This window comes from Pistacia vera, unplaced genomic scaffold, assembly GCF_008641045.1.
Source record: "Pistacia vera cultivar Batoury unplaced genomic scaffold, PisVer_v2 Contig433, whole genome shotgun sequence".
Taxonomy (NCBI): Eukaryota; Viridiplantae; Streptophyta; class Magnoliopsida; order Sapindales; family Anacardiaceae; genus Pistacia; species Pistacia vera.
The window spans coordinates 984,047-1,056,135 of NW_022196261.1; the positions used below are offsets into that span (position 1 = coordinate 984,047).

Below are 72,089 nucleotides of genomic sequence, written 5' to 3' on the forward strand. Positions count from 1 at the left end.
TTTGCTCAGCTAGCCGCTCTTTTATGTCCCTACAATTGAAACGGATACTCAGTTAGCACAATACTCAACTAGCCTCTCTTTTTGTCCTTGCAATTCAAACAGATACTCAGTTAGCACAATTCTCATCTAACCTCTCTTTTTGTCCTTGCAATTCAAACATACTCAGTTAGATTTATCATAATTTCGCATCTCCAGGTTTAGGACAGAGAGTAACTATTTATATGGTTATATGCATGTCTAGAAAAATTCTATCAACAAGACAATAAAAGTCTAAGGAGACTGGGTTTTACGTGGGACCGTTTGTGACCCCTCCAGTTTCTTGGGAATTTTCTTGGTGCATATTGAATCATTTTCAGCACTTACTACTATCCTAGTAGCACCCATGATTAGTACAGAACAATACAATCAGCTACTCCAAATGTTGAATCGTATACCATAAGGAAATACGACATACTATGCAAGTACATCTTTCTGTCTAAATTTTATTAAAGATGATATCTGGATAATTGATTTAGGGGCTAGTGACCACATTATTTGCAATCCAAATTTTTTTTCCCATAGTCATATGCCCACTAAGTCATCTACCTCCGTATGCATGCCAAACAGAAATATTGCACCAGCCATCCATATAGGAACTATCGACCTAACAAAAAACTTAGTGCTTAAAAATGTTCTGTTTGCTCTCGATTTTCATTTCAATCTTATTTCCGTATCCAAAATTTGCATAGATAACAATTGCATATTAAAATTCCTTCTTACTAGGTGTGAATTTCAAGACCCTTCAACTGGGAAACTGATGGGCTAGGGTAAGGTTTATTATGGTTTGTACTACTGAACAACTAATAATTGTTTCAAGGAATTTCAAACGTCACCTTCTTTATTACAAATAAAACTTCTCATTCAATTCCTCAACCTTAGTGCCCAGTTTGTCCTCTTACCAAACAATCTTGTACTAGTTTTCCTAATAGCACATCCACTATCACACATCCTTTTGCTTTTGTTCATCTTGACATTTGGGGGCCATATCATACTCCTAGTCATGATGAATCCAAGTTTTTCCTCACTATTGTTGATAATTTTTCTTGGGGAATGTGGTCTTCCTTATGCAAACCAAAACCCAAACACTTACCCAAATAAAAAATTTCCTACCCATGGTCAACACCCAATTTCACACATCAGTTCAACGTGTTCGAACTGATAATGCTAAGGACTTTTTTAATTCCAATTGTTCATCCTTGTTTTTGTCTCTTGGGATTCTCCATAAAAGTTTATGTAATTATACTCCATAGGAAAATAGGGTAGTTGAACGGACACACTGTCATTTATTAGAAGTAGCCAGAGCCCTTAAACAACAAGCCAATATTCCTACAGAATTTTGGAGTGAATGTATGGTCACAACTACTTATTTGATCAATCACATGCCAACCTGAGTACTTGGTGGCAAGACTTCTTTTAACATTTTATTTGGGAAAAATGTTGACATCAGCCACCTTCGAGTTTTTATTTAATTATTTATTTTTTGTCTTGGACCTCAAAGATTATGGAGCCGCCCTGCCAAGTTGCCCATGAAAGTTGAAGGTCAATCCTTGTTCATTTTGTACTAAAAATACTAATTTGTTTTCTTGGATGAGCTATATGGAGTTTGACTAAGAATATTCCGGCTACCTTTTGTTTTTCTTCTTTTTTATATCCTGTGTTGTTACTCGGATTTGAATCGAACGAAAAAGAGGAAATGCACTAATTTTTTAGTTATTTCTACTATGTGTTTGACTATTGGATAAAAAACTTATCCATGTACAAAAAAGTTGACCCGTGCCTCCCCATTGGTTTAGTTAGCGCTATTGTCCAGTTTTCATATCAATAATATCTTTCTTTAGTTTATTAAATTTACCCCTTGGGTAAGCGTTTGAGTAGTGTTTCAATAATAATCTTTAAACTAATCTTTCAAATAATTAATTAGATAATGGTTAACTAAATTGCAAATATAACAACATAATTCTATTAATCAGTTAAAAATAAAAAATAAATAAATATGTAATTAAGTTTTAATTGATTTATTTATTTAGATTAACATTTTAATTTTACCCTTAACATATATAAAAATGATTAAAACATGATAGTTTAAAAATAATTAATTATCTATTAACCCAATAATGTGGTTATGTACCAACCACATAACAATACTAAATCTAAAACAATCCTATCCCCTCCAATCTAATTCGGTCCAATCTAATTCATGCACGAATAAATCCTACAGTTTTGGTAACATGCCATCATGTTCTTAAAACTCCATCGTTTACTTTTTTATAATGGTAGTGGATTTTTCAAATTATTTACAGGTTTGGTATTGTCAGCTATTGCGGTATGATTCCATTCCAAACATTAATTAGATTCCATCTCCACTTTGCTGAATAAACAAAGTTTAGGGTCCGTTTGTTTTGTTATTTTGGATAGGATTTTGAGAATAATATTGGGTGGTTGAATAGAGTAAGTATTACGAGCTAAATTTTAAAAATTCACAAAGAACCCCTTAGGTTTGTTAATTTAACTAAACACTCCAATTTATAAAATTTTTATAAAATAACAAAAACACTCCCACCCACCTACAGTGCTAGATTCCCGCCACCACCGTCAGAATCTGGCCGGAAAATGGTATTACGATGCAGACCGGTCGAATCTGGCCGATCGTGCGTCGATATGGCCTTTTCCAGCCATATCCATCACTAATCTGGCCAGAAAATGCTAGATCTACGACCAGATCTAGCCTTCGATGGCTGAAAAATGCCAAATTTGGCCGTCAGCGATGGCCAAAGATATAACTGTCATTGTCGGTCAACGATGGCCAAGATTTGGCCGTCAATGACAACCATTTCTTTGGCCGTCGCTAACGGCCTTTTCTAGCCAGATCAAGTGTGGATCTGACCGGAAAATGCCAGATCGGCGAATTATCGGTCATTTTCGGTCGTTTCTATGCCAAAATCTAGTAACTATGGTTGGGTGAGGGTGTTTTTGTTAATTTTTAAACTTTTTTTTTAGGAGGTGTTTAATTAAATTAATAAACTTAAGGGGTTTAAAAGTAATTAAAAAATAGAATAGTATTTCTCAAATAATAAAACAAATAAGTATTTTGAAAATAGGATTGGGAATATGGATGGGAATAACAAAACAAACGGAGACTTAGGCTGCGTTTGGTTCAGTTTTTTTATTCATATTCTGGACCGGATTCTACAGATAGCGTTTGGTTCAATATTTACACAATACTGTCCTGAAAATACAATCCTGACAACTATCTGACAATTTTTTTACCGTTACAGTTTGCTTTTCACTTTTCTTCACTGCCTCACCATTTCACTTTCTCAGTATCCATTACCAGCTTCAATGCTTCACTTCTCAGTTTGCATTACCAGAATCACTTTCTCAATATCCATTACCAGCTTCAGTGCTTCACTTCTCAATTTTTTGACCGTTACAGTTTGCTTCTCACTTCTCGTCACAAACCCACCACCGTGAACCTACCACCGTGAACCCGATAATCGCTTTGTCACAAACCCAACGTGAACCCACCACCGTGAACCCGCAAATCGCTGTCACAAACCTACCGTCAGCCCACCGTCAACCCACCACCGTCAACCCACAGATCGCTTTGTCACAAACCCAATGTGAGCCCACCGTCAACCCATCACCGTGAACCCGCAAATCACTATCACAAACCCACCGTCAACCCACCACCGTGAACCTGCAAATCGCTTTGTCACAAACCCAATGTGAACCCACCGTCAACCCACCATCGTGAACCCACAAATCGCTATCACAAACCCACCGTCAACCCACCATAGTCAGCGCACCTCAAATCTGTCACGTGAACCCACCGTCAATGCACCTCAGATCTGTCACGTGAACCCACCACCGTCAACCCACCGTGAACCCACCACCGTAACCGAAGGGATCTGTCACAAACCCACCTCAAATCTTTCGCAGATCTGTCTACAAGGGAAAGGTGTTTTGCTAAGTTTGCTTTGTTTGGCAGGTTTTTAAAATCGTGTATGCATATGAATCCTTTTAATAAGTTTTTGTTTTGTTTTGCAGGTTTTTAATATCGTGACACGCATGAATCCTTTTAATTTTGTTTGATGTTTAATTGTATTTTGCTAAGTTTTTGTTTTGTTTGGCAGGTTTTTAATATCGTGTACACACATGAATCCCTTTAATTGTGTTTGATGTTTATCTGTCTCAGGGAAGGGAAAGAGACCCGCGAAGTACCCAAATCCAGTTTGTGAGTTTCCGCGAAGTACGCTCATATGCACAGATGTTAGTATAAATTGTCCCGAAGTCGTAGGATTGATTACTACTTACAGCAGAGGCGAAAGTTTCGACGTTTTTCCAGACTTGGAGTTCGTCATAGTTGGTCGACATTGTCTGTATCTTCCCCTGCATTGACGTCTTCAAGCAGTGTCGGATCGAACGAGGTATAAGTTTATATGTGTTTACTTGATTACGTTAACATATGAGTATTATATTTTGTAATGTGATTGGTGATTCGTATGGTGTCCCAATGTTGGTTGTCCCTCACCGTACTGTCCTTAGATGAGTGATTTTGTGGCCTGGTCTGTTGAGATGACCCACAAATTTTTGGTCCTGTTATCTGAGTGAGCCAAAACTTCGCACGATACTGCAATAAAAACAGCTGATTACCAGGACATGTTGGACGACATATCATCACTAGTTGGCAGGAGACTCAACATCACGCAATTAACCTCTAAGTTCTTTCGCCTGCGAAAAGTATATCAAGCATGGCGGAAATTGCTGCAACACACGGGGTTCGGGTGGGATCACGAGTCACAAAGTCCAATGTGTCCCGTTGAGGTATGGCAAGAATATGTCAAGGTAAATTTTCATATTTTTTAACTAATATTATTCAACGACACCGTAATTATACGCATTTTTTTTTTCGAACTGCTAAATATTAATATATTATTCTTTTAACTTACCGGCAAAACCCAATGGCGCAACAATTTTACCACAAGGGACTTCCTCACAAGAAGCTTTATGAAATCATATTTGAGAAGTAAACTGCCACTAAGAGATATGCGTACACATCTACATCTCAACCGGTGGAGACCTCCAGTTATTCCAATCAGGGCGCGGTTCCCATTGATGATAGCGACTTTGAACCTGATCCAGATCGGACGACAGGGGAAAAACGGCCAAACAGATCTTGCCATGGAAGAGTGAGAAATAGGAGGAACAGAAGCGGCCTGGGATAATCGCTTGTGGATGTCCTTGGTAGATTGACGGACGAGCTTATGGAGAAGCAGACTATGGGATCGAGGGCTAGCAATCGCAGTACATATGAGAGGGACGAAGAGAGCACCAGTGCTCCATCTGATCCTTTTTCCATGAGCAATTGTATTGACATCATGATGACCATGCAAGTACCGACACAGTTTTACCTATCGATTGTCCAATACTTATATGAAAATCCAGGGTGGCGAGAGATATTCGTGAAACTTCCGCTCGAGGAAAAGGCTAACTGGATTTATAACAAATTTCCCAATCAGTAGATGACACTATATTTCCTAAGTGTTCGGCAACAATTTTGTATGCGTCAGTGGGCAGTTGTCATTACAATTACAATTTATAACGGTACTGTATGAACTTATTAACTGTGGTACTGTTTTATGTGATATTACATGTTTAAACACCGTTTTGGATTGTCATTAGAATTAAATATTGACTGTTATATTTTGCTAAGTAGTACAACAACTGTTAATTGTTGATAAATGTTTTGCAAGTGTGTAGGTTTAAATGGCGTCGTCTAGCCATACAGGAAGAAGTCGACGTGCTACAGATGAGAGGGACGAAGAAGAAATACTGACAGATATAGCCATTGCACTCTATGGTGTTGCCGCGTTAGAAGCAAATGGGCATGAACTGCAACATACATCCGTATTAACTGGTCATCAGTGCATGTTGGAAGTACTCAATGGTCATCCTGACAGGATCTATGACAAGTGCCGCATGGACAAAGACTGTTTTACATACTTATGTGAAATTTTGTCCGATCAAGGCAAATTGCAACCAACTAGGAATACGAGTTTGGAAGAACAAGTTATGATATTTCTAACAATCGTTGGAAAAAACAAGACAATCAGAACGATGATAGAGGATTTCTAACATTCGGGTGAGATGATCTCTAGACATATTGTCGCAGTTTGCGACGCGATATGTGAGTTGAATACAGAGTTTATCAGACCACCTGACTTCAATGATGTTCCATGGGAAATATCAGCCAACAGAAAATATTACCCTTTCTTTAAGGTATTGGTTCATTATGTTTTCTATTAGTAGATAGTTAAGTTCATTGTGTTATTAATTTTTATAGTCGGTTAATATGAGTAAAATTCAATTTTCATGATAGGACTGTATTGGAGCCATGGATGGCACACATGTAACCGCTTCGGTTCCACATGAATTTGCCGATAGGTATCGGAATCGCAAAGGAACGACGTCACAGAATGTAATGGTTGTATGCGACTTTAGGATGATGTTCACTTATGTCGTTACTGGATAGGAAGGATCTGCGCAAGATTCAAGAGTTTTAAATTCAATTCTTGATGATCCTAATTCTGGATTCCCACATCCTCCACCAGGTATAAGTATTTTCTTGATGTATTATAGCGCATTTGCTCCACTGTTAGGGCCCTGTAATTCAAATAAAATGTTTGATATTATTACAAGGAAATACTATTTAGTTAATGCGGGTTATCCAAACAGAGATGGGTTCCTTGCCCCTCATAGGCGAGTGGCTTACCATATTTCTGATCACCGTCGTAACCAAAGGGGGTCACAAGAGTTGTTTAACTACAGACATGCTTCACTCCGCAATGTTGTCGAGAGAACCTTTGGTGTTTTGAAAAGACGGTTCCGTATTCTAAATGGAATGAACAATTACCCGTTGGACAAACAAAGGAAGATTGTTATGGCATGTTGTGTACTTCATAATTTTATCAGAATGTACAATATGGATGATTGTATCTTCGAACAAACCAATAATAGTACGGTTAATGAGCAAGTATATTGTGATCATCAAAACGGGGCAGAATATGGCCGAAATGGAGAAGGATCGAGTCAACCGCAACAAGGTATTATAGACAATATGACGACTGTACGGGATAACATAACGAATGCACTGTGGGCAGTACAGTGGACCATGTCGTAGTTGTTAATGGAGTATACATGTAAGAATAATTGTAAGGGTTGATAATTAGTATTTTTGTCATATATGTATTAATGTGATGTATTTTAAACAGTTGGATTAGTACTTGAAATTAATATGGGTTTTTGTTTTTTAATATTTACGGGTGACAAAATTACTAATAAAACATTTAATATTATTAAAATGTAAATTGATAAGTTATATATATAATAATACATTATTTTAACAAAATGCAACAAAATATTATATTAATAAATCACTTATAAAAAAATATATCAATCAAATATTCAACAAAAATATCAAGGTCAAAATACTCTATCAAATATATATTCTACAAATCTTATTCTCATAATTATAACCCTACTTAACTATTCAATATTATTTCCAAAATCCTATCCAAACTAATGAATCAGACGTACCCTTAAATAGTGATTGACTAACCTAGGATTCGGTCACCAAGTATCTCACGCCACCGTAATACAATACCTCCCGTCACCTCACTTCTATGATTATTGATACTCGCCTCCCTCTATAAATTACCTTAAGACTACCTCACTATTTCACTTCCTTCTCTCCTGTTATTGTTAATTTTAAGCACTACACCGCCACATTTTTTCCTCCTATCAAATGGCTAAGTCACCGGAAGACCAACACCCTGTAAAGGCTTTTGGGTGGGCAGCCACTGACTCTTCAGGTCATCTCTCTCCCTTCAAATTCTCCAGGAGGTAATTCAATTTCAATATTACATTTGAGTTTCACAAACTTTTAGCAAAAGAAAAGACATCATAACAATTAATTAACATATGCAGGGAAACAGGTGATGAAGACGTGAGGTTTAAGGTGTTATATTGTGGGATATGCCACTCTGATCTTCACAGTATCAAAAATGAATGGGGCAACTCTACCTACCCTTTGCTTCCTGGGTATGTACTATCATCCTTCTTCTTCAAAAAAAAAAAAAACGACAAATTGGAGACATACTATTAGTCTATTATGGCTTTGGACTGGGAAAGAACCACTTTATTTCCAGTCAAAAGATGCTTGTTATATAATATATATGTGGCCATCAAAAGATTAACTTTATTGGTGCGCGTGTCTTATTTTGATCCTTTTAATGTATTCCCTAGCTCAATCCATTCCATACACGTTAAATTGGATTCCTAATTAACGTCAGTCCTAACCATCTAAAGCATGATTGCAGGCATGAAATTGTTGGAGAAGTGACCGAAGTGGGTAGCAAAGTGAAGAAAGTAAAAGTAGGAGATAAAGTTGGTGTTGGATGCTTGGTGGGTGCATGCCACTCCTGCGATAGTTGTGTCAATAATCTTGAAAACTACTGTTCAAAATTGATACTTACCTACAATTCCATTGACACTGATGGAACAATCACATATGGGGGCTATTCCGATCATATGGTCGCAAATCAACGCTACATTGTTGTGTTCCCTGATAATATGCCACTTGATGCTGGTGCTCCTCTACTCTGTGCTGGGATCACAGTTTATAGTCCCTTGAAATATTTTGGATTAGCTGAACCAGGGAAGCACATCGGCGTCGTCGGCCTTGGTGGGCTTGGTCATGTAGCTGTTAAATTTGCGAAGGCTTTTGGAGCTAAAGTGACAGTAATTAGTACCTCTCCAAACAAGATGAAAGAAGCTTTGGAACATCTTGGTGCTGATTCATTTTTGGCTAGCCGTGACCCTCAACAAATGCAGGTAATTAGGGTACTTTAAAGATGCGAAATGATGTCTACTCTTATAGTACCAAAAGACTAATTTTTTTTTTTTTAAATTTTTGCAGGCTGCCACGGGTACATTGGATGGTATTATTGATACGGTGTCTGCAGTCCATCCAATTTTGCCATTGGTCAGTCTATTGAAGTCCAATGGAAAGCTTATAATGGTTGGTGCCCCAGAAAAGCCTCTGGAGTTGCCTGTTTTTCCTTTAATTATGGGTAAGTTTAAGAATAAGAGAATAACACAATCTTGTAGGTTATCATCTAAAGTGCAGAGTTAATTAATAAATGATGTGACAACAGGAAGGAAGACAGTGGCTGGGAGTGGGATTGGAGGAATGAAAGAGACCCAAGAGATGATTGATTTTGCAGCAAAACACAACATAACTGCTGATATTGAAGTTATTTCAATGGATTACGTGAACACGGCTATGGAGAGACTAGCTAAGGCTGATGTTAGATACCGATTTGTCATTGATATTGGGAAGACCTTGGTAGCTACCAAGCCTTGAGGACTACGCGTATTTCTAAGTTTTATCACATTGCTTTGAAGGGTTTTCTGTGCTAAAATATACAAGTTTCAGCATAGATTTATGTGATGGCATCATGTATCACAAAATACTAAGTATTGAATGAAATAAATACAAATGCTTTTTATTCTTTGTTTACTCTCTTGCTATAACAGAATGTAATTTACATTGCGTGCTATTCTAACTTTAATTACCTAATCAAGTGGATTAACAAGTGTAGATGTTTTTTTTTTTTTTTTTTTTTTAAATTTTATCCCATAATCATAAAAAAGAATAAAAGAATTACAACCTAAAAAGGACTTCCCTTTAGAACCAGGAGCCTCGGATAAGCCCAAGGTACAACGTTACACAAACAGAACCAAGAGCAATTAAGGATATACAGTCCTTATACACAAAACAGAACAACCAAAATAACTGCTATACATTAGGCCCTAAGAAACTTGTCCAGAAAACAGCAGCCTTGCACAACCAGCAAAAGGGCTCTCGGAAACAGCGAAAAAAAATCAGCTTCCCGTAGCTGACCAGATCTGCACAAGCTGCAAAAATGCAGCAAACTAAATGTAGGACATAATAGCTTGCAACAGCCTCGAGTCCTCCCCAGAATAATCTTCACTTCTAGCCACCAAGAATTTGCATAACCTCTGCTGCTGAAGATCCAACAGGACCAGGTCTCTCTAGTCTCTACCAGCAACCAACTGCCAAACTCCAACCCAGTTTTGAAGATCCGATTTAGTAGCTACTGACCTGATTCCACCCAGCATGTTATCAGTTTGCGGAGCGTGAAGACTTTGTCTCTTTCAGGGACAACGCTTACTGGAAGCCTTCTTTTTACCTTAACCTTGAGAGCTTTAAGTCCTGCAAACAAAAACACTTGTAAGAACAGAACATCAGTTCTCTGCTGCAGCCACACCATCCGGCCCAGACACCCTTAATGCATAACCACTTTCCTGCAGCTCCATCTTGCCCAGCCTTCTCTGTCCTCAAACTAGCCACCATCCTAACTGCACCACTCATCCAATGACAGCATAAATTACAGCATACACAAACCCGAATGTACCCACCCAAAAGAGCACAAAAATTTGAGTAATCCTGCTGCTGCCCTCAAAAAAGCCCTTGTGTTTGCTCTGATCATCCCTTGTCTCTTTCATAGATGTGGTTTTTACATGTATCACACTGAGGAATCACTCTCTTAGCAAGGCATCATGGCCATCCGATAAATTCAGATTCAGCGAAATAGCTACTTGTCAACAATATGGTTACTGTACAATCAAATCCTTACATCATCTGTTATCTCATTGAGACCGAGGTATAGAAAAAGTGTTAACCTCAATTACTCTCAATACGTTTGTATTCAGTTACTAGACTAATTACCGGAATAATAAATTGGATTGAGCAACAACTTAATCCCACTGTAGCCACAGCTTTAGTGTCATTGTCATTTACTTAAATGCGCAGTGAGATAACTTCTTCCGTACCCAGGAGTGATGAATCCTCTGTCGATTCATCATAGTCTTAATATACTCATCGATGTAGCCAATCACTATCATATTGACAGCTCTGAATAGAACTATGTTGGGCTAGTGTCAAACTACACCAATCGATGCACAAGTCACTCCGGTGATCTCAAGTCTAAGGATCACATGCACCACCATTCACTAGGATTTGTTCCATAGACACTGGGGTATTCTGGTGGGTCAGTCTAGTGAACTTGACTTCAGCAAGCACTTATGTGTTGCACTAGGTTGTCGGCAAACAACCTTGACAAGTGAGATCAATCACTGCCTTTTGACAGGGTCATTCAATACTATGATAGTGTTACCGTATTATTTGTGCCCTTGGTCAGAATAATACTGGGGCTACGAATATTTCTAGAATGGCCATCATATGTGATCATAGGTTTCTCATTATGAAGATTTGAAGCACTTGATACCCTCATCTTGGTTCTACCATCCTAAGAACATATATCACACTACAAGAAACATGGCTTTCCGCGTCTAGCAAAATTAGACTCCGATAGTAAAATTTGGACACTAAATGTCTTGCACGTCTAAATTTCGTAGTCGTCACGTAGTTGCAAAATCGATGTCGCAAAAAGTATTGGCGTCTAGAAAGTTGGTTAGATGTGGCAAGGTTTTTTTTTTTGCGACTAGAAAATTAGTCGCTAATTGGTGGTTGAAATAGTCCCCCGCTTAGACACTAAATGTGCAAGGGTAATTTGGTAAAATTGTATCGCGACTAATCAATTAGTTGCAAAATGTACCTTTTCGTGACTTATAATTTGTCGCGAATGCCAAAAAAATTAGATGCCGAAGGTGTAAGGGTAATTTCGTAAAACTTTTTTGCGACTATTTTATTAGTGGACGAATGTATCTTTTGGTGACAAAAATTTAGTGGTTAATTCCAATAATTTTAGATGCTGAATGTAGAATCCAAATATGATAAATTACTTTTCGCTACTATGAAATTAGTTGCAAAATGTGTTTTTTTGTGAGAAAATAATTAGTGGTAAAAACATTTCGTTTTTAGTGGGGAAATGTATATACCCAATTTGGTTTCTTACATTTTGTAACTAATGTTTAGTCATTAAAATTAATTTTTTGCAAATTTTTTGCATCTAAATAATATAGTAACCGATTGTATATGAGTTTTGGAAACTAATTATTTTAGTCAGATATTATTTACGACTCTTTGCTGTTATATTATTTCTACAACTAATAATTTAATAGCTAATTGGTTAACATTTAAGAGCATTATTTTTGCTCTTCGTAAATGACCTATTTTATACATTCAACATCAACAAAATAATTGACACAATATAAAAATCTGATCACTAACATCAAATATCATATTTTCATATATATATATATAGTCCATACATGGATTTTTATGCTTGATGAGCAATAAAAATCCAAAATGTACTATCATGTGTGCATAACCAAAAAATAAAGCATGCACCCCACATTTTCGTCAGTAGCTGTCTATCTGTGCATAACTAACAAACAAAATGCCCACCCCATGTACACCATCTAAGGATATATGCAAGCAATCCTAAAAAGTCCAAAAAGATGGTCCTACCCCCATGTCAAAATATCTACTGCCCATATAATAAAAAACTAACCATCAATATTGTTAGCATCTCAAGTGTCACTAGTTGAAGTTCATGAAATAGTTGTAGCAGATGAGGAAGACTCTTCATCAGTTGGAGATGGTGATGGCAGTCGAGTTGGAGCTCTAGCTCGTTGGGTGTGTGCAGCTACTATAGTGATTTGCTTCAGCATCTCCAACATTTGAAAATGTTGTTCTTCAAGCATTTTTATTTTCTATTTTTGTTCATCAAATAAGATGAGCTGCTCCTCCAACTGTTTAATCTTATTTTCTTGTTGTTCCACTATGCGCCTTAACTTTGCTTCTACTGCAGTTTCATGATGTTGAGTCTGTGAAAATGCAAAATTTTGGTTAAATTCGGAAGCTTTACCCAGAACTTCCTCACATATTTCTGCTTCTGTTTTTTCACTTTCCCCTATTTGTGTTTCATCTTGCAGCTCTATCATTTTTTCCTACCATCAATTCAATGCATAATTAATAAGTCAAGCAAGAAACTAAATAATTACAAATAAATTATAATTATTCTGGGGTATACAATATGTGACAAAAACTTATGAAATAGCAACATAAAAGAAAGACTACTCTTTAAAGTTCATAGAATGTACTGCAGCACCAAACAAAAATCAAATTGATGGAGTAGAAAAGCAAGTGTCTCATAGATTATCAATCTAAACTTCAATTCCCTAGTTTAAAATTTTAAAGTTAAATTTTTACACAGGTTTAAAAACAAGTTAACATAAATTAAACAGTTAATGAACTTGAATTAAAGGAATCCCAGAGAATAAAGCAAGAAAAACAAAAGTTGCAGCAAAGGTGCTAAATATAATGGCATTGTTGCTATTAATGAAACTGAATTTTTGGAGATGGCGTGGGGATTAGGCAATAATGGGGTGTCTTTCTTGTGGAGATAGTTTTTCCAATCTCCTCTTAAAAGATTCTCCAAGTTTTTCAATGTTTGGTGTGCCAAAGTGATGTGTAATATGTCCGAATTAACGTTTACGTTGTGATAATTTTAGTGGTGTAATTTCAAGAAAATAAACTAAAAAGGATTAAAAAGTAAATAAGCAGGATAATAGAACTTATTAACTCATTTCAAAGTGTTACATCCAAAATGAAGGAAATGGGGTATTCAGGACATAGAATATGGATTATATTTATACATAACTCAAAATTCCAACATGAATGGCAAATATGCAATATACTACAATTTCCATGCTTCTTTTCATACTAACATAGATTCCTCTCATCAAAACATATAACACAAAGCTTCTGCATATTTATGTTTAAGAAAAAGCTTCTTTTTTTCACTACTCCTGATCACAACACATAACAGATAACAGAAGCAACCTTATTTCGATAATTCAAAGATGATAAACTTACATATAGTTCTCTTGCTTGTTCATTAATCCACCCTTTCTTAGCGCTCCAACGAGTGTCATGAAATAATTGTATAGGACCGACAGATTCCTTAAGTTGGTTTGCCTTAACAGTTTATATGGTCATTGACCATAAATTGAAATAAAATTAGTAAACAGTAAAACAAAGTTGTATATTTGTATAGGTGAATAATATTAAATACATTTTTCTTTTTGTGCTGAATAAAGTTCTTAGAACCACCGCGGTAGTTACCCCTCATCTTCGACCGGTTCTCAGAATAAGTTTTTGACCATGCCTAACACCACAAAATTTAATATTAAAATACAATACATAAATAATAACATAAAAAGTGATGTTGACCTTACCTGAAACTTTTCACTAGAAAAAATGTCACAAAGATATATCCAATCATTGGGATCTTTAATTTCTTCAGGTCTATTTTGTAATGCTTCCTCCTTAGTAGCACATGCTTTGAATTTCTTGTGTAGGGCACTCCGAAAGCTGTTGAATCTCTTACACAGTTTGTGCTTTAGCCATTTGAGAACATGGGGCTCTGTGACATTGATGTCAAACTTGGTCTGAATTCAGCAATAATGTACATGCATGAAACTTATATGGGTATTATATATTATTTTCATAAGGAAGTATGACAATATGGATAACGATATGAAAGACATTACCGTGATATGAGCAATCATTTGTTTTTCCACATTGTTGGGAACTTTCTTCCAAGTAAGCACTCTAACGGGGGCATAGTTCCTCGCAACTATTCCTACCTCAGTACTCAACTTTGATGCATTTACTCCAATAGGTACTCCATTTTCTTTTTCAAAGTCTACATTTAACTTCGACTTGGTTGTTTGTATGAGTCTTTCACATCTGACTCCTCTAGTCTTCCCTCTCACATTCTTTGCCACAATATTGCCTACAAAATCAAAAGAATGCATCATTAGTAAATAATATGTTATCACAAGGACTATTTACATGTTGGTAAAGTAAAATGGATTCTTAAATTTTAAGCAAACATTAGAGACAATATCTAAAAGCCAAGTATATATTTCAGTATGCTTAAGTTAACCAATATCATAACTTTACCAGTGTTTGCAGCAGTTTCAGGAGTCGGTTCAACACTCTAATTCATCCGAACAACATTTACTCGTCTAGCTAGGGTCCTTCTTGTACCAGGAGCCATCTTCGAAATCTGCAAACATCAACATAACTGTACCAGTGTCTGCAGTAGTTTCTAATGAAATGTCCCTTGTCAAACTCATCTTCTTATACAGGAACAACATGCTCATCTTCTTCATTTGTGCTGTCCATCTCTTGTACATCCCATAGGTTTCTATGTTGAGCTTTTCAAACCACTTTCCGATTAGTCCCAAGTTTGTAATCATCAACATAGAATACTTGTTGAGCTTGAATTGCAAGTATAAAAGGAGATGGTGCTTTGCATTTTCCTTTGATTTTTTGGGCTTCCAAACAGAGCTTAGAGCATTGTATATTTTAAGTAAAAAATTGGAAATTTTCATTTCATTTATTTGTCGTTTTGAGGATGTTTTTGCTGTATGTTTACGAGAACTGTATCCTAAATTGCTCTTATCTCATGATCAGATGTGAATATCATTATATGTTCTTTTGAACTTTGAAGTAATGTATCACTTGCTATAGACATTACTTTTTTTTTTTTTTTTCAGAATTCATGACAGACATTGTGTGCACACGACTACATTGCGTGCACAGACATTAACATTAGAATCTCCCATTTCATTAATGTTACAAATACAGAATCTCTTGGCCTATTATCAACCATTTGAAAGAACCAATAGCACAAAAATTAACAAAACTATAATCACAAGTAAAAACTGATCATATTAAACTCACAATCATATTCTATATCCCAAATTCATATATTTTATTATCCTGCTAGGTGGCGATTAAGTTTGTGTCCATAAATATGATGTTCCTATTTCATATATAAGGTGTGAGCTAACAAATGTGGAAACACATGTTGTCCAACAGACTTTGACAACACATTTTGGCATAAAGAATAGACCCACAAAGATATTCCACATTGAACATTCTCTTTCAAAAATCTATGACAGATTTAGATGTTCTTATTTCATATATGAGGTGTGAGCTAACAAATGTGGAAACACTTGTTGTCCAACAGACTTTGACAACACATTTTGGCATAAAGAATAGACCCACAAGGAATTCCGCCTTGAACATTCTCTTTCAAAAATCTATGACAGGTTTAATACTCCTCAACCTGCCCCTTGCTGTCATCCAGTGCAAGTAAAAGGCTATAAGCCAACTTGGAAACTTATCACGTTTCTCTACTGACATGGTGGAAAGAATTAGTCAAAGTGTTGCAGAGAATCCCAAATCCATAACAAGGAAATTAAAGTCTAAGATGCCAATAAGACCTCTAAGTCAACAAAGAAAGGATGCCTATAATAATGGCACCAATTCACAAGTTATCAAACAAAATTCAAGTATCATTGAGAACTAATTATTATGTCAAAATGTAATGTCAATACATGAAAATACACTAGCTTCTCAATATTTGAAATCAGATTCAATGTTACCATGTGAGAGAACCGAAGAACCAATACTTACAGGAGGTTAGGGACTGCCTTGTATTGGATGAATGAAGGAAGCCAAGAAGATCAATTGAAAGATGAAGATGCATGGAGAAGGGATGAGGTGAGGTTCTGCATTTGGGAAATTCGGGAAATAGGGATCAAGATGAAGATGCGTTGAGAAGAGATGAGGTAAGTTTCTACGTTTGGGAAATTTGGGGAAATAGCTAGGGATTCCAATGAAGATGCGTGGAGAAGAGATTAGGGATTGGGAAAAAAAGCTTGCTTGATATAGGTTAGGGTTTTCTATAAATAACTTAAAAAAGTAAGGCTTTTATTTAGTTGTTTAATTTTTTAATATAATTATATTTGGCAAACAAGTAAATTTGGAACTAAACATTTAGTCACAAAAGAATTAGTCTTAGTTGCCTATATTTTAGGTCTAGCGGGAACAAATAATTTTGGGGGAACATGAATTTTTCAACTTAAATTGGCAACTGAACCGAATTTAGTTGCTGTATATAATTTTTTGCAACTATTGTTAATATGAACACAAACATTTGTTGCTAAAAATACCTTGGACCCCTTGTAATTATTGTCCATAAATGGGATATTTTGGTAATTTCATTACCCTGTAACTAATCATAATATTTACTAATAAATTCCTAATTATTTGCAACTAATTTAGCTACTAAGGGCTAGTTGCAAAAAATTGTTTTCTGTAACCAATAATGTAGATGCAAAAATATAATATTTTAGATGCAAATTGTCAAATTATGGAGGGAAAAATCACCTGCTAAAAATGGCAGCTAAATTTATTAGTCACTAAAGCAACTTGTTCTGTGACTAGCAAAATTGTCGCAGAAAATTAACTTTAGATGCCAAAAGTTGGAACATGTGGACCGCAAAATTTTAATCCTCTTTGCCTGACCAATAGCAATTTAGTTGGTAAATATAGTCTTTCTGCAACTAATTCTAGTCAGTTGTTAAAAAATTGGTTGCAGAAAGCCATTTTTCTTGTAGTGTCAATACATATAGATATGATTTACACGATAAAGAATAAAATACCTTTTATTGATCAATGAACATTATTACAAAGAGTAAATTCTACAATAATTGATTGTCTCTAGGACACCTACTCTAACACATGCATGGGCTGAAACACATGGACACAACTACAAAGGTTCTAAAATATCTAAAAGGATGTCTTGGTCTTGGGTTTCTCTTACCTCAGAATTGAAACTTGGATCCGATAGTTTATTCTGATACAGATTGGGCTACTTGTCTTACAACAAGAAAGTCTCTCATTGGGTCTTGTGTTAAACTTGGAAGATCTCTCATATCTTGGAAAACAAAGAAGCAATTGACAGTTTCTCTTTCATCTATAGAAGCTGAATATTGAGCTATGGCTAAAACCACATGCAAAATCACTTGGATTCTCAGGCTCCCAAAGGACTTAGAAGTTCAAGTTGTAAAACTAGTCATTTTATACTATGACAACAAGACGGCAAATGATATCATAAAATTCAGTGTTATATGAGAGAACTAAGCACATAGAAATCAATTATCACTTCATCAGAGAAAAAATCTAAGAAGGCATGATCAAGACTATGCACATTCTGACTTTAGAATAGCCAGCCGACATTTTACAAAGCCACTATGTAGCAGACAACTTTCACGTCTACTTCACAATCTTGGAGTTTATGACATATACAAACCACAAGCTTGAGGGGGAGTGGTGACTATAATCATGAAGTGATTGAGATTTGATGGGGATAATCATGGAGTGATTGATATTTTCTCTTGAATGTCAAATGTTCCATTAGCATAATTTGTGTGATTGGGCCTTTATGGCATGATAGTATTTCCTTTCTTTACCATTACAAATGTGTATAAATTGAACATTGTACGGACACACAATATACAACTGAATACATAAAACATTTTTGCATCTCTTTCTCTTTCTCTTGCCATTCTCTAGCAGTTTATTTCTGCTTCTCTTGCCTTCTTCTTCAAACTATGATAGTTATCACCCTTATACAAGGGAATAATATGTTTATATACTAGGATTATTAAGAGAAACCCTAAACTAATAGAATTCTTATTCCTAGGACAAACTCTATTACGAGTTATATTTCTTAAAGAATCCTACAGCGACTCTTCATGGTACAAACCCAAACCACTTACGGACAAGTGTGTCGCCCCTTATAGACAAACCCCTTATTGTTGAAGTGGTTGCTAATTCCAACATTAATTAGTACTATAAAATGATGGAATGTTTTAATTATATGCGAAATAGTAGTTTGGTACCATACAAATTCAAAGTTTACAGTGATGTTTCTATTATAAAATCTCTGAAAAAAAAAAAAAAAAAAATGTTGGGTGTTCATATATAGTAGAACACTTTTGAAGAAATTGGTTTTATTTGTACTTGATTTAAGAATATTAAAATAATTATCAGAATAAAAAATGAATATAAAATATTTTAGGGTGCCTAACCTCACACTTAATGTATGATGAAATATTCCTCAAACATTTAATAACAACAAGGTCTGTCGATTATTAATGATTAAATTGAACAAATTAAGAAAATGTGGTTTTGGTTTAAAAGCTGGTAGAGTTACACCAAAAATAAAATAAAAATAGAGGGCAGTTGCCCATGGCCCCATTTTGTATCAAGGCCCCAATATTATGAACTTATAACATATTTGATTTTGTTAAAAAAAATAATAATAAATTCTATATAATTAAGTCTTACCTAAATTGAATAATGATTAAAATGTAAAATAAAAATATTACTTAGAACAATTAATTTTCTTCTTAAGAAACTCATTGTGTTGAAATTCTGCATTTGAATATTATTATCTTATTTTTCTTAGTATGTATTCCTTCGAATAATATCTTCTTAAAGATTATAATATAGTTTACTTGAAATTGAATATCATCAAATTATATACAATATTATATTCTTAAGTCAAAACGTTAGCATAAATGTTGTTAAACTTTTTGAATGTTTGTTTGATTTTCCTTTGACTTTATCATATTAAAATTCTCTCCAAGTCTCAATAAAATATTTTCTGTTTATATCACTGTCTACGAATCATCATCATGAACATTTCTTTTGTGTTTTTAATTTATTTTATATTTGCTAGCTGTTAATTTGTTTATATTTGTTAAATTTGCAATTAGTTTGTAGCATATATATTTAGACGGTAAAATCTACCATTGATTTGGAAGGGAGTGATCCTGCGAGGATGAGACCATTGACGATCTTATAAACCTGCACACACAACAGAGTGAACGCGAAACTCACAGGGACACTGGTGTGGTGTCTGTCATAGGCACTCTGATGGTCAAATCAGCAAGGTTGAAGGATAATTTAGTGAAGGTTAGGAACAAGAAGGTTACCGAAGTTGGTTGGTTAGGGCGCGATAGTCATTGTAGAGTGGCCGGAGCACAGTTCTACGAGATCACTGGAACTAAAACTACGGTAGGGTGAGGTGAAGGTTCTTGAGAGCAAGAACTTTAGGAGTAAGTGAGGAGCTTTGGGATTGAATGAATAATGAGAAAGGATACCTCGGTTTATATAGTGAGCCACAAAGGCTTGAATCTTAGTAGAACTCTGAGTTCTACTAGTATAGGAGTTTGAGTAAACAGGAAAGTTGTATAACTTATCCAAATAGTATTAGAAGTATTAATTCATATAAGATTCGAGATCTTAGATGAAGTAGGAAGAGTGTGGAATTCAAAGTCCTATTTTGGAATGGTCATGGGCCAATGGGCTGGAGCCTAATTGGACTTATGGCAAGGCCCAATTCGTAAGGGATCCTTGATTGTAGTGATCCTATTTGTTTAAGTAGCCCAATGCATAGAATGGGTTGGCTCATAAAACAGATCATAGCGTGGATCAATCGGAATTGGGCCATAGCGATAGTCCATACAATATTTGTTTCGTGTTTGAGTTTGACAAGACTCGTTACGATTTTTGGCTCATAAAATATCTAATCATGAGAAATACATATGATTGAATTGGGCCATAGTGATAGGCCATGCAATATTTGTTTCGTGTTTGAGTTTGACAAGACCCATTACCATTTTTTACTTATTTCTACTATGTGTTTGACTATTGGATAAAAAACTAATCCATGTATAAAAAAGCTGACCCGTGCCTCCCCATTGGTTTAGTTAACGCTATTGTCCAGTTCTCATACCAATAAAATTATTCTTTAGTTTATGAAATTTACCCCTTGGGTAAGCGTTTGAGTAGTGTTTCAATAATAATCTTTAACTAATCTTTCAAATAATTAATTAGATAATGGTTAACTAAATTGCAAATATAACAACATAATTCTATTAATTAGTTAAAAATAAAAAATAAAAAAATATGTAATTAAAATTTAATTGATTTATTTATTTAGATTAACAATTTAATTTTACCCTTAACATATATAAAAATTATTAAAACATGATAGTTTAAAAATAATTAATTATGTATTATCCCAACAATGTAGTTATGTACCAACCACATAACAGTACTAAATCTAAAACAATCCTATCCCCTCCAATCTAATTTGGCCCAATCTAATTCAGGCACGAATAAATCCTACAGTTTTGGTAACATGCCATCATGGTCTTAAAACTCCATCGTTTACTTTTTTATAATGGTAGTTGATTTGTCAAATTATTTACAGGTTTGGTATTGTCAGTTATTGTGATATGATTCCATTCCAAACATTAATTAGATTCCATCTCCACTTTGCTGAATAAACAAAGTTTAAATATCCATTGACTAACCTAGGGTTCAGTCACCAAGTATGTCACGCCACCGTAATGCAATACCTCACCTCACCTCACCTCACTTCCATGATTATTGATACTCGCCTCCCTCTATAAATTACCTTAAGACTACCTCACTATTTCACTTCCTTCTCTCTTATTATTGTTAATTTTAAGCACTACACTGCTACATATTTTCCTCCTATCAAATGGCTAAATCACCGGTAGATCAACACCCTGTAAAGGCTTTTGGGTGGGCAGCCACTGACTCTTCAGGTCATCTCTCTCCCTTCAAATTCTCCAGGAGGTAATTCAATTTCAATATTATATTTGAGTTTTACAAACTTTTTAGCAAAAGAAAAGACATCATAACAATTAATTAACATATGCAGGGAAACAGGTGATGAAGACGTGAGGTTTAAGGTGTTATATTGTGGGATATGCCACTCTGATCTTCACAGTATCAAAAATGAATGGGGCAACTCTACCTACCCTTTGCTTCCTGGGTATGTACTATCATCCTTCTTCTTCAAAAAAAAAAAAAACGACAAATTGGAGACATACTATTAGTCTATTATGGCTTTGGACTGGGAAAGAACCACTTTAGTTCCAGTCAAAAGATGCTTGTTATATAATATATATGTGGCCATCAAAAGATTAACTTTATTGGTGCGCGTGTCTTATTTTGATCCTTTTAATGTATTCCCTAGCTCAATCCATTCCATACACGTTAAATTGGATTCCTAATTAACGTCAGTCCTAACCATCTAAAGCATGATTGCAGGCATGAAATTGTTGGAGAAGTGACCGAAGTGGGTAGCAAAGTGAAGAAAGTAAAAGTAGGAGATAAAGTTGGTGTTGGATGCTTGGTGGGTGCATGCCACTCCTGCGATAGTTGTGTCAATAATCTTGAAAACTACTGTTCAAAATTGATACTTACCTACAATTCCATTGACACTGATGGAACAATCACATATGGGGGCTATTCCGATAATATGGTCGCAAATCAACGCTACATAGTTGTGTTCCCTGATAATATGCCACTTGATGCTGGTGCTCCTCTACTCTGTGCTGGGATCACAGTTTATAGTCCCTTGAAATATTTTGGATTAGCTGAACCAGGGAAGCACATCGGCGTCGTCGGCCTTGGTGGGCTTGGTCATGTAGCTGTTAAATTTGCGAAGGCTTTTGGAGCTAAAGTGACAGTAATTAGTACCTCTCCAAACAAGATGAAAGAAGCTTTGGAACATCTTGGTGCTGATTCATTTTTGGCTAGCCGTGACCCTCAACAAATGCAGGTAATTAGGGTACTTTAAAGATGCGAAATGATGTCTACTCTTATAGTACCAAAAGACTAATTTTTTTTTTTTTAAATTTTTGCAGGCTGCCACGGGTACATTGGATGGTATTATTGATACGGTGTCTGCAGTCCATCCAATTTTGCCATTGGTCAGTCTATTGAAGTCCAATGGAAAGCTTATAATGGTTGGTGCCCCAGAAAAGCCTCTGGAGTTGCCTGTTTTTCCTTTAATTATGGGTAAGTTTAAGAATAAGAAAATAACACAATCTTTTAGGTTATCATCTAATGTGCAGAGTTAATTAATAAATGATGTGACAACAGGAAGGAAGACAGTGGCTGGGAGTGGGATTGGAGGAATGAAAGAGACCCAAGAGATGATTGATTTTGCAGCAAAACACAACATAACTGCTGATATTGAAGTTATTTCAATGGATTACGTGAACACGGCTATGGAGAGACTAGTTAAGGCTGATGTTAGATACCGATTTGTCATTGATATTGGGAAGACCTTGGTAGCTACCAAGCCTTGAGGACTACGCCCATTTCTAAGTTTTATCACATGCTTTGAAGGGTTTTCTGTGCTAAAATATACAAGTTTCAGCATAGATTTATGTGGTAGCATCATGTATCACAATATCCTAAGTATTGAATGAAATAAATACAAATGCTTTTTATCCTTTGTTTAGTCTCTTGCCATAACAGAATGTAATTTACATTGCCTGCTATTCTAACTTTAATTACCTAATCAAGTGGATTAACAAGTGTAGATGTTTTTTTTTTTTTTAAATCCCATAATCATAAAAAAAAAAAAAAAAAAATTACAACCAAAAAAGGACTTCCCTTTAGAACCAGGAGCCTCGGACAAGCCCAAGGTACAACGTTACACAAAAAGAACCAAGAGCAATTAAGGATATACAATCCTTATACACAAAACAGAACAACCAAAGTAACTGCTATACATTAGGGCCTAAGAAACTTGTCCAGAAAACAGCAGCCCTGCACAACCAGCAAAAGCGCTCTCGGAAACAGCAAAAAAAATCAGCTTCCCGTAGCTGACCAAATCTGCACAAGCTAAGTGCAGCAAACTAAATGTAGGACATAAGAGCTTGCAACAACCTCGAGTCCTCCCCAGAATAATCTTCACTTCTAGCCACCAAGAATTTGCATAACCTCTGCTGCTGAAGATCCAACAGGACCAGGTCTCTCTAGTCTCTACCAGCAACCAACTGCCAAACTCCAACCCAGTTTTGAAGATCTGATTTGGTAGCTACTGGCCTGATTCCACCCAGCATGTTATCAGTTTGCGGAGCGTGAAGACTTTGTCTCTTTCATAGACAACGCTTGCTGGCAGCCTTCTTTTTACCTTAACCTTGAGAGCTTTAAGTCCTGCAAACAAAAACACTTGTAAGAACAGAACATCAGTTCTCTGCTGCAGCCACACCATCCGGCCCAGACACCCTTAATGCATAGCCACTTTCCTGCAGCTCCATCTTGCCCAGCTTTCTCTGTCCTCAAACTAGCCACCATCCTAACTGCACCACTCATCCAATGACAGCATAAATTACAGCATACACAAACCCGAATGTACCCACCCAAAAGAGCACAAAAATTTGAGTAATCCTGCTGCTGGCTCTCCAAAAATCCCTTGTATTTGTTCCCATTATCCCTTGTCTCTTTCATAGATGTGGTTTTTACATGTATCACACTGAGGAATTTCATCAAACAGATCGTAAACGAACTTTTCTATCATTTTTCTTCCAGTAAATTAAGTAATGCCAGGAATGGCTGAAATACATGTACCCACCCGAAGTCTAGCCCAGAAACACCATCAACGTTTTACCCAATTTTCAAATTCAAATGTTAATTTTAACGGTCAAAGAGCAATTATGTCCTTTGAACCAATACATATAACCCAAAAAAGAGAAACCTAAAATTTGTTTTCCCAAATATATACATAAGGTTAGGCTATAATTACACAATTTTTTGACATAAATTTGTGACACAAATTCATGATTTAATATTTTCCAACGGATTTAGATGAGAAGCTAAGAGTTGGTTATTTTTAATGCCACCTAAGCAATTTCTTAACCATTAGATTATCATGAATTAATGATCATGAATTTATGTCAAAAAATTGTGTTTTAATAGCTTGACCCATATATAAAACCTCATCTTAGTCTTTTCACAATTATTTAAATATATAAACCCAAAGAAAAAAAATTATTACCTACCGACATTGATCAACGATCGACTGTGATATGTGACCGACCTTAAATCATTGGGTTGTGTAGACGGGTAGAAACCAACTTTGTCGACACTGACGATGTTGTTGGAAATGCCACTTTAGTGGCCTTTGGTGCCGGCAATGACTGCCACAACTAAGCTTTTAGAAATTTGTTTTTATAAGTTGAATATAAAATATTTATTTAATACATCTTTTAAATACTTATCAAAATGGTTATTATAATCATGAAAATATTTAAGAAAAAGTATGTACTCTTCGGTCATTATCATACATAAAACACTAATTTGAAAATCTAATTTATCAAACATATATTCATAGCTTTTGAAACTCACTAGGGGTAAGCGGTTCCGAGTACCCTGCATTTTTCGAAAAAACCAGAACCACACAGTATAGGTTCTTCAATTCAAGAAACCGGAACCTAAAATGCAGGTTTCGGTTCCTTTCCAGGGTACCTTGTAAAAAATCAATTACCCCCTATTAGTTTAAAAAATAACAAAAAAACCTTATAAGTTTACAAATACACCCCTAACAAATTTTCATTATTCATTCATTTGTGTCCAATGTAACTCATAACCTGTAATCTCTAAGCAACACTTGAATTCAATCAATTCATCACAATTCACATAAAATTCGTCAATCAAAACCAAAACACAAACAATTATTCATCACAATTCANTGTCCAAAAACATTTCCAAAATGGTTTCAACAATGGTTTAATTTTTTCGGTTTAAATGAAAAAATCTTTCCACCTTCAGTTTTGGAAGGATATCTATTGTTTACAAAAAATTTTAACAACAGTGAAGACCCTTTGCTAGCTTTTTCCAGCAATTTCTTAATTGCCTGGATAATGAGTTGGCAATTTCACATCACTACTCCTCCTCCTCCAAAATTCCGAGAATTACAAAGAAAATTTCTTATTAAATGGTGGCCTAGTTTTTCCATCCAAAATATTAGTCCACCAGCTGTGCAAGTGTGGCTCTCTCAACACCTGCAGTTATGTCAGCCTCAACAACAATCAACATTTTTAACTCAAAAATCAAGACTCCTTGCTGAGTTGGCTCAATGTCAAAATCCTCAAGATATGGACAAAATTATTATAGCCATTGGATCTTCAACATCTCAAAAAGCAGACTCAGATAGCACCAAATCACCAAGCGATCAAGATGAGGATGACTATTTTGTCATGTTCCAAAACCAGATCAATTATGAATTCAATAAAGGTTGATGACGTAGCTTCTGCAATAATTTCAAGACTCAAAATTCAAAAATTTCGGCGCTGACAAGATTCTTCTCCAGTCGACTTTATCCCTTGCCCAGAAGCAAATTAGTCAAAAGGTTTCTGCAAAAATTTAAAGACTTTCAAGACTTCAGGACTTTTTCAGAATTATTCTTTCACGTGGCTTTTGCAAAGCTTTTCAACAATTTCAAGACATACTTTGTCAAGCTCCCCTGACAACAAGCAAGACTTTTCAAGATAATTTTTATGAACCTTATCAGTTTCTCTGCCGTTTCCAGAGCAGATCATCAATAATTCAAGACACGTATCCAAGACAGCTCATTACTTAATTAATTATAACATTACCATTTACATTGTAGTATGATCACTTAATTAATTATAGCATTATTAATTTATAATATTAAATTTACTTAATTATATTTAGTATATTATAAATACCCAATTGGCCAATTATAACATTAATTGTGATGAATAATTGTTTGTGTTTTGGTTTTGATTGACGAATTGTATGTGAATTGTGATGAATTGATTGAATTCAAGTGTTGCTTAGAGATTACAAGTTATGAGTTACATTGGACACAAATGAATGAATAATCAAAATTTGTTAGGGGTGTATTTGTAAACTTTTAAGGTATTTTTGTCATTTTTTAAACTAATAGGGGATAATTAATTTTTTATAGGGTACCCCGGAAAGGAACCGAAACCGGAACCTGTATTTTAGGTTCGGATTCCTTGAATTGAAGAACCTGCACTGTGCGGTTCCGGTTCCGGTTCCGGTTCCTTTTTTTGGGAACCTGCATTGTGCTGTTCCGGTTCTCTCGAAAAATAAAGGATACCCAGAACCGCTCACCCCTACCTGTCAGTGACCTTTTCCTTTCCTTTCACAACTCTAATGATAACAACAATCCACCATGCCACACAATATAACAGTCAGAAAACTAAGCCTATGTAAACCTTTGAAGTTTGGGGTGACCGATGGGATGATGGTCAACCTAGCATGTGATTGCTTTGTTTTCTAGGGGTTAATAACATTAATTCCTATAATGTATGATAAAATAACAAATATCCTTTTGATATTTTGGAAATAACAAAAATTCTCCTATCGTTAAGTTTTAGGTGTTAAAATAAACGATAGGAGGACAATTTTATAATATTTATAAATTCTTAATAGTGTAATTTTAATGACTCACTATTAGTTCATTAATGGCAGGAGAATTTTTGTTAATTTTGAAACCTCATGAAGGATTTTATTAGTTTATCAGACCTCGGGGGGTCTATGCGTAACCCTTTTTCTAGTGTTGCTATTGGCCTAGCCCCATATTATTATCTCTTTAGTCCCAAATTATTATTTTTGAGAAAAAAAATTATAATTATCTAGCCCCTATTAGATTTTTGAAAAAAAAAAAATTATAAAGTATTATGAAATTAGCCCTGTATCATAAAATATAAAACAACCCTATTATTTGAAATTATTCAAATAGGTACCCAAGCAGAAAAGTAAATTTTGAGTACTCTTTTTCTTCAATTAATCTATTCTTTTTATTCCTTTTCTTTGTCAACAAGAAATACGATTTTAACATCCCTAACTAGTTTTACATATCCCATCTCAATTCTTACCAATTTCATATTTTCACAATCAAATGTTACAAGTTACAATCTAGTCAATTCTAGATACTTTTAATTTATTATACATTTAATAATTGATTATGATTTATGATGAATAATGAATGAGTGACTAAAATGATGATAATGAATATTATTTGATAATGATAGATTATTGATAGAAATTTAAATAATATATAAAATCTTCTTTGGTATAAAACAAGTTTTAGAGAAAATTATTTATTATACAGTCAATTGGCTTTACTGTAGATAAGAGCAAAGTGGCCTGCAAATATTAAAAAAAGAAAAGAAAAAAAGAATGATTAAGTGTGAACATTCAATTGTTAGAGAATCATCTTAGTTTTACAATTATGAAATTTTTTATACATACATATTAATATTAATTCTAAATAAAAGCTTATTATATATAGTATTGTGTTGTGAAGCATATTCAAATTTTCAACTATGAATTTTCGATGGTAGAATGAAGTCTACCATGTTCGATTATGGAAAAGAGCTTGAGAAATGACTATCGCATCCAAGAAACCAATTCTATGTAAAATTTCCATATCGAAAATTGATTAATAGTAAAATTTTAAATTTATTATGTTTAAATTTGCCCTGCTCATATAGATTCTTGGCTATCTCTAGATATTTGAGTTATTTATACAGGCGGATCAATGATAATTATAGTGCAAGGTGACTAAAAATCTCTTTAGTGATTGAATAAAAGATAAAGAGTATACAAAAAATATAGGTTGGAAACATGTAGAGAGTGAAAATATAAAGAATTGGGACAAGAGAGAAGCTATTACTATGTAGTTTGTATGCCTTCTGATTTTTGTATATAGCTTCTCTTGTTTCTCTATCTATTCTTCACTTGTTTCTCTGAGTAGTCTTAGGGGTTATTTTTGCAATTTCTGATTTTCTTCGTATGTATTTTTATTCTCTCTAATTTGTAATGTTTTTCAATAGTTGACTAATGTTTTGTGAGTGTTATTCCTCGTTGTTGAGTCAGGTATGTTGGGTTTTGCAAGGGTTACTACATTGTTCAAGAAATACTGGTTAGTGATAATTGGTGGTATAGGTCGATGTATTTCTTCTACATGGAGCCAGTTTTAAGTTCTGGTGGTTTCATAACGGGGTTGGCAGTTTAAGTGGGGCAGTAAGTAGAAATTCTCTAGTAATCTCACTATCTTTCTTTTTATTTTATTTTATGTACTCTCCAATTTCTTAGTGAGCTCAGCTTGAGTTTTATTTTTTTCAACCTTCAAAGTTCGTGGAATATGGAGTTAGAAGTTTATACCTCGCACCAACTGATTGATCTTTGATGATGATTTGTTTTCAATGGTTTATGACTTATGTTGGGCTGATAATTAAGTATGTAAAATTTAAGCTTAAGTGATTTAACATTTCCACTTTTATAATGTTCGTCATCTTTAATCACGTGTTAGTAATATGCACTTAGGTCAAACACTAATAAATAAACTTCAGCCAGGTCTTAGTTTGTTATAGTTTCAATATAGTTCTTTTTTTTTATTCTATGTAAACAATAATATAATGGTAAACATTTTGTTGTACTATGGCTACATTGTTTAATTTTGTATATAGTTGTTATGAAAGTTAAAGTTATGCAGTTTGATATATGATGTTTATCCATGAAGAATGTCTTCTATGCTTGATACATAATATATTGATCGTTGAGGATAAAATCTTTGAATTATTTGTTGCCTAATGAATTTCCATTTCTGATCCATTGAGGTTTATATAGAGCATCTTTCAGTTCCATGTTTTGCATTGTACTACCTCAACTTTTCATTCACAGACTGTAACACTTTATATTGATATTATAATATCACCATATCAATCTATAATTATATATATATATCTATTAATATATAATATAATATTTTTTTTTTTTTTTGTAGTCTGAGCTTGACATGGTGGATTCTGAAACTATAGATAGGATGATTAACGTTGAGAGCAAGTGACAATGCTTCTAGGGTAACGGCACCTCCTTCTAATTCTAGTATTCCTGCAACTAGTTCTAGAAATAAACGTAAAAACATCATGTTTGGAATTTATTTTGAGACAATGTTGTGAGAATAAGATGAGAAGACTGGTGTAAGGCGTGCAATAAAATCTATGCCATAGGTAGTGTCACACATAGGACTAAAAATTTGAGCGTCATATGGGAGATTGTCCAAACGTGGCAACCATGTATAGGACAATTATTGATTGATCATGATCATAGATTGCAAAGTAGAAAGATTAGTCAAGAGACTATCGTCAAATAATGGCCTATCAACATTCAACATAATTATCCATATTCATATGTGGAGAATCACAGGAACTAGAAGGTCTTTTCGTACATGTGTAAGGAGCTTATGCATTATTCTAGGAACATTGCTAAGGCGGATTGCTTAAAAATATATGAAATGATGAAGAAGAAAAATCTAAGCTTGATTATGGAGGCTTACCAGTAGAAATGTTTAACTTCTGATGTTTGGAGTAATTCTGATCACAACTGAGGAGATATATTTCTTTGACAAGCTCATTAATGATGAGGAATTGGGGTTCACAAGTAAAAATATGAACTTTTGCCATATTCCTTCTCCACACTCAGGGGTTGTTTTGGCAGATAATTATGAATTTCTTGCAAGAGTGGGGATTGAAAAGAAAGTTTTCTTAGTTACTTGGAAATGCAAGTAGTAATGATAGGATGGAGGATATTTGAGGAACCAGCTTTGTGTGCATGAATGCTTTGTTATGTAGAGGTAAATTTTTCATGTGCGATGTCTGCACTATCTTGAATCTTATTGTTCAAGAATGGGTTAAAAGTCTACTAGTGTCGCTTTAAATAAGATCGAGGTAGTGTGAAATATATAAGCACTGAGGCTAGAAGAATCAAGTTTGGAGAACTTGCTGTACAAATGAGAGTGAAACAGCTTAATGGGTTGAGATTGGATGTTTCCATTAGATGAATTGCGACATTTTTAATGCTTGAAATAGCATTAATATATCGTCATGTGTTTGCGACTTTATCAACAATAGATCTTTATTTGGAAGAGATGAGGTTTGATCGCGTCAAATATCTTAGAATTGGATATCCTCGATCATTGGAAGAACATGTGATCGTTATCTGGTACTTACCATGATGGCTCATGATATCATGGCAAATATAATAACATCTGTTGCTTCGATGTCCAACTTTTAGTATGGACAGTAAGTGCTCAACCAAAATATGGAAGCTCACTTCGACCAAAAAATACAAATCTTTGATATGCATTTGGACTTTGGCTATATGGATATGAGTTTACAGGTAAATGTTACATAATATTTCATATATTTTATTATTTACATTTATTAATATTTGTAGTTGATCATTGTTTTGTAGATGATGATGTGGAATGATGATTCGGATGATGATCTTGATGTGCCATTAACTAATCCCGGCTGTGGATCAAGAGACTCTACAACCCAATATAGGCGTTTTTTGGAGATCAACATTTGTGCCTAAAGTTTTTTTGTTGAATATTAATTTGTATTTGTTTTATTTAGTTGTTTGTAGTTTATTGACTTATTGTGTTTGTTTATGTGTATTAGTGATTATGTTTTGTTTATTTGATAGTATTTTAGGTTTTGTATTATGTTATTGACTTATTGTATTTGTTTATGTGTTATTTGTTTATTTTAGTTCGTTATTTATTTAAATTCTAAATTGAATGAATTTAGGGTAGTTGATTTTGGCGATGTAACTGTAAAAATTAAAACTACGGATTTTGAGGGGTAACTGTCATCATTGAAAACATTGAGGGCAAAACGAAAATCTAAAACTTGGAGAGAGAAAAAATGGATATCCAAGGTCCACCCGTTACCCGCATAGGGTGGTACGGGCCTAACGGTTTTTGGAGTATGGACCGACCCGTGATGACCCCACCCACCCAACCCATTTTGCCAGGTCTATCTATACACCACCTAAGTATTATATTACTAAAGAACCCCTCTAGACGTATTACATTGGATTTATACATTTTAAATTTTTATTTTGTTCTAGTGAACTAGTAGGTAAATAGAGTATTTAATTGGTTTTGGAGTTTGAGTAGCAACTTTTTTTTTTTTTTTAAATTTTATCAAACACAGGGTGAGATGAATTTCAAAATCTAGGGGCGTTTTTAATGTATTATTATATATCATATATCTCAATATATATATTATATGGCAAGGGTTTTAGCGTATTTCAAACAATACAGTAAACCTACAGATTCTGTTAGCTACGGTAGAGACAGAAGGTTTGAGGAATTATTGACATCTGGAGGAAGAAATGAGGGATGCTATTTAAACTTGTTGGGTGTCACAAATATAAAGCAAAACACTTAGGGGAGGTATCATGTTTAGCATGACTTTTCTTTGAACCTCACAAAAACAACCATGGTTGTTAATGTCACGCTTAGCTGGAACACTAAAAAGAAAATTAAAGCACTTGACTTGACTACAATCACTATAGTACCTCATTCGGTCACCAGTAGTGTCCCCCACCTTAATAATAATGCGTCCAACAATAGTACATACCTATAAATGTCTCAAGCTATAAATTAACCTCACCATCATCCTAACGACCCTGTGACGACATTTCACTACCTTCGTCCTTATAAGATTCTTCATTGTTAAGCGCTACGTCTACCACATTTTTCTACCCAAAATGGCCAAGTCACCAGAAGACAAACACCTGTAAAGGCTTTTGGTGTGGGCAGCCACTGAACCTATCAGGTCATCTCTTCCCTTCAAATTCTCCAGGCAGGTAATCAATAAATAAGCAACCTATATTATTTGGTTTTAAGATTGCATTGAGTTTCAACAACTTTTTTATCCTACACTATTACAACCCTATTTTCCCAATTTCCCGCACTCTAAACAATTGCAAAAGAACAAAACCCTGACCCATATATTTAGTATAATATTAGTTTTTAACGATTTAATTAATGTGTTGTCATGTGGACGAGAATAACTATCTGTTTAGTAATATTCAAAGTAATTTATGTTTAATAAATTAACGAGACGGGGACGGGCCTACCATTCCCCTTAGGGCGAGGGAAGGGAAATTCTTGTCATACTCTTAGTAAATGGGATGGAGCAGGAGTGGGGAGTGATTTTGAGCAGGGATAGCTAAGGTGAATGAGATCTCGACTCGCCCTTCTCTAGACAGCCATTTGGCCATGCCTTACAGGATGGCATATCCCCAAATAAGACCTTCTAAACCTCACGTTCACGTGTTTCTTTCCTGCATATGTTTAATTATTGGTTATGATGTCTTTTCTTTGCTAACATTTTGTGAAATCAAATGTAATATTGTAAATTGAATTACCTACTGGAGAATTTAAGAGGAGTTGAGAGATGACCTGAAGAGTCCAGTGGCTGCCCACCCAAAAGCCCTTACAGGGTGTTGTTATCTCGGGACTACGCCATTGATAGCAGGAGGAAAAATGTGGCGTGTGTAGTGCTGAAAGAACATAATAAGAGAGAAGGAAGTGAAATAGTGAAGTAGTCTTAAGGTAATTTAATAGGGAGGCGAATATCATAATAATAGGAGTGAGGACGTGCGGTATCTGTTACGGGAAAAGTTGCTATAACCCCTTAGTATAAATATATTTTCCTTCATGATATTTTTTAAAGGTGTTAAGTGCTAAACTTTTCTTTAAACCTCACGAGAAATAACCCGTGTTAATGTCCGCTTAGCTGGTCATGAGAAAATTAAATGCCATGACTTCAACTATTTGCTCATTCGGTACCAAGTGTCATCACCACGTAAATATACCCACACACACTACTATAAAATTTTCTCCACTCACAAATACTACCGCATCAATCCTAAAGCTCGTGACTACATTTCACGACTTCCTCTCCTTATAATCTTATTTTTAAGCACTAGGCTACCACATTTTTCCTCCCAAAAAATGGCCAAGTCACCGGAAGAAAGCAACACCCTGTAAAGGCTTTGGGTGGCAGCCACTGCCCTTCTGGTATCTCTCCCCCTTAAATTCTCCAGGAGGTAATCAATAATTAAACAACACTATATGTATTTTTGTTTTTAATATTGCATTGAGTTTTCAGTAAACTTTTTAGCGTTAGTTAGATCACAAGCTCTAAAAGGAAAAAGATCATAACAATAAATAATTTGCAGGGAAACAGTGATGAGGGTGAGATTTAAGGTGTTTATAGTGTGGGATGTGCCACTCTGATCTTCACAGTATCAAAAATGAAGGGGCAACTCTATACTACCCTATGGTTCCCGGTATGTATCTCCTTTCTCATTTTTCCTAACATTTAATATGATCTCTCATCCTTTCTATTTTGCACAAAACGAGCAATTGGAGAAATACTATTATTGGTTAGGAGAAAAGAGCCACTTTATTTCTAGTCGAAAGATGCTTGTTATAATGTGGCCATCAAAAGATTAACTTATTGGTTGTCTCTTATCTTGATCCTTTTAATGTTCCTAGTCATCCATTCCATACACGCGTTAAATTGGATTCCAATTCACTTAACCTTAACCATCAAAAACATGATTTGCAGGCATGACAATGTCGGAGAAGTGACAGAAGTGGGTGGCAAAGTAACGAGTTAAAATTGGAGATAAAGTTGGTGTTGGATGCTTGGTTGGTGCATGCCACTCCTGCTGATAACTGTGTAAATGATCTTGAAATTACTGGTCCAAAGGGACATTACTTACAACTCCATATAATGATGGAACAATCACATATGGAGGCTATTCCGATCATATGGTCGCCAATCAACGCTACTTGTTCGGTTTCCCTGATAACATGCCACTTGATGCCGGTGCTCCTCTTCTCTGTGCCGGATTACAGTTTAGAGCCCTGAAATATTGGATTAGCCAAAGCGAAGCAGATTGGCGTGGTCGGCCTTGGCGGGCTTGGTTCATGTGGCTGTAAATTTGCAAGGCTTTTGGAGCTAAAGTGACCAGTAATTATACCTCCCCAAGTAGATGAAAGAAGCTTGGACATCTGGTGCTGATTCATTTTTGGCTAGCCTGTGCCTGAACAAATGCAGGTAATTGGGTACTTTAAAGATGCGAAATGATTTGTTCTCATCGGTCATCCTACTTGAAACAAATTAAATTTTAGATTTTAGTAATTTTTTTTTAAATTTGCAGGCGCCGTGGGTACATTGGATGGTATTATCGATACGGTGTCTGCAGTCCATCCACTTTTGCCAGTGCTCAGTGTATTGAAGTCCAATGGAAAGCATTATGGTGGTGCCCCAGAAAAACCACTAGAGTTGCCTATCTTTCCTTTACTTATGGGTAGTGTAAGATTAAGAGAATAGCACAATCTTTTAGGTTATGTTATTACTGAAATGAACAGCAGAGTTGATTAATAACTAATGTGACGACAGGAAGGAAGACCGTGGCTGGGAGTATAATTGGAGGAATGAAAGAGACGCAAGAGATGGTTGATTTTGCAGCAAAACACAACATAACAGCTGATATTGAAGTTATTTCAATGGATTATGTGAACACTGCTATGGAGAGACTTGCTAAGGCTGATGTTAGATACCGATTTGTCATTGATATTGGGAACACCTTGGCAGCTACCAAGCCTTGATGACTAGATTGGCGTATTTCTAAGTTTTTTCACATTGCTTTGAATTTTTTTGAATGCTAAAATGCACCAAGTTTCCGCAAAGATTTATGTTATAGAATATCACTGCATGGCATCACGTATTACAATATATTCTAAGTCGTCAATAAAAGTATAAAACAATAACAGATGTTTTTTATTCTTTGTTCAGTCACTTTAACACAATGTGATAGAATTACGTTGCGTGCTATTCTTACTTGAATTAAGTTGACCCAGCAAGTGATAGATGTGGTTGCTTAGGAATTTCATCAAACACATGGTAATGATTCACCAAATTGACTATGTCCGTCTAGTTTTTGATTTTACTGGGGCTTGAAAATAGTAAAGATGCAAAGATATCTACCACTACCTTCTTCACCTTTCAAACTTAGTCTTGCGACAGCACGTTTATATTCAATTTGTAAGTTACAGGCTCCCGCACTCTTATTTTGTTGTTACTTTGTTAGAATGCCCTCTCAGGTATACGGTAATGAGTCAATGACACTAGTTACATAAAAACTCTAAATTGGAAAAATTACAATATATATAAAGTAAACAAATTACAAAACCTTCGTCAAACTTAGATAAACAAAAGATAAATGCTGAAAACAATCTCTTTTTCATTCTTTTTATTATACTTACTATTTAACAAGTGTAAACAGAGAGAAAAAATGAAAAAAGTATTTATTCATTTCTCATTTATTTTTATTGTATACACATGTTACAATAGAACTAAGAAAGTTAGACGGTAAGACTCTAAACAAAAATAGGACTACAATAAAGATAATGTATTTACAAAACTAAAATTCATTATGGTAAATATCATTTAGGTCCACTAGGTTTGATAAATCCAAAGGATTTTTTTTTTAATTTTTTTTATTTCACCGAACTTTAGAGCGGCAAATCGATAATTCTCAGAGGAACTACATGTCATCTCATAGAAAACAGATGTTGCTTCCTAGGTAAACGACGTGATGTTTCATAGGCAAGCGTCGTGATAAATATAATTTCAGTAATGTTAAGTTCAGAACCCAATCTCATAACCTTCTCTCATAATCCTAGACATGGTAGCTCATAATTGGTTAGTTCGCAATTGAATCCCGTCTGCTTGCTATGGGTCTTGTCTGCCCATATGCAAACTTACCAATTACGATTTGCCACATCAGGTGTTGTGAGAGAATGTTGTGAGATTGGGTTGTGGACCTAGCATTACTCATATAATTTAGGCCCACTAAAAATCATAAATATAGGGTAGGCATGGCAATGGAGTAGGACGAGGTCGGGGACCCTATTCCCTGTCCTAAGCCTCAAAATCACTCCCCACCCGTCCCCATTACGTGGATGACGGGGATTCCCCATTCCCATCCCACGGGGAATTATAGAGGCCCGTCCCTGCCCTGTTATTTTTACATTAACATCAATTATGAGAACAAACACATTTACAAAAACTATTTGAGCAGTAACAAACACAATAGTTAATTCTCTTTCAATGTTAAGATTTGTCTCTATGACAAACACTTAAATTAATCGTCTAAACTTAAGCTATGGCACTGTACTTGTCCAAAATGTAGACTCATTATGTATTTGATCAATTACACCAACTGAAGAAACAAAATAAAAAAACCATTTAAACATTTCCACAATTTGTTCAAAAAATACTCATTATGTATTAGTGTAAAGTGTGTGTGTGTGTATATATATATATATCGGGGCAGGGCGGGGCGAAGGAAGAGCACTCCCCGTCCCCGCCCCATCCCTAAGGACGAGGATTAAAATTCTTCCCGTCCCCGCCCCTATCCCTGTAAAAACCAGGGAATCCCAGCCCCATATGGGGTGGGAGGGACGGGACGAGGCCCCGGAATTCCGGTGTCCATTGTCATGCCTAATATATGGGGCTTTATTTTAACCAAAATTAACGAGGGTGTACTGATTTTATTATCACTACAACATGTCACCTTAGTGGCAAACGACTTCTTGTTGTCACAAAAGAACAATATTGTTTTGCTTTTGAAGCCTAGTTTTAACTTATTAAAACGATTGTTAGTTTTACAACATGTCGTTAGGGTATGAAACAACATGTTGTGGGTGTGAAAAATACAATTGACCCCTCTATAAGTTTGGTAAAAAGGANTGATTAACGTGAGAGCAAGTGACAATGCTTCTAGGGTAACGGCACCTCCTTCTAATTCTAGTATTCCTGCAACTAGTTCTAGAAATAAACGTAAAACATCATAAGTTTGGAATTATTTTGAGACATATGTTGATGAGAATAAGAATGAGAAGACTAGGTGTAAGGCGTGCAATAAAACTTATGCATATGGTAGTGTCACACATAGGACTAAAAATTTGAAGCGTCATATGGGAGATTGTCCAAAACGTGGCAACCATGATATAGGACAATTATTGATTGATCATGATCATAGATTGCAAAGTAGAAAGATTAGTCAAGAGACTTATCGTCAATATATGGCCTATCAACTATTCAACATAATTATCCATATTCATATGTGGAGAATCAAGGAACTAGAAGAGTCTTTTCGTACATGTGTAAGGAGCTTATGCATTATTCTAGGAACATTGCTAAGGCGGATTGCTTAAAAATATATGAAATGATGAAGAAGAAAAAATCTAAGCTTGAATTATGGAGGCTTACCAGTAGAATATGTTTAACTTCTGATGTTTGGAGTACTTCTGATACAACTGAGAGATATATTTCTTTGACAGCTCATTATATAGATGAGGATTGGGAGTTACAAAGTAAAATATTGAACTTTTGCCATATTCCTTCTCCACACTCAGGGGTTGTTTTGGCAGATAATATTATGAATTTCTTGCAAGAGTGGGGAATTGAAAAGAAAGTTTTCTTAGTTACTTTGGATAATGCAAGTAGTAATGATAGGATGGAGGATATTTTGAGGAACCAGCTTTGTGTGCAGAATGCTTTGTTATGTAGAGGTAAATTTTTCCATGTGCGATGTTCTGCACATATCTTGAATCTTATTGTTCAAGAAGGGTTAAAAGCTACTAGTGTCGCTTTAAATAAGATTCGAGGTAGTGTGAAATATATTAAAGCAACTGAGGCTAGAAGAATCAAGTTTGGAGAACTTGCTGTACAAATGAGAGTGAAAAGCTTAATGGGGTTGAGATTGGATGTTTCCATTAGATGGAATTCGACATTTTTAATGCTTGAAATAGCATTAATATATCGTCATGTGTTTGCGACTTTATCAACAATAGATCTTTATTTGGAAGAGATGAGGTTTGATCGCGTCAAATATCAGAATTTGGATATCCTCGATCATTGGAAGAACAATCGTGATCGTTATCTGGTACTTACCATGATGGCTCATGATATCATGGCAATACTAATAACATCTGTTGCTTCGATGTCCACTTTTAGTATGGACAGTAAAGTGCTCAACAAATATGGAAGCTCACTTCGACCAAAAAATACAGAATCTTTGATATGCACTTGGACTTGGCTATATGGATATGAGTTTACAGGTAACATGTTAACATAATATTTCATATATTTTATTATTTACATTTATTAATATTTGTAGTTGATCATTGTTTTGTAGATGATGATGTGAATGATGATTCGGATGATGATCTTGATGTGCCATTAACTAATCCCGGGCTGTGGAATCAAGAGACTCTATCACCCCCAATATGAGATCAACATTTGTTGCCCTAAGAATGTTTTTTGTTGAATATTAGATTATGTATTTGTTTATTTTAGTTGGTATTTGTAGTTTATTGACTTATTGTGTTTGTTTATGTGTATTAGTGATTATGTATTTGTTTATTTTGATAGGTATTTGTAGTTTTGTATTATATGTTATTGACTTATTGTATTTGTTTATGTGTTATTTGTTTATTTTAGTTCGTATTTATTTAAATTCTAAATTGAATTGAATTTAGGGTAGTTGATTTTGGCGATGTAAATGTAAAAAATTAAAACTACAGGAATTTTGAGGGTGTAACTGTCATAATTGAAAACTATTAGGGGCAAAACGAAATCTAAAACTTGGAGAGAGAAAAAATGGATATCCACGGGTCCACCCGTACCCGCATAGGGTAGGGTACGGGCCTAACTTTTTGGACTGTATGGACCCGTACCGTGTGACCCCACCACCCAACATTTTGCCAGGTCTATCTATACCACCTAATAGTTATATATATTACTAAAGAACCCCTTAGAGTATAATTGTATATTTATTAATTTTTATTTTATTTTTGTTCTAGTGAAATTAGGGTAAATAAGGTATTTAATTGGTTTTGGAGTTGAGAGCAACTTTTTTTTTTTTTTTTAAATTTTATCAACACAGGGTTGAGAATAATTTCAATATCTAAGGGTCTTTTTAAATATATTATATATATATATATATTTAATATATATATATATGCAAGGGGTTTAGAGTATTTAAAAAAATACAGTAAATAACAGATTCTGTTAGCTAACGGTAGAGAAGAAGGTTTGAGAGAATTATTGAAATCTGAGAGGAAATGAGGGATGCTATTTTAAACTTGTGGGGTGTCACAAATAAAAAGCAAACCTTAGGGGAGGTATCATGTTAGATGACTTTTTTTGAACCTCACAAAAAAACAACCAGTGTGTAATGTCCGCTTAGCTGGAACAATAAAGAAAATAATGCCATTGACTTGATACATCACTATATTACCTCATTCGGTCACCCAGTATGTCACCCCACCGTAATATAATGCGTCACAACATAGTACACTACTATAAATATTCTCAGTTATAAATCACCTCACCATCAATCCTAAAGCTTGTGACTACATTTCACTACCTTCTCTCTTATAATTCTTCATTTGAAGCGCTACGCTACCACATTTTTCCTCCACAAAATGGCCAAGTCACCAGAAGAACAACACCCTGTAAAGGCTTTTGGGTGGGCAGCCACTGACCCTTCAGGTCACTCTTTCCCCTTCAAATTTCCAGGGAGGTAATCAAAAATAAGCAACACTATATGTATTTTGGTTTTATATTGCATTGAGTTTCAACAACTTTTATCTACCTAATAAAACCATATTTTCCCAATTTCCCTCATCTAAACAATGAACAAGAACAAACCCTGACCCATATTTATGATAATATTATGTTTAAACGATTAATTTAAGTGTTTGTCATGTGGACGAGAATAACATTAGTTTAGTAATATTCAATATTTATGTTTATATAAAATTAACGAGACGGGGACGGGCCTCCACCATTCCCTTTAGGGGGGAAGGGGAATTTGTCCATCCGTAAAGGGGATGGAGCAGGGGTGGGGATTGATTTTGAGGCAGGGATAGCTATGGTGAATGAGATCTCCGCCTCGCCCCTCCCCATTGCCATGCCTACAGAGTGGCGATACCCAATATAAGAACCTTAAACATCACGTCACGTGTTTCCCTGCATATGTTAATTAATTGTTTGATGTCTTTTCTTTGCTAAAAGTTTGTGAAACTCAAATGTAATATTGAAATTGAATTACCTCCTGGAGAATTTGAAGGGAGAGAGATGACCTGAAGAGTCAGTGGCTGCCCACCAAAAGCCTTTACAGGGTGTGATCTTCGGTGACTACGCCATTTGATAGCAGGAGGAAAAAATGTGGCGGTGTAGTGCTGGAAAAGTAACAATAATAAGAGAGAAGGAAGTGAAATAGTGAAGAGTTCTTAAGGTAATTTATATAGGGAGGCGAATACAATAATAATAGGAGTGAGGTGACGTGGGTATCTGTTACGGGAAAAGTTCTATAACCCCGTGATAAATATATTTTCCTTCATGATAATTTTTTAAAGGTGTTAAGTCTAAATGACTTTTTCTTTAAACTCAGAGAAAAAACCACGTGTATAATGTCCGCTTAGCTTGGTCAATGAAGAAAATTAAATGCCATTGACTTAACTATTCGCTCATTCGGTCACCAAGTATGTCACCCCACCCGTAATATTAACCTCACCAACACTACTAAAATATTTCTCACTCACAAATACCTCACCATCAATCCTAAGCTCGTGACTACATTTCATGCCTTCTCTTCTTATAATTCTTCATTTTAAGCATAGGCTACCACATTTTTTCCTCCCAAAAAATGGCCAAGTCACCGGAAGAACAACACCCTGTAAAGGCTTTGGGGGCAGCCACTGACCCTTCTGGTCATCTCTCCCCTTCAAATTCTCCAGGAGGTAATCAATAATTAAACACACTATAGTATTTTTGTTTTTAATATTGCATTGAGTTTCAGTAACTTTTTAGCGTTAGTTAGATCACAAAGCTCTAAAAGGAAAAACTCATAACCATAAATAATTTGCAGGGAAACATGGTGATGAGGAGTGAGATTTAAGGTGTTATATGTGGGTGCCACTCTGATCTTCACAGTATCAAAAATGAATGGGGCAACTCTATCTACCCTATGGTTACCGGGTATGTATCTCCTCTCATTTTTCCTAACATTTAATATGATCTCTCATCCTCTTCTATTTTGCACAAACGAGCAATTGGAGAAATACTATTATGGCTTAGGACAAGAAAAGAGCCACTTATTTCTAGTCGAAAGATGTTGTTATATATGTGGCATCAAAAGATTAACTTCATGGTTGTCTCTTATCTTGATCCTTTTTAATGTATCCCTAGTTCAATCCATTCCATACACGTTAAATTGGACTCCTAATTCAACTTAAACCTACCATCAAAAACATGATTTGCAGGCATGAATCGTAGGAGAAGTGACAGAAGTGGGTGGCAAAGTAACGAAGGTTTAAATTGGAGATAAAGTTGGTGTTGTGCTGGTTGTGCATGCCACTCCTGTGATACTGTGTAAATGATCTTGAAAAACTGTCCCAAAGGACACTTACTTACAACTCCATAACACGATGGAACAATCACATATGGAGGCTATTCCGATCATATGGTCGCCAATCAACGCTACATTGTTCGGTCCCTGATAACATGCCACTTGATGCCGGTGCTCCTCTTCTCTGTGCCGGTTACAGTTAGAGCCCCTTGAAATATTATGGATTAGCCAAAGCAGGAAGCAGATTGGCGTGGTCGGCCTGGCGGGCTTGGTCATGTGGCTGTTAAATTTGCCAAGGCTTTTGGAGCTCAAAGTGACAGTAATTAGTACCTCCCCAAGTAAGATGAAAGAAGCTTTGGAACATCTTGGTGCTGATTCATTTTTGGCTAGCCGTGTGCCTGAACAAAGCAGGTAATTAGGGTACTTTAAAGATGCGAAATGATTTGTTCTCATCGGTACATTCCCGTACTTGAAACAATTAAATTTTAGATTTTAGTAATTTTTTTTTTAAATTTGCAGGCTGCCGTGGGTACATTGGATGGTATTATCGATACGGTGTCTGCAGTCCATCACTTTTGCCAGTGCTCAGTGTATTGAAGTCAATGGAAAGCTTATTAGGTTGGTGCCCCAGAAAAACCACTAGAGTTGCCTATCTTTCCTTTACTTATGGGTAAGTGTAAGATTAAGAGAATAGCACAATTTTTAGGTATATTATCTGAAACTGAACAGCAGAGTTGATTAATAACTAATGACGACAGAAGGAAGACCGTGGCTGGGAGTATAATTGGAGGAATGAAGAGACGCAAGAGATGGTTGATTTTGCAGCAAAACACACAGCTTATATGAAGTTATTTCAATGGATTATGTGAACACTGCTATGGAGAGACTTGCTAGGCTGATGGTAGATACCGATTGTCATTGATATTGGGAACACTTGGCAGCTACAGCCTTGATGACTAGATTGGCGTATTTCTAGTTTTTTCACATTGCTTTGAATTTTTTGAATGCTAAAAGCACCAAGTTTCCGCAAAGATTTATGTTATAGAATATCATGCTGGCATCACGTATTACAATATATTCTAAGTCGTCAATAAAAGTATAAAACAATAACAGATGTTTTTATTTTTGTTCAGTCACTTTAACACAATGTGATAGAATTACGTTGCGTGCTATTCTACTGAATTGAAGTGACCCAGCAAGTGATAGAGTGGTTGCTTAGGAATTTCATCAAACACATGGTAATGATTCCCAAATTGACTATGTCCGTCTAGTTTTTGATTTTACTGGGGCTTGAAAATAGTAAAGATGCAAAGATATCTACCACTACCTTCTTCACCTTTCAAACTAGTCTTGCGCAGCACGTTTATATTCAATTTGTAAGTTACAGGCTCCCGCACTCTTATTTTGTTGTTACTTTGTTAGAATGCCCTCTCAGGTATACGGTAATGAGTCAATGACAAGTTACATAAAACTCTAAATTGGAAAAATTACAATAATATAAAGTAAACAAATTACAAAACCTGTTCAAACTTAGATAAACAAAGATAAATGCTGAAAACAATCTCTTTTTCATTCTTTTATTATACTTACTATTTAACAAGTGTAAACAGAGAGAAAAAATGAAAAAAGTATTTATTCATTTTCATTTATTTATTGTATCACATGTTACAATAGAACTAAGAAAGTTAGACGTACGGTAAGACTCCTCTAAACAAAAATAGGACTACAATAAAGATAATGTATTTACAAACTAAAACATTATGGTAAATATATTTAGGTCCACTAGGTTTGATAAATCCAAGGATTTTTTTTTTTTTTATTCACCGAACTTTAGAGCGGCAAATCGATAATTCTCAGAGGAACTACATGTCATCTCATAGAAAACAGATGTTGCTTCCTAGGTAAACGACGTGATGTTTCATAGGCAAGGTCGTGTGATAAATATATCAGTAATGTTAAGTTCAGACCCAATCTCAAACCTTTCTCATAATCCTAGACATGGTATAGCTCATAATTGGTTAGTTCGCAATGATCCCGTCTGCTTGCTATGGTCTTGTCTTGCATATGCAAACTTACCAATTACGATTTGCCACATCAGGTGTTGTGAGAGAATGTGTGGATTGGGTTGTGGACCTAGCACTTATCATATAATTTAGGCCACGAAAATCATAAATATAGGGTAGGCATGGCAAGGAGTAGGACGAGGTCGGGACCCATTCCCTGTCCTGCCTCAAAATCACTCCCCACCGTCCCATTACGTGGATGACGGGGATTCCCCATTCCATCCACGGGAATTATAGAGGCCCGTCCTGCCTTCGTATTACCTAACATCAATTATGAGAACAAACACCATTTACAAAAACTATTGAGCAGTAACAAACACAATAGTTAATTCTCTTTCAATGTTAAGATTTGTCTCTATGACAAACACTAAATTAATCGTCTAAACTTAAGCTATGGATGTACTTGTCCAAAATGTAGACTCATTATGTATTTGATCAATTACACAACTGAAGAAACAAAATAAAAAAAACCATTTAAACATTCCACAATTTGTTCAAAAATACTCATTATGTTAGTGTAAAGGTGTGTGTGTGTATATATATATATATCGGGGCAGGGCGGGGCGAGGAAGAGCACTCCCCGTCCCCGCCCATCCCTAGGACGAGGATTAAAATTCTTCCCGTCCCCGCCCTATCCCTGTAAAACCAGGGAATCCAGCCCCATATGGGTGGGAGAGGGACGAGGCCCCGGAATTCCGGGTGTCCATTGTCATGCTAATATATGGGCTTTATTTTAACCAAATTAACGAGGGTGTACTGATTTTATTATCTACAAACATGTCACCTTAGTGGCAAACGACTTCTGTTGTCACAAAAGAACAATATTGTTTTGCTTTTGAAGCCTAGTTTTAACTTATTAAAACGATTGTTAGTTTTACAACATGTCGTTAGGGTATGAAACAACATGTTGTGGGTGTGAAAAATACAATTGACCCCTCTATAAGTTTGGTAAAAAGGAGAAACACATGGGTTATGATTCTTGTTAGAGATGGCTTATTCCCTAGTTTTCTAGGGACCCATCGCGCTGCGGCCCGTTTGAGACACGGAATCCTCGGAAAAACTAGGGACGAGGACCAGGGATGGGGTGGGGATAGGGAGAAGATGTCTCCTTGCCTTGTACCTACTGCCTGCCTTGTTAACCCGACCTAAGGCATTTATATAATGGATCGATCTGAATCCATTATATAAATACTTGGGTAATTCTTCTTCATTCTCCATCGCGATTTCACTCTCAATTTTTTTTTTTTTTTTGATATGGGCTATTTTTTCAAATATCTCTTCTCACCATTCTACTTCATCGTCGTCACCTCTCGAGCCATCGTTGCCTTTCGTGTCGTGGTCGGCTTCAACGAATCTCTCTTCACCTTTTCATTTTTGCGATTTTGACGAATCTCTTTGCTCACCTTTCGACTTCAGCGAAGCCGACCGTGTTGATTCCAACTGTCATTGCCTCCTTCAAACAAATTGGTGAGTTTTAAATTGATTTTGGATTTTGGATTTAGGGTTTTTGCAAACATTTTTTTCGATTTTGAATTTTCCTCGTTGTGTGGGGAATGAGGCGGGGCAGGGCGGGTATGGGGGGTCACCCCTTCCTTGTGGGGCAGGGACGAGGATTCCCCTTCATCCCCGTAGCAAGGTTGGGGTGGGAATGAGGAAGCCCCTTAGGAGGCGAGGACGGGGACGGGGACGGGTAATGGGATCCTCGGCCCCGCCCCGTGCCCATCCCTAATTCTTGTGGACCTAATTGATAATTACCATCAAGGATTTTTAAATTAAGATCATGAATGACTTGTCGTTTCATGTCTTCATGTATAGTATTCTTACTTTTAATACTATATATGTAATATTTATGAAAATTTTCATTTCAATGTAATTTTTTACGAGGTTTTGAATATATATAACGATAAGATTTGGATGTTTACAATCATTCATATAAAACATTGATAAACAAGTGTCAAATTTGCTAAATTAAGAAAAGAGATGTCCTCAATTTTGTCCTCAAAAAATGAAAGAAAATCTATAAGAAACAAACTCCTGTTCTCGTGTGCGAGACTCCAAACTGTTCAGTAGTCTCCATTTGAAGTTTCGTTTCGGTTGGTAGCTGACTTTGCCGCTAAACTACAAAGCACGATCTGCACCGCGCACAATTCCCATTTCTTCTGTTTTCGTTTCGTTTCGGGTTGGTAACGCTGTTAAACTTGAGCATATGATGCTATGTTGAATTTTTATTTAGTATTCATAGTAAAGTTATAGGATAGACCTTTACCCAACACAAATGGGAATTTAAAAAATATGTGAAATATTTCCAGGTTTTTATGTTTAAACTTTCACATACTAATAAAGCTCATATTTGTATAGTTATTTGTAACATCTGAGGTTGTATGTGAAATGTTATGTGAACTGCACACGTGAAAGTGTAACCACTTCCTAATACGAGAAGCAGAATTATGTTTGCTGTGTTAGAGAGATGAAGCATAACTCTACTTTCATAAACTAAGAAATTCATATTTAATTGTGACAAAGTTTAGATTAGTAATAAGAGACTAGACTTAATTAATTCTTACAAAGTTTACATCTGTCAAGTAGAGAATAGACTTCGTCAATTTAGATATACCATAATCTGTATATATTGGCTCAAACTTAGGACCATATATTATGGTGTATTTTTGGTTAGCAGCACTAGTACTTGTCCTCATGACCTCATACTTGCTTATTGGTTGGGTTTTTTGTGTGTATCTCTATCAGTGCATAGAACACTAAAGTATTCGCATATTATTACCAAATTACTATTAATAATCGAGGCTGAAAATATAAATCTTCAACTCCATTAATATAGATTCTAATCTGTATATTAATAATCCTGCAGTTGCTCTGTTTTCAAATCTCTTTTTTTTCCTCAGTATTAGGCCTTCCAAAATGACACATAGTCTTCAGTTAATTTTTTTCTGTCACTTAATAGCTAAGAATGGAGTTGAATTGAGAATAGAGGTTGCAGACATTTCTTCAAACATGCGGGGAAGTTGTTGATCATTTTCGAAAAGGAGTGGGAATAATGTCCTGTTAGTGGAAATAATAACCACATACATAATGTCCGCTTTGTGGAAATAATAACCACATATATAAATGTCCGCTTAGTGGAAATTTAGCTTAACCTGGTCAATAACGAAAATTAAATGCCATTGACAATTTGACTATATTACCCCGTTCGGTCACCAAGTATGTCACCTCCACTGTAATACAATACCTCACCACACTTATATATATATTCTCACTTCTAAATTTCCTCACCATCAATCGCAAAGCTTGTGACTACTCCATTTCACCACACTTATATAAATATAATTTTGTCAGCTAATGTGGTATGACCCCATTCCAAACAATAATTAGATTCCATATACATATAATCTCCACTTTGCTGAATAAACAAAGTTTAAATATCCATTAACTAACCTAGAGGTCGGTCACCAAGTTTGTCACGCCACCGTAATACAATACCTCACCTCACCTCACTTCTGTGATTATTGATACTCGCCTCCCTCTATAAATTACCTTAAGACTACCTCAGTATTTCACTTCTCTCTTATTATTGTTAATTTTAAGCACTACACCGCCACATTTTTTCCTCCTATCAAATGGCTAAGTCACCGTAAGATCAACACCCTGTAAAGGCTTTTGGGTGGGCAGCCACTGACCCTTCAGGTCATCTCTCTCCCTTCAAATTCTCGAGGAGGTAATTCGATTTCAATATTACATTGAGTTTCACCAACTTTTTACCAAAAGAAGAGACATAATAACAATTAATTAACATATATGCAGGGAAACAGGTGATGAAGACGTGAGGTTTAAGGTGTTATATTGTGGGATATGCCACACTGATCTTCACAGTAGCAAAAATGATTGGGGCAACTCTACCTACCCTTTGCTTCCTGGGTATGTATCATGCTTCTTCTTCTTCTTCTTCTTCTTCTTCTTGTATTTTTGCACAAAACAAGAAATTGGAGACATTTTATTATGGCTTAAGACTAGGAAAGAACCACTTTATTTCTAGTTAAAAGCTGCTTGTTATATATGTGGCCATCTAAAGATTAACTTTGTTGGTCGTGTCTTATCTTGATCCATTTAATGTATTTGCGTTCCCCAGTTCTATCCATTCCTAATTCAACTTCAACGTCATTATCCTAACTATCTAAAACGTACTGCAGACATGAAATCGTGGGAGAGGTGACAGAAGTAGGTGGCAAAGTAACGAAGGTAAAAGTGGGAGATAAAGTTGGTGTTGGAGGCTTAGTTGGTACATGTCACTTCTGCGAAAATTGTTTAAATGATCTTGAAATTTACTGTCCCAAATTGATACTGACGTACAACTCCATAGACACAGATGGAACAATCACATATGGGGGCTATTCTGATCATATGGTCGCCAATCAACGCTACATTGTCCGGTTCCCTGATAACTTGCCACTTGCTGCTGGTGCTCCTCTACTTTGTGCTGGAATTACAGTTTATAGCCCCTTGAAATATTTTGGATTAGCTGAAGCAGGGAAGCACATAGGCGTTGTCGGCCTTGGTGGGCTTGGTCATGTGGCTGTTAAATTTGCCAAGGCTTTTGGAGCTAAAGTGACAGTAATTTGTACCTCCCCAAGTAAGATGAAGAAGCTTTGGAACATCTTGGTGCTGATTCATTTTTGGCTAGCCGTGACCCTCAACAAATGCAAGTAATTAGGGTACTTTAACGATGCGAAATGATTTGTTCTCATGGATACATTCCCTTACTTCAACCAAATTAAATTTTAGATTTTTAGACTTCTTTTAAAATAAAATAAAATTTGCAGGCTGCCATGGGTACATTGGATGGTATTATCGATACGGTGTCTGCAGTCCATCCACTTTTGCCATTGCTCAGTCTACTGAAGTCCAATGGAAAGCTTATAATGGCTGGTGCCCCAGAAAAACCACTGGAGTTGCCTATCTTTCCTTTACTTATGGGTAAGTTTAAGATAATTAAGAGAATTACAGTCTTTTAGGTTATCATCTGTACCTGTTACTTTGATTTGGACCGCAAAATTAATTAATAAATGATGTGACAACAGGAAGGAAGACAGTGGCAGGGAGTTTGGGTGGAGGAATGAAAGAGACCCAAGAAATGATTGATTTTGCAGCAAAACACAACATAACGGCTGATAATGAAGTTATTTCAATGGACTACGTGAACACAGCTAAGGAGCGACTTGATAAGGCTGATGTTTGGAACACCTTGGCAGCTACCAAGCCTTGATGACTAAATAGTAAGTAAGAGAGGGCATTCTAACAAAGTAACAAGAAAATAAAAAGTGTGGGAGAGAAGCCCGTAACTTACAAATTGAATATAAACGTGTTGTCGCAATTTTATAAACTTGTTGGACTTAAGCATAAGCACTGCTAAACATCAAGGGGTAATCAGTTTTACCAACCTAATCAAAATTTAATTTTGATTTGTTTTATGGATCTTATTGTTTGTGAATATGCATGGTGTTTGATGCATAAGCCGATAAACCTAGTTTAAGATTTAATTGGGTTATGTAATTTAAAATAGGGCTTACGTGCCCTGCATTTCTCTATATTCTCTCTTGTAACTTCTCTCTCTCATCTCACTCCCCTAGAATGTGATTCAATGTTTCTTTTTAATTATGTAAAATTGGAATGTAATTTTATTTTGAAAATTGTGTAATGTTCAAGAAAAAAAAGCGTTGGAATGAAGAAGGCGAATTACTTGAAGATTCATTTATTCTCTTTTACCTAGGTTGACTTACAGATTCCTCTAGGCTCGAGGAAATCGATTTTAGTTAAGGCTATGCACCAACACATTTCCTTTATGATTAGTATGACTATAACATGCTAATAAATATAAAATTGGTGAGACATAAAATAAAAACACCTCAACAAAGTATATTAAGTCATTTAATTAAAAGTCTTCCATCACCATGAGTTTGATCAAGCCACTATTCGTTGAAACCTTGTTCGCTAAAGCGAAAGGTACACTTCTACCAATCGGAGGTTAAACTTCATTGGAGTTTTTCTTAATGATGATGGGTCGACTTAAATGATGTATTTTGTTTGTTCGCCAAAGCGAAGGTTGATAAACATGTCAGAGGCATAGTAGAGAAGTACACTTGTTATGTATACGTGGTGACATGTAGTGTCCACTCTATTGGTACTGAGAATTACACTTGAGGAAAATGGTTAAGGCCTTTGATTTGTTGGCTTAGTTTGCATTTGAGGTTGGTAGTTGACGCTAATCAACCCATTTTGGCTTGTTCGCTAAAGCGAATGTCAGAAATAGGCTTGATGAGATCTCGACCCACTAGGAAAGCCAACAGGCTTTCTCGGGTTAATGGTGAGGGCTATTAACTTGAGGAAAATAGTGGGAGCAATTGCTTAATAAAAGACCTTATTGAATAATAATAAACATGATGGTAAATTTTTTTTTTTTTTTTTTTTTTTTTTTTTTTTTTTTTTTTTTTGCACTTGTAGAATTATAAAATGAGCAACAACAACCTTACAATGTGTTCGATAATCAACACAGGTTGGATGGTAGTAATTTTTCAAACTAGTATAGTGATCTTCGAATTGTACTTGAGTTTGAAAGTAAATTGCATACCATCGATGAGGCTTTGTCTCAAGAGCCTAGTGATGACATCACCTAAGAATAGCGAGATGTTTACTAAGAGCGTCTAGATGATACTAACATAGAACTTATTAAGTACATTATATTAGCATCAATGATACCTAAACTGCAAAAACAATATGAGAACATGGATCCTTCTACCATGATCATATACCTTTAACATAACGAAAGGTATGAGGTATCGAAATAACTATTCAGGTGCAAAATGGATGAGGGTGCCGAAGTTGGCCCTCATGTACTCAAGGTGATTGGGTACATTGAGAGACTTGAGACTTTGGAATATGGTTTGGACAATGACTTGGCAATCGACTTAGTCTTGCAGCCCTTACCTGATTCTTATTCTCAGTTCATAGATAATATGAGCATGAATAAGAGGACTTGTCTTGAGCTCCTAACCTTTTTAAAGACTATAGAGCAAGGCATTAAAAGTCTAAACCAGTGATGTTAATTGTTGCTAACACTGGTAGAGGGGCAATCAAAGGTAAAGTTAAGGCTAAGTCTAAACCCAAACCAAAGTCCAAACCTCAGGATGCTCTTAAGTTTGAGGGCAACATCAGTAAAGGTAGGAAGGTAGTTTGCTTCTACTATGGCAAGTCTGGCCTCTGGAGGAAACACTACAAGGCCTTCTAGGAGAATAAGAAGAAGAACACCTCTTCTTCTAAAGGTGTATATTGAGATTTATTCATCTCCTGCTATATCTTGGGTCATTGACACTGGATGCGATTCTCACATTTGTAATCATGTGCAAGGACCGCGACAGAGTAGATCACTTAGTCTAGGAGATGTGGACCTACTAGTTGGGAATTGAGCACGTGATGTTGTATTAGTTATAATATCTTATTATTTGACTTTGCATACAGGCTTGTTATAGGAACTTATGGATTATTATGATTTACCCTTAGTTTCGAGAAATGTATTTTTGTGTCCACTTTAGACAAATAAGAGTATTACTTTTATTACTTATGGATTGTTGTCCTCTAGTATAAATAATATTCTTTGTAGAATTGTTTCATAATATTTTGTATGTTCTTCAAATAAACAATAAGGATATTCTCAAAGTAACAATTATGCCAAGTATGGAAAATTGAGTTAAATATACCTAATTCTAGGGTTATACCCTAGAGACTGCGACCCATATACTAAACTGTGTGTCGTCAAAGTCTATAGATAAGACTCCATATGAATTATGGAGTGCACAAAAGTCTAACTTGTCTTATCTGAAGATTTGGGCTCGTGAAGCTTATGTCAAGAAATTGACTTTGAACACGCTAGGCCCGAAGTCTAATAAATATATTTTTGTGGGGTATCCTAAGGAAACCAAAGGATACTATTTCTACCACCCAGAAGAGCGTAAAACTTTTGTCGCTTGTACTGGTGTCTTCTTAGAGAAGGAATTTCTTCTAAGAGGTACTAGTGGGAGAAAAGTAGAACTCGATGCAGTTCTAATACCACAAGATACATTAGAAGAAGGACAGGATGATGTGCCACAAGATATGGTTGAACAACATGAGGAGGTTACTCCACAGTCTGTGAATCAAAGTGAACCACCTCAAGTTACACAGGAGCTGTATAGGTATGGAAGAATACGTCGTGAGCCCGAGAGAAATGGTTTTCTCATGACTCAACATGGTGATATACTGGTCTACCAAGATGATGAACCTAGAACCTATGATGACACTTTATCGGATTCAGATTCTGTTAAATGGCTTGAAGCCATGAAATTTGAGATGGATTCCATGTACAAGAAACAAGTATAGACTTTAGTGGATCCATCTGAAAGGGTAGAACCGATAAGGTGTAAATGGATCTTCAAGAAAAAGACTGACATAGACGGTAACATGCATACCTATAAAGCACAACTAGTTGCCAAATGTTTCAAATAAGTTTATGGCATTGACTATAAAGAACCTTTTATCGCTGGTTATGATGCTTAAGTCTATCCAGATTATGCTTGCGATTGCTGCATATCAAGATTATGAAATTTGGCAGATGGATGTCAAATCAACTTTCTTGAATGGAAACCTAGAAGAAGATGTGTATATGACACAACCCGATGATTTTATTTTTAATAGACAAGCTGATAAGATATTCAAGTTGCAAAGATCCATTTATGGACTCAAGTAAGCTTCAAGGAGCTGGAACATTTGTTTTGATGAAGCTGTAAAAGACTTCGTTTTCATCAAGAACAAAGATTAGCCTTATGTTTACAAGCAGTAATTGGGAGTGCAGTTGCGTTCTTTGTATTGTATGTCGACGACACACTTTTTATCGAGAATGATATACCGAACTTGCAGTCGGTAAAGACTTGGTTTCCAAGTGCTTCTCCATGAAGGACTTAGAAGAAATAGTCTACATCTTTAGAATAATGTGCAAGGACCGCGGCAGAGTAGATCACTTAGTCGAGAGATGTGGACCTACTATTGGGAATTAGGCACGTGATGTTGTATTAGTTTAAGATCTATTGTTTGACTTTGAATACAAGCTTGTTATGGAACTTATGGATTATTAGATTTACCCTTAGTTTCGAGAAATGATATTTTTGTGTCCAGTTTAGACAAATAAAGTTTACTTTTATACTTATGGATTGTTGTCCTCTAGTATAATAATCTTCTTTGTAGAATTGTTTCATAATATTTGTATGTTCTTCAAATAAACTAAGGATATTCTCAAAGTAACAATTATGCCAAGCATGGAAAATTGAGTTAAATACCTAATTCTAGGGTTATACCCTAGAGACTGCGACCCATATACTAAACTGTGTGTCGTCAAAGTCTATAGATAAGACTCCATATGAACTATGGAGTGCGCAAAAGTCTAACTTGTCTTATCTAGATTGGGGTTTGAAGCTTATGTCAAGAAATTGACTTTGAACAAGCTAGGCCCAAGTCTAAGAAATATATTTTGTGGGGTATCCTAAGGAAACCAAGGATACTATTTCACCACCCAGAAGAGTATAAAACTTTTGTCGCTCGTACTAGTGTCTTCTCAGAGAAGAAATTTCTTCTAAGAGGTACTAGTGGGAAAAAGTAGAACTCGATGAAGTTCTAATACCACAAGATACATTAGAAGAAGGACGGGATGATGTGCCACAAGATATGGTTGAACACCATGAGGAGGTTACTCCACAGTCTGTGAATCAAAGTGAATCACCTCAAGTTACACAGGAGCTGTATAGGTCTGGAAGAATACGTCGTGAGCCCGAGAGAAATGGTTTTCTCGTGACTCCATGGTGACGTACTGGTCTACCAGATGAACCTAGAACCTATGATGACACTTTATCGGATTCAGATTCTGTTAAATGGCTTGAAGCCATGAAATTTGAGATGGATTCCACGTACCAAAAGTATAGACTCTAGTGGATCCATCTGAAAGGTAGAACCGATAAGGTGTAAATGGTTCAAGAAGAAGACTGACATAGACGTTAACATGCATACCATAAGCACAACTATTGCCAAATGTTTCAAATAAGTTTATGGCATTGACTATAAAGAACCTTTTATTGCTGGTTATGATGCTTTAAGTCTATCCAGATTATGCTTGCGATTGCTACATATCAAGATTATGAAATTTGGCAGATGGATGTCAAATCACTTTCTTGATGGAAACCTAAGAAATGTGATATACACAACCCGATGATTTTGTTTTTAATAAACAAGCTGCTAAGATATTCAAGCTGCAAAGATCCATTTAGGACTCAAGCAAGCTTCAAGGAGCTGGAACATTTGTTTTGATAAAGCTGTAAAAGACTTCGTTTTCATCAGAACAAGATTAGCCCTATGTTTACAAGAAAGTAATGGAGTGCAGTTGCATTCTTGTATTGTATGTCGACGACTACTTCTTATCGAGAATGATATACTGAACTTGCAGTCGTAAGACTTGGTTTTCCAAGTGCTTCTCCATGAAGGACTTATGAGAAATAGTCTACATCCTTAAAGAATATGTGCAAGGACAACGGCGAGTAGTCACTTAGTCGAGGAGATGTGGACCTACTAGTTGGGAATTGAGCACGTGATGTTGTATTAGTTAAGATCTTATTGTTTGACTTTGCATACAGCTTGTTATTGGACTTATGGATTATTATGATTTACCCTTAGTTTCAAGAAATGATATTTTTTGGTCCAGTTTAGACAAATAAGAGTATTACTTTTTTACTGGATTGTTGTCCTCTAGTATAAATAATATTCTTTGTAGAATTATTTCATATGTTTATATGTTCTTCAATAAACAATAAGGATTCTCAAGTAACAATTATGCCAATTATGGAAAATTGAGTAAATACCTAATTCTAGGGTTTATACCCTAGAGACTGTGACCCATATACTAAACCTGGTGTCATCAAAGTCTATAGATAAGACTCCATATGAATTATGTAGGTGCGCAAAAGTCTAACTTGTCTTATATGAAATTTGGGGTTGTGAAGCTTATGTCAAGAAATTGACTTTGACAAGCTAGGCCCGAAGTCTAAGAAATATATTTTTGTGGGGCATCCTAAGGAAACCAAAGGATACTATTTAACCACCCAGAAGAGCGTAAAACTTTGTCGCTCGTACTAGTGTTCTTCTTAGAGAAAATTTCTTCTATGAGGTACTAGTGGGAGAAAAGTAGAACTCAATGAAGTTCTAATACCACAAGATACATTAGAAGAGGACGGGATGATGTGCCACAAGATATGGTTGAAACACATGAGAAGGTTACTCCACAGTCTGTGAATCAAAGTGAACCACCTCAAGTTACACAGGAGCTGTATAGATCTGGAAGATACGTTGTGAGCCCAACGAACTGTTTTCTCGTGACTCAACATGGTGACGTACTGGTCTACCAAGATGATGAACCTAGAACCTATGATGACACTTTATCGGATTCAGATTTTGTTAAATTGCTTGAAGCCATGAAATTTGAGATGGATTCCACGTATCAGAAACAAGTATAGACTCTAGTGGATCCATCTGAAAGGGTAGAACCAATAAGGTGTAAATGGATCTTCAGGAAGAAGACTGACATAGACGGTAACATGCATACATATAAAGCACAACTAGTTGCCAAATGTTTCAAATAAGTTTATGGCATTAACTATAAAGAACCTTTTATCGCTGGTTATGATACTTAAGTCTATCCAGATTATGCTTGCGATTGCTGCATATGAAGATTATGAAATTTGGCAGAGGGATGTCAAATAAGCTTTCTTGAATGGAAACCTAGAAGAAGATGTGTATATGACACGACCCGATGATTTTGTTTTTAATAGACAAGCTGATAAGATATTCAAGTTGCAAAGATCCATTTATGGACTCAAGCAAGCTTCAAGGAGCTGGAACATTTGTTTTGATGAAGCTGTAAAAGACTTCGTTTTCATCAAGAACAAATATTAGCCCTATGTTTACAAGAAAGTAATGGGACTGCTGTTGTGTTCTTGGTATTGTATGTCGACGACACACTTCTTATCGAGAATGATATACCGAACTTGCAGTCGGTAAAGACTTGGTTTTCCAAGTGCTTCTCCATGAAGGACTTAGGAGAAATAGTCTACATCCTTAGAATAAAGATCTATCGTGATAAATCGCGTATGCTGGTTGGCCTAAGTCAAAGTACATACATAGACAAGGTACTGAAGAGATTCAATATGAAAGAATCTAAGAAAGGGTTTCTTCTGATGTCACATGGTGTATATCTCTCTAAAAATGTGTCCTAAAACACAAGAAGAGAAAGATAGGATGAAGAAGATCCCATATGCGTCTGCAATTGGATCTATCATTTATGCCTGTTATGTACTTAGGTTGATGTCTCATGTGCATTAAACACTTGTAGTATATATCAATCACATTCAGACGAGCGTCACTAGATAGCTATCAAGAACATTCTTAAGTACTTGAAAAGGACTATGGATATGTTCTTGGTCTATGGAAGAGGTAATGAACTTGCTATTAGAGGATACAATGATGCTAGTTTCCAAATGGATAAAGAAGATTATTACTCGTAGTCTGGTTTTGCATTTTGTCTCAATGGAGCTGCAGTGAGGTGGAAGAGCTCCAAGCAAAGCATTGTAGTAGACTCTATAACAGAATCTAAGTATATTGCATTATCCAATATGGCCAAAAAGGCGATTTGGATCAAGAAGTTCATCACTAAACTTGGTGTAGTTTCTACTATTGTTGATCTAGTAGATGTCTATAGCAATAGCTTAAGCCACGATCTAAACACATACTCAGATGATTTCATCTAATCAGAGAAAAGGCTCAGAAGAAGGATTTGCAAAGTACATGCTGATGACAATCTCGTCGATCCACTAACGAAGGCTCTATTACAGCAGAAGCATGAAAAGCACTTAAGGTCATTCGGTATTAAATACATGAATGATTGGCTATAGTGCAAGTGGGAGATTGTTAGAGTAGGTGCCCTAGAGCCAATCTATTATTGTAATATTAACTCTTTGTAAGAATGTTTATAATCAATAAAATGCAATTTTCTACATCATGTAATTCGTATTCATTGTTTGTTGTGCTGTATGTCCTTAGGATAGTAGAACCGTGACGAGGGTATCGACTGTTTAAAATCTCGATAATGAGGACCTATGATCACCTATGGTGATCATTCTAGAAATGTCTGTAGCCCCAGTATTATTCTGACTAAGGACACATATAATGCAGTAAGGTTATCATAGTGTTGAACGACGCTATCGAAAGGTAGTGACTAATCTCACTTGTCAAGGTTGTTTGTTGACAACCTGGTGCAACACATGAGTGCTTGCTATAGGCAAGTTCACTGAATAGACCTACTAGAGGATACCACATAGATGGTAACCCTAGTGTCTATGGAATAAATCCTCTAACAAATGGTGGTGCATGTAATCCTTAGACTTGAGATCACCGAAGCGCCTTGTGCACCAATTGGTGTAGTTTGACACTAGCCAAATGTAGTTAAGAACGGTAGTGGTTGGCTACATCACTCCTAGGTATGAGAGAAATTATCTCACTGAGCAATTCAGTGAATGGCAACGACACTAAATATGTGGCCATGATGGGATTGTGTTGTCGCTCAATCCAATCTATTCTGGTCATTGGTCCAGTAACTGAATAAAAAGAGATCAAGGACACCTAAGATTGACACTATTTTGTACCTCAGCCTTGATGAGATAAGGGATGATGAAGGGATTTGATTGCATGATAACCATATAAATGGTAGGTAGCTGTTTCGCTGAATCCAAATCTATTAGGTGGTCATGATGTCTTACTAGAGGCCAATCTTGATCTATGTTTAGTGAGATGATTGATTGAGTGTCAATCGTGATACTATTTACTACCGATATGATGAAGAGCCTTCGGGTCACACACATGGAAGACAAATTAAGGATAAGTTTCATCTTTTAAAGATGAAATGGTATTTTGGTAATCTCACAATGCAATCAAATTTGTTGAGGTCATTGTCTATATTTAATATATGGAAGTTAAAATTAGTGAGATTGTGTGTGTGTGTATATGTTTAAATGTAATATTATTATTTAATATTCATGTTTGAAATAATATTAATTAAATACTATAAATACCTTGTTTGGTTATAAGGTAATGCTATTCTAATAATGGAATGAGTTGATCGCTATTCCTAACTAGATTAGAGTTTTAATTAATTGCACTATTTAAGTGCAATTAAAATTAAAACACAATATAACTTTTGGTAGAAAGAAAAACCCTAGCTGCCCCTCTCTCTCTCTCTCTCTCTAGCTATGTTCATCATTGTTGGAGAAAAGAATTTTTCTATGGAACAATTCTGCACTTGCTATTCCTTAAAGCTAATTGATTTAACTAGCAAATAAATCAATTAGCAATCGTTGTACAGTCTTTGTGTGCATACCGTTCTTGTATTCCTTCTTTGGAGTGAAAGTAAATCCGAAAATCAATTGAAGAAGCCTCCAAACGCTGGTATGAAATTATTATTAATGTTTTAACATTTATTTCATGTTTAAACAATTTCAATCGGATAAGGATTTCGGGATTTTGGTTTGTGGATCAAAATAATTTTTAAATTCCGTTGCATTAAATCGATCCATAAACCAACATATGTCTCTGCTTGTAGGTCTAGTAAGTTGTTAGTGGTCTCATCCTCTCAAGGATCAATCGTAGATGCCGACTATCTACAACAATTACACTAGTCTTTCTTAGATGATGTTAGAAGGTTTGTGGGTATGTGTGTGGGATAAGAAGAGAGCTTTGGCCATGAAAAGCCCTAGGAGTTGGGCGTGTGTAGGTCAACTATTATAGTTTCCCACATGCATAATCTCATAGCCTTTCGGCATTGTCAACAGAAGGCTAGTAACCCCTATTGGAAAAGACCGTGATGATCGACATAAGTATGAAAGGGAACAAAAGAGACATGATAAGTACCAAGACAAAATTTTTGAATTCTCCCACAGACAGCCAAAGAATCATCCTGATTGAGAAGCACCATCTCCAAAGCCTAATCATTGTTTGTCTAAAGATAAGACTAATACAAATGATGATGGAAGAACGTCAACCTTTTATTAGTCTTGACAATTCCAATTTTATCAATTCCTTTCTAAAAGGAACGATAGAACGACAACGTCTTGCAACCTCCAGCTTCTCTCAAGCTTCTTCTTCTTCTTCTTCTTCCATGCCAACAGAATCAGACTCTTACATACTTTCTACTGATGACTCATTCGTCAGTAGCTATGATTCAGACGACAATAGCACTAATCACCACTTGGATGTTCATCCTTTTTGTCCATTTTTACACAACTTTATTTTTGCTAAAGGGCTTCTTCCTCGAGCTTTACTTGAATAATACTATAACCAGGCCCAATTATTTTTGTATCAAATCCAATTTCTACGAGCCCCCAATAACTCAGTACAAATTAGTCTGAACAAAAGTTGAAGAATTATTTCAACCCATGATGAGAGTTCAAGACTACATATTAATTTGTGTACTATTTAATCTCTCTTTATTTAATTAGGTTGCATGATCATCTCTATAGCATCGTTAGATAGTTAAATAAAATTATTTATTTCCCTGTTTTAAAACATAAACATTGTTTCAGGTTTAATATAAGTAACGTTTTAACCCATAGGTTGCAAAAGTGACAAACTAATCCAAATGTTAAAAAGTAGTAACAATTTCATCCAAAAGCTAAATATGATTAGCTCAGTTACTTGATCAACAAATTGTGCTAAAAAGATACAAAACCCCTTTTTCTTACTTGAATAAAATAAAATAAGTAAAAAAATAATTTTGACTAAATCCAATAAAATTTTTTTAAATACTTTTATCTTTACTCATAAAAACTAAAATTAATATAAATATAGTCTTTAAATGATTAAATCACACTCAAATTTTATTATTGTATTAACTTTAATACAAGCCAATGTTAAAAAGTTTCATATATATATATATATATATATATATATAAGGTGGGGGCTGCTGGGCTATTTTTTTTTTTTTCACATATATATATATATATATATATATATATATGTGAAAAAAAAAAAAAAAATAGCCCAGCAGCCCCCACCTTCTCTCATCAAGCTTGATTCATTTGGATCGTCAACATCTCGAATTCTACCTAGATTCAATGGGATTGGTGGTTAATTCACCGGCAATTTTCGAATAAATTCATTTGGATCGGTTTCATAACCATAGCCATGGAAGGTGGAATGCGTAGTAGTGGTGTCGGTTTTGTAGTTTTTGAAAGAGGTTTTGATTTGGGTTAATATTTTTTCATACCAGTTTTTTGAAATTGTAGGTGTTAGTTTGAAGTTGGGACTCTGTCGTGAACATGAAAGAGATGAGATTTTAATAATCTGGTGTTGATTTTTTTTTAAATCATAAAAAAAAAAAAATTGCACGACCGAGACAGGGTGGAGGTGGGTGGGTGCTGGGTGGTGTGGTATGGGTAGTCGACCCAAGTAGCTCGTGAGCTATTCGAGATCGATTCGTGACGAGCAGAAGCTCGGTTAAATTATCCTCGAGCAAATGTTGAGTTCGAGCGCTAGTTCAAGCTCGCAAAAATAGTCGAGTAGATGGGGGCTTGATTCGAGCTGCTCGCGATCTTTAAAAAGCTCGTGTCGTCAGTCGAGTTTTCTAGCTCAATACTCAATCGTTCATTCGTTCGTGGGAGCTCGCGTCAAATTACATTTACTGATGGGGACTTTCATATATATTATTACTTCTGATGCTATGAAGTTTTGGTGGAATCTTGACAGGTTTGTGGGTCAGGTGGATAGAAAGAGAAGACAAATGGCTACTGGTCTATTTGTTGATGCAAGAGAAGAGAAGGTTTGTGGGATAGGTGGATACAAGAGAAGAGAAGTTGCTGGTCTTGTTGCTTGTTGATGTGATTCGGCAAAAGAACATAGTACTCGTATAGGATGATTTTTGTTTCCCATGGACTTAATTTCATATGCTTAGCGTTTGCTTGTGTTATGCCTAAAATAGTAGGGCTAACGCCAAGCCTTGTCAGTGTGGGCGGTCAGAGCTTAGGTAGGTTCTGTAGCCGTTCAGATGCAGCCACGTCGCATGCTGACGTGAACGGCATGCTCCTGCCAGTGTAGTGGGTATGTGCCAGAGTGGCGAAAGGCTGGAAACGTTCCACGTGTCCAATCCCTGCACAAGTCGAGGAAATCACTCGAGTGGGTGAGCAACGGGACACAAAGAAGGATTTGCACAGCAATCTAACCCACTCACAGATTTAGTAATCATTACCTCAATTCATCCCACTATAAATAGAGGGCTCCTCTCCCGTTTGTGGGATTAGCTAATTTTTCTCTTAAATAGCATACACTATCTCTCTCTCTTGTGTATTCATTTGTATTCTCTAAGCTATAAATTAGCTCACGGAACTTAACCTGATCTCATATATTAATACAATATTAGTGGACGTAGGATTCGCTTATTTAAGCATCTGAACCACTTTAAACATTGTTCCTTTTCTCTTAATTAATTCAATACCCCCCATATACACGTGCCTTTTGAGTCAGCTCAGCATTTCCCACGTGCGATTAGTTGGTATCAAAATCAAGCATCAACAGTTTGGCGCTAGAAAGAGTGCCTAATTTAGTACTTATTCTTCATCGGGATAATCTCTGACTAATCGGTCCCACTATAGCAAATGGCTCGCCGATTCGAATTTAAGCAAACCAATCATGGTGATGAAGAGATCCCCCAAGTACAAGAGGACACTTCTCCCGAAGTGCTCTCAATCCCACAAAATCTCGTGGGGGATATCCCTTCAAGCTCACGGCTTGATCCAACCATCATGAGCTACTGGAGAGGTTCAACAATACTCTCCAAACGGTCAGCCAAAGGTTGGACCGATTGGATCGGGTCATACCACTCAAATCGAATGAGGCGGTGCCACCACCAAAAACGTCTGCAGGTCACATGAAAGCGCAAAAAACGGCAATAGCCCATGCCACGCGCACTGTAGCATGTCAAAGAAAGAGAAAGCAAATGACAAATGGTGGGCCTAGAGGCTCCGAGGGGCCAGCGAACACCGACCGCACCTCGGGTAGAATACCCATGGCGCAAAGACTCGGTGACATATTGCGGCCCAAGCTATCCTGCGCCACATCACACGAGCACTCCCACAAAAGTGCAAGGCGGGGAGATTCTCATTATCGCCAGAATGACGACTTTGATCGTCGTTACGCGGGAAGTTCCCACAGTCCGTGAGTCAGTTCGCACCACCGCGGAGGTGAGGAAGGTTCCTTGGACTACTCAACGTCATCACACGACTCTAGCCAGCGTGTGTCAAGAAAGGTCAGGACTGCCAATCGGGGCAAGGAGGAATCCGACCTACGGTTTTTCCTCAATCGCAACCGTGAGGGTCGAACTCGAGTTGCGGAGAGTGATCCCCAGATGGCTCCGCTACCTCAGATTGAGGAACTACAACGAGCCCTAGATTAGTTAAAAGCTCAGTAAAATGAGCAAGGGCAGGTCGCAGAGGCATCTCATTTTTCTCCAGCTGTGTTAGCCGCCCCTCTCCCATCCAGATTCAGAATGCTCGATATGCGAGCATTCGATAGATACTCTGATCCGCAGGATTATCTATACGAAATCAATGACCTGATGGAACTCCACCAAGTCTCTAACTTGGCAAAATGTCGTTGCTTGGTAGTAACTCTTACTTTCATGCCAAGCGATGGTTAAGGTCACTCCCAGCGGGATCAGTCAACTCGTGGCCTCAAATGAGCTCGACATTTTTTAGACACTTGCAGGCGAACAGGAAGTTCGCGATGCCTCTAAGCTATCTCAGCAACATAAGGCAAAAGAGGGATGAGCCCCTCCAATCTTATATTGACAGGTTCCATCGGGAGCTCCATAAGGCAACTCATACTCCCGAAGAGTCCGTTCGGACTCTCATCATCGTGGCAGCTAGACCACAGACAGACCTGTGGAAAGAGCTGCAATCTGAGGATGATGTTTCCCTCACCCGCTTCTACAGCCTTATAGAAAAATACTCTGTATTGAAAACAGTGGCGACGCTTAACCGCCACGACCCCGGTCTTTTGGGAAGTGCGCCTGGTTGGGGGGAGAATAGAAGGACTGATCGCAGATGGGCTAATAACGATCAACTAAAAGGAAAGAAGCAGCGGTATGAGTCCAAGAAATCTTATGCCCTAGTTCCTCGTCGCGATCGCAACAAGAGTCAGTACACCCCCCTGAATGCATCCGTCTTTGCTATTCTTGATAAGTCAGAAGATTCGGCCTGCTCGAGGAGCCTGAGCTCATGAAAAATCCCCTTTCAGCCTGAAACAGTAAAAAGTATTGTCACTATCATCAGGATAATGAGCATCACACCGATGAGTATCGGGCCCTTAAGCAAGCAATTGGAGATCTCATTAAGTAGGGGCACTTCAAAAAGTATGTTGATGACTCTACTCCCGTGTGGGAGAAAAGTTAGGAGGAACCGGGTAAGAAGCGTCGTGGTCGCAAGGGTATCTGCAGCGTATGGATAATCTTTGGGGGACCACACCTCGGAGGGAATTCGCGAGGTGCCCAAGAGAGGTATGCTCGCACAACCCATCATGACCCTATCCGTGTAATGAGCACAACGCTGCGACCGTCAAAGGTTCGTAGGGAGGAGGAAATCACCTTCTCCAAAAAAGACACAATCCAATTGCATCATCCCCATGACGATGCTCTCGTCATCACGCCCCAAATAGGGCGTTGCGACATGCACAGAATGTTAGTGGATAATGGAAGGGCTGTGAACATCCTGTTCCAGCGAGCTTTCGAAAGAATAAAAGTGGATGAGGCTAACCTAAAGCCTACCTCCATCCCGCTATATGATTTCACCGGGGATCATCTAATCTCCAAAGGGACGATCTCACTCTCGGTCACATTGGGTGACTTTGACAAGGTGACCAAAATCACTGAGTTCTTAGTGGTGGACTGTCTGTCCGCTTTCAATGGCATCCTAAGGCAACCTCTACTGAGAAACTTTAAAGCAATCACTTCGATTTACCATCTTAAGATGAAGTTTCCCACCCCAACGGGGATAGGGGAAGTTAGCAGATCTCAATGCGCATCTCATGACTGCTATGTAAGGGCAGTACAAATGGCGCGAAAGGGAAAAGGCAGTCCACCTGGCATCTCTGAGCAGGCAATAACGATCAGCCAGATCGAACCACAGCCTGGTCCAGTGGAGGATAACTTGGATCCTCGTATCCAGGAAGACCCTTCCAGTGGGCCAGTCGAGGACCTATCTTAAGTGTCGGTCAATCAAAGCAAGCCGATGTTAGTGTATATTAGTGTATGCCCTAGAAACCATTCGTGTTGTCGGTTTCAGAGCATTTTGTCTTGTATCTATATATATCATAAATAATAGAAGAAAGAGTTCTTCAATTCATATATGTAAATTGCTTCCTTTATTCAGTCATGCATTTAAAATAAAGTATGTATATGAATTGTCCAGATGATTCATTTAATAGGTAAATGAATTATCGAAAAGGGTTCCCTACGGAAGCAATATAAATTTGGGCAACTATATTGCACAGTAGGCATACCGGATGCTTCCGAAAGATATCATGAGTTGATATAAGTACGGATGACGATGATAGTCATGTCACTGGGGCATTGGTATGGATTAACGGTTGGTGAACTGTTTTTCGAACGTGACCGAATAACGACAAATCACTTGGAAAAGCATGTAGTCAATGATTTATCGTTTGGTTATATCAGTGCACGATGTAGTCCTTTGACCTGAGACATTGTAGTCGGATCCGATATGGATGCGTATGGTTCATACGGTGTATAAGTACGAGACTAATCATGTTTCGTACAATAAAGCCTATTTGGTCATGCGTTGTTCATATGCGGAAACGAACGATGGTCAAGAGGGGATCCATTGACTCGGAAATATAGGATCGGGAGTACCGCTGACTCCATCCGGATTCGAGTTCCTAGACGAACATCGATAAATGTCGGAAAACTGAATCTCTGGCCAGAGTCTATTATTAGTCATACAAAAGTAAGTTTGTGATGACAAGTTCCGGACATATTGATCGACAATTCGGTAGAAGATCGAGTTTAGGATTTTGACGTTCCATGAATCCATACTCGATTAGGATATCTCAATGGAGGGACTTTACCTGCATGGTACGTATGATCTGAAATGGGTTCGATGAAGTATTTCTTCATCGTGGTTTAGGGACTATGGCACATTGCTAGATGTTTACCATAGTCGTTGGGCCTCCGGACAGGTTTCCGGATTCATCCAGAACCGGCTCACGGCTAATCCACGGTGGACCTACATGGTCACACCAATAGCCTTGAGAAGTTAGAGAAGGATGAGAGAGAGAAATGATTATCCGAAGAGGGCTAGCACCTTCCGAGGGTAATAACGGGATTTCTATAGTAATAGTTACATAGAAAACAATTTGTGACATTTTAAGGGTTAAAATGGTCAAGCAATAATTAATTATATTTAATTATTATATCTTAAAGTGTTAAGATTAATGAGATGAACAAAAATAACCTTTTAATAGTTAAAGGGTAAAAAGGGTAAATTTATGGGTTGTTAATGTAAACTAGTTTAGTTTACATGGGCCCTTGAATAATATTGATTATTCAAAGGGTAGCATATTAAATTCGTGGGGTCCCTTTATAAAATAAGATTTTATTGGGCTTGGAAGTGAAAAATAAATAATTGCAAAATAGCCCAAGTATATATAAGTGCAAAAGGTTGCATTTTTGTTCATTATTCACTTGTTCACTCAAACACAAACTAAAAGCTCTCTCTCCCTAGCCAAGGCCACTCTCTAATCCTCTCAAGGTGGTGTTAAAGTGTGGAGGTTTCATCCTTTTGAAGCTAATCTTCATCAATCCAAAGCAAAGGAGTAGGTATAATCTCATATCCAAGCTTTGCATGTAAACCGTTTTTTTTATCCATGCTTTCATGCTTTCATTCTCCATCTCCACCACTCTTCATGCATGCTGATTCTTTCAGCCGAGCCGAGTGTTGAGAATAGGAAGCAATCTCAACCTCCAACTCGCCAATGACCTAACCAGCTTTCTCAAGGAAAATATCTATGTGTTCGCATGGACACATGCCAACATGGTCGGGATCAGCCCAAATGTCATTTGTCATGCCTTGAACATCGATAATGAGGCCAAGTCGGTTTGCCAGAAAAGAAGAGTAATGGATCCGAAGCGATATGCTACCTTGAAGGTTAAGGTAGATAATCTTCTTCAAAATGGATCCATCTAGGAGGCGTCCTACCAGAGCTAGGTTGCCAACCTGGTTTTGGTAAAGAAGCCCAACGACAAATGGCGGACCTGCGTTGACTTCACCGACCTCAACAAATCATGTCCTAAAGATAACTTTCCCCTACCAAGGATTGACTAGCTCGTTGATGCCACCTCCGGGCACGAGCTACTGAGTTTTATGGACGCCTATTCGGGATGACTAATTGCTTAGTAAGTAAATCCGCTATGCTACCCTTCTATCTCCGTTGCTCATATTCTGAATTCTTTCCTTACATCACACTTCTCTCTTCTTCTCTGTTCTTTTCTGTTCTTTCTCTCTGTTCTTTCTCTATTCTTTTTCTTTTCTATCTCTCTGTTCTTTCTCTATTCTTGTTTCTCACTTACTAACATGTAAGCACAATTGGAGAAACTAATTCTGAATAATATGAATGCCATGATGCATATGCATAAAGAATGCAATTTGTTTTCTGTTTTTTGTTTCTTTTCTTTCTTTATGTGTTCTATTCTTTCTTTCTTTCTGTTCTGTTCTTTCTTTCTGTGTTATATTCTTTCTTTCTTTTCTATTCTTTCTTTCTTTCTTTTCTTTCTATGCCGATCGGACTCGGTTAAGGTATGGATTCGGAACCCTAGCCATGTGAGTGGGTACAATCCTTATCTACATGCACTTCTATCGAACTGTACAACTTTTCTTTCTGATTCTAAGGCCGCTCACTAAAGGCGGTGTGCATGTAGGTAAATTCTGTTGGTACAGTTCTCATCCACATACACTTTTAACGAACTGTACATTTACTTCTTTTTTATTCTGAGGTCGCTCACTGAAGGCAGCATGTATGTGGGACTATTCTTCTCTGTCACTCACGGGTTCCCCATCGCAACAACCTTCTCTTCTCTTATCTTTTTACAATTAATTCTTTTGTTTCTTTTTCTTTATTCTTTACTATTCTCATCCATGTGTATGTGCATGGAACTATGCTCATTCTTTCCTATTCTTTCTAAATGCAAATGTGAGAATGCATTATGGCATAGAAAAATATCATTAGAGAACCAGTATTTTCTACCAACAACATTCCCATACTTGAAATCAATCATAGATTATTAGACTAAAAACTATTTTGAGGTAGTCATTCTGCACAGATCATATTCAAAAAGGCATATCTTGAGTTATACACGTCAGATTGCTACGATCTTGGTCTCTTTTTAAAGCTTAGAGATAGGGATACAACTTTTATGTTTAGGTTTCAACCCAATTCAATCGGTAAGATGCCTAAAAATCACTTAGAAGTTCGCGGTTGTGAAAGGGCAACCATGGTAACATGTTTTCTCTTAGGATTTTCATCAAACAAATTGCATGCATACTCAAACTCTATTTGGCTACACTTCTACTTCTTTCTCAAGCCACCAATATTTGGAGCAAAACTCCATTAAATCAACACTAAACCTGGCCAGGAAACTACACTCCATAAAGTCTACTCGAACTCTTTCTAAATTCAACCAAACTTCCATCAATCACCATATAGGCAAAGTCTACATTCTCATGGCTGAATTTTAATTATCATCAAGTATCAATCTCATCAAAACTTCTCAAAAACATAAACACATACATGCATGTACAAATCTCTACAAACTTACTCAAATCAAACTTATGGTTGGATTTACTTATCTTGATCTTGGGTAGTTCCACACTAGAAACTCTCTCTTTGGGTAGATCTCCTCTTCTTCTTAAACCCTATGCATATAACTATAAGAATTCAACACTTTAAAAATAATCTCACATCATATTGCAAGAAATTTTACCTTTGGATGCTTAGGATTGAATATCTACCAAAATCCAACCAAAAATCCTCTAAATTGCCTTGGAAATTTGATGAAGAAAATGAGAGAATTTGGAGATGAAAGTGGCGTGTGAGGGAGTAGAGAATGATAGGGTTTTCAAGAATGAACTCAAAATATCTCATTTATTACTTCTACTTTCCCATTTTGCCCTTGCACTTTCTATGAAATTTCATCTGTGTCCCTTAGTCAATTACAATAATGCCCTCATTTTTATTAACTTCTCCATGAAATTCTATCTCTCTTCACTCTCCACTTTTTCAACTAATTATGAGTGAAAAGACCATTTTACCCCTAATGAAATTTTTAAGGCATTTTCTTCACACTGTTTCAAGATAACTTTAACAAAATTCAATTAAGGATATTAGGGAATACGTAAAGCTACGTACCTTGATCTGGGCATTACAACCCCTAACATTTAGTATCTCCGAGATGGGACCTTGCCCAACGACAAGGTCGAGGTAAGAACACTGCGAACCATAGTTGCTCATTACACACTTATAGGAGATCAGCTGTACAAACGAGGGTTTAACACCCTTCTTCTCCGATGTGTAACCGATGAAGAAGCAGACTATATCATAAGGGAGATACATGAAGGGATATGTGGTAATCACAAGGCCGCCCGATCCCTCTCCAACAAAGTTGTTCGTCAAGGGCATTACTGGCCTTGATCCAAGAAGACACCTACGACTTTGTTAAAAGGTGTGACAAGTGCCAACGGTTCGCGAACATATTGCAAGCTCCTTCCCACCAGCTGATAACCATGTCCAGCCCCTGGCCATTCTCCATGTGGGGAATCGATCTCATTGGACCCATGCCGATTGGTAAAAGGGGAGTCAAGTATGCAGTGGTCGCAGTAGACTACTTTACCAAGTGGGTCAAAGCAAAGCCATTGGCCGCGATCACCACCAAAAAGCTCAATGGTTTCTTCTTTAAGGACATTGTGTGCCGCTATGGGATTCCTCATACCCTCAACTGTGACAATGGGAAGCAGTTCGATAATGAGGAATTCAAGCAATTTTGTGATGAGTTGGGTATCCATAAGAAATTTGCCTCAGTCGTAAGATCGCCAGCAAATGGTCAGGTTGAAGCTGTCAACAAAACCATCAAGCACACTCTGAAGGCCAAACTTGGCGTAGCCAAGGGAAATTGGGCCGACGACCTCCCTGAAGTCCTATGGGCATACAGGACAACTTCGAGAACTTATACCTCAGAAACACCTTTCTCGCTAACATATGGCTGCAAGGAAATGATCCCCATGGAGGTAGGAACCGGTTCACTTCGGAGAGACCTATTCGATGAAGCAAACAATGAAGCGCTCATGCGCGCAAGTCTTGATTTAGTTGAAGAACATCGCAGTAAGGCTCGGCTAAGAATAGCAGCCTATCAGTAGCACGCGAAAAGGTTCTTCGACTCTAAGGTTAGAAGAAGAGACTTCCATGTCAGCGACCTCGTTCTGAAGGAAATCCTTCTCGGTACGAGAGAACCAAGTACAGGAGTATTGGGGCCGAATTGGGAAGGCTTGTACCACATCGCCAAAGTGATAAGACCGAGGACTTATCACCTCAAAAGGCTGAACGGTTCCGAAGTACCACGAGTTTGGAATGCTAAATATCTCCGCCCATATTATCAGTAATTCCGAACTCATTTTTCCCTTGTAAAAATTTTTACTTTTCTCAAGCTTTATAAATAATATAAGTTCTTTTGTAATCGCTTTTTCTACATGTATACAATTCTGTTCGCATAGATATTATTTGTACAAATACTATTGTAAGCAATTAGAATGCGACCTCATTTGTAACATTTGTGGGGTACAAAAAATTATAAGTACTCACAAAAGATTTAGAAAGCGATGTCTTTATTTATTATAATAAAAATGAAAGAAGTACAAAAAAGCGAGCATAGGAAGGGCAGTACAAAAGCAAAGGCAATCATTGACCTTCATCCCCAGGTCCCGGAGTGCGACCTCAGCGTCCCCAGGCTGGTCACTAACCACCTGGTCGATCGCGAGCTCCTCTGGGACATACTCCGGATGCTCTTTCGGGTCAAGTCCTCGGGCTGCCTCCTCATCCTCAATCCGTGCCATGGAGGTGAGGATGTCCTAGTATTTGTCCGGGAGGTCGGTCAGATTGATGGCAGGATTCTTCGACCGTAAGGCATAGATGGACTGAATTGCCCATTTAGTCGCCCTCTTCTCGATCTCCAACTCTTGTCGCTGCATCTCTTCGATCAGTGAAGCGACGCGACCCTGGTTAACTTGGAGTTCGGCCTCAAGCACCCACCTTTGCTTCTCGGTGGTCTCCCACAACTCCACCCTTTCCCGCTCTGCTCGTAAGGCCCGCTCAGAGTTCCTTTATAGCTCATTTTCTTTCTTGCCAACCTCCTTGGTGAGCCTGGCCGCTGTCCTTTGGAGCTCCTTTACTTACTCTCCTCGCTTCTCCAGCTCGGCCTTTTGGAAGTCCACCGTGTGAAGAGCAGCATTCCTTTCAGACAGAAACTGATTCGCCTGAATGGTGGATAAGTCTTTCTCTGCTTGAGCGGCTTCTAAGTCCCGTCTAAGCCGTGCGTTCTCTTCTCTCAGCTCAACTAGCCCTTCAGCAGCTCCCAGCTAAACCTTCTGTAGGGACAAGTACATGGAGAGCAAGGCCTGTGAACGAAGAGAGTAAAAAGTTAGTTTCCTTTCTACTGAAAAAAGTAAATGTAAGGTCTTCACCGAGGACAACTCGTTTTACCTGCCTCATGTGCTAAAAGGATGTGGACATCAGGTCCACCGGGTTGGAGGCCACGAACTTCTCAAACGCCTCTGCACTCCAGCAGGGTAAAAACCACCAATTGCAGATGATCCAGAAGTTGCCCCATCGAGTCTAGCACAGGTGTGCTTGTGCCCATGCCCATGCCTGCAGCAGGTAGCGTCTCACCCGCTGGTTCCTTGCTCGGTCTCCTCCTAGGATCCGCAGCCTCGCTCTACCTCATTCGCCCCCCCCCCCCCCCCCCCCCCCCCCCCCCCCACCCCCCCCCCCCCTACTCCCCCCCCCCCCCCCAAGCAATGGAGATACCAGTCGCACCCCTGAAAGGCCCTCCCGAACAAAATGCTTGGTGAGGTTACGACCTCTCAGGCTGAACGCCCAGGCCCTTCGGTTCGGACTCTAACTCTTCGGCCCAAAGTTGGTTTCGGTTCTTGGACTTTTGGGCAATGGTCTTATGCTTCGGGCAAACAGCCAAAGGCTGGGGAGTGCTTGTAGGTCAAGCCGGAGCACCTGTCGGTGTCCTTTCGATGAAGGGACCGCTGGGAGCTACTCCAGCCGGTCCGATAACGTTTACTCGGGGGAAGGTGAATTGCCTTGGCCGCAGCAACTTGGGCACTTTGGGAGGCATGGTCGCTGCATGTGAACATCATTAGTAAAACAGTTCGCTGCATGCAAAGTAAAAAAAAAAAAAAAAAAAAAAGCAAGCTAAGATTATGGTACTCACTCGGTATGATCTCTAAGGTCGCCTCGAGATTGAAGAAACTGTATCTCTGCAAGTTCATGGTTGTCACGAGCAATGTGCGTCATGACTCTCTTCGGGCAAAAGGCCAAAAGCAGTGATTCTGTTAGGATCCTCGAGAGCCAATAACCTGGTCGTCTTATTAACTGCGAAGAAACAAAAGCTCGTTGCGAAGACTAAAAGGAAATTC

The 72,089-nt window shown here is 36.8% G+C and overlaps 2 protein-coding genes and 3 pseudogenes across 2 annotated transcripts; all 5 read left to right on the top strand.

Moving 5' to 3' along the window:
- The first annotated feature begins 7,799 nt into the window (after window positions 1-7,799).
- Window positions 7,800-9,619, top strand: LOC116143842 (8-hydroxygeraniol dehydrogenase-like). The gene is made up of 5 exons (XM_031429288.1): window positions 7,800-7,941; window positions 8,026-8,139; window positions 8,418-8,931; window positions 9,017-9,170; window positions 9,255-9,619. Exons 1-5 carry the CDS (start codon window positions 7,844-7,846, stop codon window positions 9,461-9,463), a joined length of 1,089 nt encoding a protein of 362 aa, XP_031285148.1. The 5' UTR covers window positions 7,800-7,843; the 3' UTR covers window positions 9,464-9,619.
- Window positions 9,620-21,530: 11,911 nt separating this feature from the next.
- Window positions 21,531-23,155, top strand: LOC116143843 (8-hydroxygeraniol dehydrogenase-like). Its single transcript, XM_031429289.1, has 5 exons — window positions 21,531-21,628; window positions 21,714-21,827; window positions 22,106-22,619; window positions 22,705-22,858; window positions 22,943-23,155. Exons 1-5 carry the CDS (start codon window positions 21,531-21,533, stop codon window positions 23,149-23,151), a joined length of 1,089 nt encoding a protein of 362 aa, XP_031285149.1. The 3' UTR covers window positions 23,152-23,155.
- Window positions 23,156-31,009: 7,854 nt separating this feature from the next.
- On the top strand, window positions 31,010-35,502 carry LOC116143880 (annotated as a pseudogene).
- A 4,650-nt stretch (window positions 35,503-40,152) lies between these two features.
- LOC116143881 lies at window positions 40,153-43,095 on the top strand (annotated as a pseudogene).
- Window positions 43,096-47,837: 4,742 nt separating this feature from the next.
- On the top strand, window positions 47,838-49,851 carry LOC116143836 (annotated as a pseudogene).
- Window positions 49,852-72,089: the final 22,238 nt, after the last annotated feature.

Coding starts and splice junctions, on each gene's coding strand:
- LOC116143842 (XM_031429288.1), top strand. CDS start 7,844: ATGGCTAAGTCACCGGAAGACCAACACCCTGTAAAGGCTTTTGGGTGG. Junction 8,932..9,016: donor GTGACCCTCAACAAATGCAG/GTAATTAGGGTA, acceptor AAATTTTTGCAG/GCTGCCACGGGTACATTGGA. Junction 9,171..9,254: donor TGTTTTTCCTTTAATTATGG/GTAAGTTTAAGA, acceptor ATGTGACAACAG/GAAGGAAGACAGTGGCTGGG.
- LOC116143843 (XM_031429289.1), top strand. CDS start 21,531: ATGGCTAAATCACCGGTAGATCAACACCCTGTAAAGGCTTTTGGGTGG. Junction 21,828..22,105: donor ACCTACCCTTTGCTTCCTGG/GTATGTACTATC, acceptor GCATGATTGCAG/GCATGAAATTGTTGGAGAAG. Junction 22,620..22,704: donor GTGACCCTCAACAAATGCAG/GTAATTAGGGTA, acceptor AAATTTTTGCAG/GCTGCCACGGGTACATTGGA.